This window comes from Trachemys scripta, chromosome 13 (assembly GCF_013100865.1).
Source record: "Trachemys scripta elegans isolate TJP31775 chromosome 13, CAS_Tse_1.0, whole genome shotgun sequence".
NCBI lineage: Eukaryota > Metazoa > Chordata > Testudines > Emydidae > Trachemys > Trachemys scripta.
In genome coordinates this window covers 8,339,148-8,411,236 of record NC_048310.1, presented here as the reverse complement: position 1 = coordinate 8,411,236, position 72,089 = coordinate 8,339,148, and the positions used below count along the sequence as shown (strand labels likewise).

Sequence of the window (72,089 nt, the reverse complement as noted above, 5' to 3'; positions counted from 1 at the left end):
TTTTTACAAAGATTCTATTCTGCATGGTCCAGGCACTTTGCTTTCTTCCCAGAAAAAATAAATCAGACCAAAATCCATGAAAAATCACCCACAAGCAGGGGAGCATGCAAGCAATTTGTCTGCATTACTTACTTCTCCAGGAATACTGAGGAAGGGGAAATGGATGGCTGGAATGTGCCAGTAGTTCAAACTTTCTGACTGCTCTCTGCAGCTGTGACTTGGACCCGGAATGCTCTGGAAGCATACTACATGTGGACATGTTTAAAAAGATACTGAGATTAGGAAAACATTATTGCACTACAGGAATAACACATTTCCGCTGCCTTTACTGCCGCTAAACCTGAGAAAGCTTTTCCACCAGAATGAGGATTATGCGATGACACCAAAGAGTAAGCAAAAAACAAACAAACCAAAAAAAAAACTCTGGGGCTTTAACGAAGTTCAGTTTTAACATGCAGGGCAAAGTTCAGTTTCAAAAGAGCTCAGCATTGTCCTAACTGCGCTGCCAGTGAAGTCACTATTAAACTCCCACTAACTTCAGTAGGAGCAGGGTTAGGCCAACTCTTTTGAAAACCCCCCTCTATTTTTCTCTGTGTGTGATAAAAGCAACTTATATTAAAACAGCATCCGTTTTACTTTCTTCTGCTTGAGGATCAAATCTTCCCCATGTGTTGGACCTCAGATTTGCCAGCTTCCACTTTAAAATTGCCCTAATAGTTTTTCAAACTTCATTCCGCCCTATCTGATATAATAGCCGCTTCCGCCCTTACCCCATCTATCAGATTTTCTATTTTCTCTCTTGAAAGCTCCCCTTTAGCACCAGACCAGCAGGAGCTAGGAGCAATGCAGATGACAAATGCTCAGGATGCACCTTCATTCACATGTTTTGATCAGATGCTTCAGCAAGGATTGGTGGGGTCCAGCAGAAACTGTGACCCCTCCTCTTTGACCAGAAGGCAGAATCACCTTAACATGGAGACTTGGAGGTGAAGAAAAGAGGAAAGATGGCTGGAGCCTGCAGACTTATGCTGCAACCCCCCTACCCCACCCCCACCCCCAAAAAATACTCCCTCAAATTCATTTTCTCTTTACTACTGATTCTCTTAGAATCATTTTCTGTTCTTGACAAAGTAGAATAACATGATAGTCCCATTGCCAGAGATAGTGGCAGATCTAAACAGGCCACTTCATGCAGTGCAGTGAGGCAGAATGTTTCAGGGACTGAGGGAAGCAAGAAGAATTGTTGCAGCCCAGTTCCATGACAAAACAAAAAACCTTCTACTGGCATAACTATGTGAGTTAGGGATGTGATTTATTAACCAACATAGCTATGGAGGAATAAGCCCTGTTTGCCAGAAGCTGGGAATGGGCGACGGGGATGGATCACCTGATGATTACCTGTTCTGTTCATTCCCTCTGGGGCACCTGGCATTGGCCACTGTTGGAAGACAGGATTCTGGGCTGGATGGACCTTTGGTCTGACCCAGTACGGTCTTTCTTCTGTTCTTATGACGTAGATGCACTTCTACTAGGATAAGAGTGCTTCTGCTGGTATAGTTTAGGTCTCTCAAGGGACTGGTATAAACTGTACGGGCAGAAGCCCTCTTATGCTGGTATAAGCTGCATCTACACGAGGAGGGCTAGTCAATACAGCTCTACCAGGATAGCAATGCCAGCAGCTCTTCGGGTGTAGACAAGGTCTAAAAGGTAAATACTGACCTAAACCTGAACCCTTTTCCTCACTCTAAATTTTGGGCATGTTTGAACCTGGATTAGAACTTTGTGACTGGCCCAGCCCTCCTTAAAGGTTAGCATCAAGCTTACCCTGAGGTTATCCAGGGACACTGACAAATAGTTAGAAAAGGACTATTGGACACCTTCCACAAGGCTGTGAGAACTAAACACAGTTTTAAGGCCTGTTTCCATTGGGGAGCTCTTCAGAATGAGGAGCTTGTGACATTTTCAAGGCCTACAGCTGCAGAAAACTGGGGGGAGTTGCATTGCCACAGTCCTGTTGAAAGCAAGCAAGCAAGCTGGGGCATCATCATGAAAAATGAAATATGTCTCACCCTGTGTATCTCTGAGCCAAATGACTTTTGTTTATTTACTTGCTCTTCATTTAGATTTTAGATCAGCAGCAGTTACCCAGCAAGCATGGGAGAGGCAGCTTAAATGAGTCCTCATCCTACAGGACAAGACTGGAAACAGATCTGAGCAGTGAAGGAGAGTTTTCAAAGGCAATGTTTTTGATCATTTGTTTTTCTGTTTTCTTGGCCCCATCTCAAAAGATCATGTTTCTGGAAGGGAAGTTTCCCCTGGCGAAGTGGCTGACCCATTGGCAATAGTACAAAGTGCTGAGTTTTTAGGAGATGAACTCATGCTTTTGAATTCAATCCCCTTTTGCTGATGAAAGCTGCTGATGAAGGGGAGGCTGGCAGAGCTATGGAGGAAGTATGGTCCAGTGGTGAGGGCGCTAGCCTGGGATGTCAGAGACCTGCATTCAGTTCCCAGTCTGCTGCAGAGTTTCTGTGTGATCTTGGACAAGTCTCTTTGGGCCTTAGTTCCCCATCTGAGCAGTGGGGAACAGAGCACGGCCCTACCTCAGAGCGGTAGGATGATGAGAGAGTTGAAAAAAGTAGCCTCGCTAGATCTCTAGTACAGAATACTGATGGCAATTTGTGTCCTCTGAATGCACTTCAGGTTGTGGAGAAATGCTACAGTGATGGGACACCACTCTGCACTTGTCTGGCACATTCCCTCCAAGATACTTAAAACACTTCACAGATGTTAATGGACTAATACTTGGGTAAGGTAGGGGAATATTTGTAGGGTTGTAAAGTATTTAGGAAAGGCAACTGAGGCACATAGAGGTTACATGCCCAGTGACTCATTGGTAGAGTTAGGAACAGAGTCCATGGGCCAAGATTTTCAAAGAAGTAACTAGTGATTTGCGATCCTTTTCAAGTATCCATTTTGAGACATCTTAAAAGAGCTCTATCTTCAATGGCTGGGGCCTCAGCATTTTCAGAAAATCAGGTCACTTTAAAGTGTCTCACGCCGGCACCTCAAATACTCAGGCACCCCACAACACTAATCAATCACTTTGGAAAATCATGGCTGATTTCAAGACTCCAGACTCCCATTCCCCTCTCATAACCTTCAGACGTCTCCCCCTTCAGTGGACAGTAGTTTATAAAAAGCCTATTAATTCTTGTGTGTTTGGCCAACAGCTCGTACGGATGCAGTGAAGGTTATAAGGGCTTTGTTCAAACTTCATTGGTTAGTCTGTATTTTGGGGATGGCAAGAACACAACATTCCCATCCTGTGGCTCAGCTGATAGTGTTAAGTGCTTCACACACTGGCCCAAGCAATGGAAAAGCTCTCAAGGGGCCTCCTTCTGGGTGATCATGGGGGTCTCTGTTGAATGATCGTTCTGTCTTAGGATCCAGACTCCCCAGCTGTCAAATGTTCATGAGGCCTCCAATTCAGCAGCTTATCTTCTCTTACATCATAAAGAAATAGGTGGAAACCAGCCAAGGGCACATAGAAGGGAAGATACGGCAGGAGTGGGGAAACGGTCAAGGGGAATACAAGCGTATTTATAAAATCAGAACAATGAATCCACGGCGTTCTGATAAGAGCTGCAGGAGCTATTTTTTACTCTCAAATCTGAATTTGGATTTTGATTGTTTTGGTTCCCCCTGCCCTTTAAAATAAAAACACCTTTTAGTGGGTGGAAAGGGTTAATATGCTAGCCTTTTATTTATGGTCTGAATTCAGATCTACCTGAGGGCCGAAGGAAATGAGCTGTGTGAACTTAGAATAGCAGGGTTGGAAGGGAACTCAGGAGGTATCTAGTCCAACCCCCTGCTCAAAGCAGGACCAATCCCCAGACAGATTTTTGCCCCTAGATCCCTAAATGGCCCCCTCAAGGATTGAACTCATAATCCTGCGTTTAGCAGGCCAATGCTCAAACCACTGAGCTATCCCTCCCCCCTTAGCCTAGTCCCTGATGGGCATTTGTTCCTATCATACTTAGAACACAGCTCACAACACTCAACACAGTCTTAAACAATTGGCTTGAAGGGTGGCCTGCATTTGTAAACAGCAGGGGATTTGCAATCTAGCCAGCAGGGCTGAAATCCATTGGCAGAGCTGCATTGGGAGACTCACACAGTATTGCCCTGGCTTGAAGCCTGGCCTCTGAAAGTGTTATCAATTGCTCGCGTTCATGAACATTAAAGATATCAAACTTTCCTTTTTTTAATAGCCGCTCAAAGGAAATGCAAATTTAGATCAAGGTCAGAGGCATAAAAAGTTCTTTTTCTCATGCTCTCTTTTGTGGAAATACTAGGGCTCATATGGTGGCGGTAATGATATATCTTCGTGCAATGTCAGAGCACAGGCTTGATTCATGGGCACACATGACTGTGTATATCACTCACGTCATTTACTGTAAAGTGATGCACCCAAGGGCATGAGATTATCATCCTCAGAAGATCCAGCAGTAGTCCATGAGGGTTGCACTAATCAAAATCCTCTACGGCCGCACTGTTCTCCCCCATGTGGTGCGAGTAGCAGGTCTCATGTGTGTCTATTATCTTCTAATGTTGCTTTGGGGGTTGTTTGCTAGTGATGCACAAGGGCCATAAAGTGTTTGTATTAGATATGCATCCACATAAGTGAGATCAAACTGACCGCTAGGGAAAGAACCCATCAACAATTAAGCATGTCAGTTGAGTAACTTTGCTCAGGGGAGTAGTCCCATTTAATTCAATGAAACCACTCACCTGAGTAAAATTATTCATGTCTGCAGGATTAGGTCTTAAGGTTGTACCACAAAGTAGCACCCAATCGATTCCTATACATGCTTAACTAGATATACAAGGTTACGCTTCAGTTCTTTGTGATGACCAGACATTTACCTGAACAAAGCTGACCAAACTCTAGATAGGAGAGGAAACTTCCAAAATTACTACATCTAGGAATATTTTGGGGAAAGTTGAAGAACAGGATTTTTTGTTTAGAAAATAAAATCTAGCTCTTTTCATCAGTAGATTGCTAAGCACTTTACAAAGGAGAGCAGTAAAAATACCCCTATTTTACAGATAGGGAAACTGAGGCACGGAGCAGCAAAATGACTTGCCCAAGGTCACCCAGCAGTGCAGTGGCAGAGCTAGGAATAAAACCCAGCTCTCCTGACTCCTAGTCTAGTGCTCTGTCCATGAGGTCGCACTCTCCTACTGCTTTTAAATCATGAAGAAAATAACGTATTTTCATTCATGTCCTATGACAATCCCCTGAGTGGGTATTAAAAAAAAAGATTCTAAACTCATGTTTAAAATAACTTATGTATCTTGGACACCCTTCCAAGTTCATCTCATGAATTTTGTGCATTAAGCCAAGGTCTTATATACTGTGTCATCAAGGGATCACATTTACAAATAAGATTAAGAAGTGAAATAAAATCACGCTAGAAGAAGATAACTCACTCGCTGGCACAGAGCTTGAAGCTGAATTGATCTCCTGGCACATGTGCACACTCTTACGGCTGCCAATAACACCCAGCAATTAGTCAGAGCTACAGTACACAGTGTTTATAGTCAAGGGTTGTAATGAAATCAACATCTTCTCTCCTGAAGGGAACTTAACCCCTGTGTGTTTATTTAATAGCACAAAAAAAGTCCCCCCAAGGATCATGTCAGAGAACTGTGTAGTGAAATACTGGTTTTGATCTGAGAATGATTTGGTATGCAATGTATACATAACTTCTTTATATCGGTATCTGCCAACAACAGAAAATCATTTTTTTAGTGTGCTCTAGTAGATAGGGCCCTGGACTGGAACTCAGGAGACAGGGGTTTTATTCCTGGCTTTGACCCTGGACAAGGCATTCATCTTTCTGTTCCGGTTTGCCCTCCCACGCTTTGCCTGTAAGAACTTTGGGACAGGAGCTATTTCTTTCTATATGTTTGTTAGCCCCTAGCACAATGACAGCTCTAGGGGCTATTGGAATATGAATAATCCTATTAAGATCCACCGTATTTGAACCTTAACAGAAGAGATTTCCCTCCCCCTGTGGCAAATTACTTTACATATATGGAGATATACCTATCTCATAGAGCTGGAAGGGACCCTGAAAGATCATTGAGTCCAGCCCCCTGCCTTCACTAGGCAGGACCAAGTACTGATTTTGCCCCAGATCCCTAAATGGCCCCCTCAAGGATTGAACTCATAACCCTGGGTTTAGCAGGCCAATGCTCAAACCACTGAACTATCCCTCCCCCCTTATATAACATTTACATTTCCTTCCACTTCTGCCTTTTCTAATGAACTTTGCAGTTTGTGTAAACAAAGAAATGAGATATGGCAGTTTGGGGTGGAGGTGAGCATAACACATTTATATCAATAGTGTAGTGGGAAACACTGGGTGCTGTCGATAGCCTGAGATGAGCGATGAAAGGTTCGGGATATATTCCAGCTATGTTAATAGGCAGCTTGTTGGTTTGTTTACAGAATCCTGAGCTCAGACCTAAATTCTTTTGACTTGTGATTCAGAAGCAGGAAGGATTGCGTGGGAATAATGAAGTGGAAAAGCCAAGAATGGGATAAATACTGGTGTTTGTCTCCACTAAAAGGTGAGATGAAAGAGTTTTCTACCTGCCAAAAGGTGAGTTCAATAATTTAGCTGTCTAGGGATCAAGTTTTAAATACCTAGACTCCTTAAAATCTAGCGGGGTTGACTCAACCCTTTTCTCTTCCAAAATGAATAAAGGGTGATGCAATTTATTGTGTATGGGTCTTTCAGCAGAGATCGCATGAATCAAAATCCTATGGGACAGATTGTGCCCATATGGGTCTGAATTGCCTCAGGAGAAGAGCCAAAGGGGCATTTTGCTTCAAGTAGGCATGATGCCTGCTCTAGTGTCCCAGGGTGTAGGAGGTGTATGCCCAGTGTTACACCTCTTAAGTGGATGTAGACTGAACGCCCCGTCACAGTTAGCCAGCTTTGCTGGGAGAGTGCAAACTCACAGGTCTTCTTTAGAGTGGCTTGTGTACCTCTGGGTGCGAGGAGATACTAGTTCCTGCACTCAGGTGAGGGACCAAGTTTGTGGAAAGCCATTAGGGGCACAAAGACAGAGAAAGCTTCTTAACCCTCCCCTCTGTGAGCCACAATCCAGCTCTTTAAAAGCAGATGTTCCCTGGCAGGCATAAAAACGTGGGTGCAATCACCATGATTTATACCACATTTGTATATCAATTTAGGGCCATCATTTTCAAATACCCTGGGCAAAAGCTTGGATGCCTTTTGCGGGGGCGGGACGGGGACGAGGCAGCGGGGCACCTAGTTGAAAATGAAGCCCTCGGTTTAGTACAACCTCTGATTCCACAATTCAGCACCCAGTTCGAATCTCTTCTCACCCTTGGAGTTCTTGCTGCTTTGGCTTCCTCCAAAGCTTTTACCCAACATCCCTCGGCCTCCTAGAGAGCTTTCCCCGTCCTGGCTACATATGGAGAACTGCCAATTCCATTGTCAACAAGCAAGTTGCTGATTCGTTGAAGAGAGATGAAGAGGATGGGGCAGTTAGAAGTTTGCAAAAACAGAAAGATTTTAATGAAGAGTGCTCAGTATTTATATTATTCTTCTTTTCCCTGTTTAGCATTTCATATTACATCCTCACCTGCACCTGTTCCACTCTTCCATGTATATGGTCTCCGTATTTCCAGCTTTGTAGCTCTCCAATTTATATTGACATTTTCTGTGTTGGATAACTCTCTTTTCTTTGTCCATAGGAGGGGGCCGAATTGGTTGCTATGGTAGATCATCTTCAAGTACTGGCTAGTTTGGAAGGGGGAAGACGAGGTGAGTGTCAGGATGAAAAGAGAGCAGGAACTCATAACAGTCAAGGTATAACATGATGAAGCCTGGACTAGGGGGATTGTAATTGGAATGGATGGATTTTCTGAGATATTTTGAGGAGACAACCAGCAGGATTTAGTGACCGTATCTATCCATGGGGAAGAGGGAGAAGGAGACATGGGATTCAACAATGAAACCAAGGTGGTGGAGCGTCTGACAGCTATGGAGAAGGGAGGGGGAGGGGAGGATCTCGGAGGAAAGATAGGCAATTTTGTCTTTAACATGTTGAGTTTACATTGCTGTCGCATGTTGAGGAGTAGATGTCAGAGATATCTGGAGATGGCTAATTGTCCAGGAAATCTTTACAGCAGAAACAACGATCACTTTAGCCACTGTCAGGCCATTAATGTTTCAGTTTCTAAATAGCACTGGCTCATTTCCCCATAAAACTCCTTCTCCCAGGTCTCAATAAATGGTTTTAATCTAGTAATCATCCAAACTTTTAAGTGGTTATGTGGCAACCCCTTTATATGCGCTTCATTTCAGCTCCACATATAAACACATTGCAAATTAGCAATCAGGTTAAACCCCATTTCACAGTGATAATCTGATGCAAACCAGACACTGATTCATATGCATCAGTCAAAACAAACATACCTGTGGACCATCAAACATAAATTTCTTCCATACTGCTGCATTATAGATTGAGTAACTTGTATGTCTTTTCTTTCGCCACGGGGCTGTAACTTGGTTCCTTTGCAATAGCAGGATTCGAGAAACACTGTTAGAAGACATGGGAACAGCTTTAGGGGAAACGAGCTGGCCTAGTATTTAAAGTGAATGTAAACATGTTAGGGTCAGATTTCAGGAAGCTTTAGAGCCAGCCAATAGAGAAAAACAGGAACAAGATTTGTAGATTTTAAACCCAGAAGGGACCACTGTGATCATCTAATCTGACCTGCATAACACAAGGCCTTGGAGCGTTCCCAGAATAACTCCTGGAGGTGCAGTGGGCTAACCCTGGAAACCTGGGTGCAAACTAGATCTCAGATTCGTTTCCAAATTAAAATGCATTTCGTATCTCACCACAAGCCCCATTTATGTAAGCTAAAAAGCTCACTCGATAGTAGAACCAGTCAAAATATTTTGAAACTTTTGAAGAAAATTTGTTGCCAGCATTTTCCATATTTTTTTATTTGCTGTTTTGCAACCAACGTACAGCGTGGTCAAGATAGTTAAAAAAATCAAACTGTTGATGACTTTTTTTTTTTAAACATTTTCACAACACTTTTTCTGCATTTTTTGACCTGCTCTACCAGGCAGCTGAGTAAATTTTAGCCTGATTGACAAATTTTGATCAGAGATATTGGAATAGCAGAACATCACAGGTCTGAATCACCTGGAATTTATGCACATTTTGCTGGAGGGGCTCTATTTATTTCAATGGTGTTACTGCAGAATTAATCAACAGTACGATAGGCAATCCGGTTGTATAGGCTGTGGCTGAGGTGAATTGGCAGAGCTGTCTATGGAAAGCAGGCAGAGTACTTAACTTCATTATGCCTGGCCCAAGCCAGCCGCCTTAACCCATCACTTTCAAAAGCACAAAATTCACAGATACATTAAAATAAGAAGTGTTTTAGGGAAAAGACAAAGATTTTTTTAAAAGTCATATGGTATTACATGGGGTAGAATTCTAACCCAGAAATATCTGAGGAATGTTTTATAGCTATATGATAAGGCCAAAAAGTATTTTCATTAGAGCTGATCAAAAAAACAGAACTTCAGTCCCATGGGCGATTCCACTACTTTGACGTTTGGACAAATCATGACAAAAAGTCAAAATATCAACACTTTTCATGAATGAAAAATTCCAGCAAATGTTGATTCGGAAATGTGGAAGCATTTCATTCCATGTCGACATGAACCTCTGTGTCCACATGAGCTGCTGCAATACATCATGGTAGTCTCATGCCTGCAGTGAATCATGGGAGAAGTAGTCCAGGTGGGAAGCCCAGCCCAGAGGAAAGAATGAGGGCATGAGACACCCAAATTATAGTTGTCATAAAGCATTGCAGCAGCTCAGGAGGGTTCAAAGATTAATGTCAAACCAACCGGGAACAAAATGTTTTGATTTGAAAATGTCAGCAAAATTGTCATTCCCACAAAAATTTTGATTTTGCAGAAAACACGTCCATTGAAAAACACAGAAGGAACATTCCAAATAGCTATAATCATGAGCTATTGCTAATGAAACAGAGGAACATGAAAGTAGAACTGGGATGTAATCAGCTGAATCTGAATTAAAAGAAACATATTTGATTTAAAGTTTTTAAAGATCTGAAATTTTCATGCAAGATTATGCTAATCCACTTTCTGAACTATAGTTACCCTTGCACAATCTGTCAGATTGGAGAACAAATCTATTTCCCCCCCATTAATGAAAGGAAGCAAAAATATTCCAGTCTACTTTATACAAATTTATTGTGGCATGTTCTGGAATCTAGCTTGAGTGATAAACACATATCCTATTATCTTTTCTTCCGCCTGCTTATTGGCAATGGTTAGTAATCTTTCAGTTATGGAAAGCCAAATGTGAGCCAGTATTTTCCATTATGGTTGTAATTTTGGCCTGTAATTTTATCACTCGAATCTAAATCCACTTCAGAAACACAATAAACTAATTGTCACTGAATAAACTGAAACTTTTGAGTGGTTTATAGAAGTGATTTAATAAAAGAAGAATAAAAAACAAATGTTAACCACAATATTTTTGGCAAAAATGGTACAATATTTCTTTCTATTCTGCTCATTTGAACACAAGTATCCACCCTAGCTTTTAAATGCAGTCATACAGGTTTTCTTTCTCTTGGATAATGTAGCAGCAGATTTGTCCAGTGTGATTTGACTTTTCTTTAAAGCAAAGTAAACAGATCAAATTTCTATGCAACAAAGATACCCTCTTTCTAATTTTTTAAACATATTCAATGCTAAGTGTTAACAATATGGCTGTGTTCTCACATAGTTATAGTCATTTTCACAATTTGCATAGCTAAACACTTCAGAGCCCATTGTAAGTTTATGTTAGGCAATAATCTGAATGACTACTGGTTAGCCTGCTTCACTTCATTCATATTAAGAAACAATATACAGAGGATATAAAGTGATCAGCTATGTTTATGCTGAAGAAAAAAAGGATTGCATAACTAGTAAACAGGGAATTTGTGTTTGAACGTTGACAGGCTTCTGCTAATCACTTATGAATGAAAATCTTTTGCAAAACCTCCAAGCACAGACAAATCTGGAAATGTCAAACAATGGAAAGTCTACGAACAGTATTTCCAGCAAAAAGCTAAAAGACATTAGTAACTCTTTTATTGTGGTGGTTTTTATGTTGACACATGAAAATTTGCAAAGCATGGCTGTGTGCAGAAAAAAAGCCCCATACTGATTCATAAACCAGATCCATTTAAGAAAGCAACATAAATCTGCCTATTATACATTAATAATTAATACTGAGGCTGATTGCCCATTCTGACTGGCCTGTGCTCGGCCCAGGAATGGGGTGGGAGGGCCTTATCTCACCTTTCGGCCTGTATTCTGGGTCTGCGCAAGGACCAGTTCTATCCTCAATGTCAATTAGAGCAGCCCTGAATCTGCTCTTACTTGTGTTCTGTTGCAACAGGGGCCATTACAGCAGCCAGAACACATTGGCCCTCTAACTATTCCTCTCACCTGGCTGCAATCTTGGCACACTCCATATCAGAAAGGCAGCAAGAGGAGGTAGTTTATGAGAACATAAGAATGGCCATACTGGTTCAGACCAATGGTCTGTCTAACCCAGCATCCTGTCTTCTGACAGTGCCCGGTGCCTGATACTTCTGAAGGAATGAACAGAACAGGGCAATTATTGAGTGATCCATCCCCTGTCATTCAGTCCCAGCTTCTGGAAGTCAGAGGTTTAGGAACACCTGGAGCATGGGGTTGCGTCCGTGCCCATTTTGGCTAATAACCATTGATCAACCTATCCTCCATGAACTTATCTAATTCTTTTTTTATCCTAGTTATAACACACAACCTAGGTTTGTTACCAGAGGGAACTGTTTCTGCCCCTTTATGTTATTGAAGAAGTGTAAAGGGGCCAGGACAGATAACTGACCCCACAGCCAGCTACGGATAGTTATTTTTCCTCATGTTTATGCCGCTATTGAGTTTCTTTCCTTTGATTCCATTCTAGCCAACATAGATTTTCATACTGCACCATCACTGTGGTATCTGGGCACCATGGAATGGAGAAAAACAGACAAAACAAGGATTAATGTCTCCCCCCTTCCTTCTAACTCCTGGAGGTGCATCTCAGAAGTGGGTTTTTTACCCACGAAAACGTATGCCCAAATAAATCTGTTAGTCTTTAAGGTGCCACCAGACTCCTCGTTGTTTTTGTGGATATTGACTTACACAGCTACCCCCCTGATCCTGGAGGTGTAGTTAGTTGCAGGAGGGGCAGGATGTTTGCTTGGTTTAGTACAGTCATGTGTCCATTATTGTGGAAGAGCCAAATCAAAGATGTGGGTTTCCTTAGGTCTGTGGTCTTGCTCAACCCCTGTGGGGGGGCATTCTGCCAGGAAAGCTCTATCCCCGGTTCCTACATGTCTAAACCTTGCTGCTGAGGGTTCCGTTGTATCCAGTGAACGTCACGGTGGGTTCTGATCAGGCAGTCTCTGAGGTAGATGGGCGTTCATCTCAATAAGGCTTTGAAGATCAAGACTAGTAGCGTGAACCTGACTTGGTATCCTATGGGAAGCCAGTGTAGAAACCAGAGCACCAGGGTGATGTCTTTGTATCGACCAGTACTGTTTAGTTGGGAGGCTGGAGCGGGTTGTACCAGCTCAATCTTCTTCCAGGATTCCTACGTATAGCACTGTTGCGGTACTGAAGCCTGAAGGTCATGCAAGCATGGATTACAGTTACCAAGTCCACACGTGTCAGGACTGGGAGCTATATGAGTATCCAGTAGCGGGGGGAATTCAACATGATTCTGAGGCTACATCTACACGATGAGCTAGGGCTGTGATTCCCAGCTCGCGTACACCTGCTAGCATGATTAGAACGAGTCGTGTACCCGTGAAAGCACGGGCAGCAACAGCACGGCTTAGCCATGCCAAGTACATACCCACAGGCTCAGGTCTTACCAATGAACTTAGGCTGGGCAAAGCCTCTTGTCCATTCTGCAGAGAAGCAACCCCTCTCCTCCCGATGGAACATTCCAGGGGAATCTTAGCACGTCGTATAAAGAGTTCCTTGTCTCTGTGGCCCCGATTCAGCAAAGCACTTACGCACGAGCTTCAGTGCTTTGCTGAATCAAGATCTGTGTGAGCTTTTATCCTTCAGTGCAGTAATTTGGCCTATGATTTTCAGACCAGCACAGCTAAAGAACATGCCCTGTGATCTGATTTCCTTTAATGGCCAGGTGCTTTTAATAACGAACTGCCAACTGCGACTGGTATTGCAGCAAATGGTGCCTGGAATGAAAAGGGAGGGGGGAGGGAAGTCAATGAAACAGAACAGATAATTTTGCAATTTAATTTTCCATCTTCTCTAATAATGGTACCAATGTCATGGTTGATGGATGAAATTGCTACAGAAGGCTTCTTAAGATTAATTCCCCTCCTATAACTACAGCTGTGTTTTTCCAGAGCACATCTTTACTCCCTTACTCAATCTTTCCTGCCCCATCCCCCCTTTTTTCCCTTAGAAGAATGTTTTGGATCATAGACTGCATGGAGAATTAGACCGGGCATAAGGGCCAACTTTCATGTTTACTAAAGAGACTACAGTCCTTTTTCTGAAGGAGAGAGTGCAGCTTTTATGTGGAAAACTTGAGCACAGCAGCAAACAGACCAGAATACCCTCTTCCCCTTATCTGAAACTGCTGACTATCACACAAATACAGTGCATCTGCTTCTTCCAGGATCTTGGTGGATCTACATTTTTTACCATTATGCTTAGGCAAAATCTCCGAAGCCCATTAAAACCGACAGTGTAATCTGAGCCCCATATTTTCTCAGACCAGGAGATCTGCAATTTAAAGACAAGGTTCGATCTTATCTATTTTTTATCTGACAATGCTGGCTCCACCACATAAGTTTTATCTGCAAAGAAAATAATGCAATTAATGTCCTGGCTGTCTAGAACTTTACGGAGAGATCTTGGTTCTAACAACTCAGGGCGGCCTGTCAATTAAATGTAACTCTGTAAACTTTAATGAACCAAATCCTTATCAAAGAACATGCAAAGCTATTAAATTAAGTTCATGGACTTAGTAAACTATATGGAAAGGTTTGGGGTTTGTTTGGGGGGGGGCGGGTTATGTGAGGGAATATAGAGACACTGTGTTGAACAAAATCTGATTTTCTTTCCCCTCCACTGGCAAAGAAAGCACATACTGCTAACAAGTGTCATTACTGTGTTTACGTCACCGAAGAATTTTCTCTTTCTGGCACGCTCACTGGTATCCCACAGCTGAAGGGGCTCCAGGGAAAAAAAAGAACAATCTGGCCTAATGGTGGCGGTGGAACATGAAAACTCCTCTTGCTCAATTTGCACATTTAGCCCTGACAAAATGATTTTAGATCTGGAAACCAATGCATTTTTGAATGCATTTTCTAGGCGCGCTAGTGATCAAGAAAGCATTGGAACAAATCTGTAGCCACCCAGGACTTCTTGGCTACCAGTGTGCTGCACACCATCGACAATCGGCATTGCACTGTGACGGTGGGGACAGAACTTTGAGACTCTTGCTCCAGAAAACACAGGCCCTTGCCACGCTAGCTAAAGGAGACTTGTTATTAGTTAGCGGTCGGGGGCCTATGGCACACAGTGGAGCAGTTCTGATTCTCTACAGTAGAGGGTAGTGGTGCACTGATAGCTCATCCAGTGCTTTCAGAGCAACTCTTTATTTGCTTTTACCGCCTGCAGTAACAACAAGCAAGTCTCTTAAAGTTTGAAGTTTAGATTCAGCTGAGAGACACATCCAAAAGTTCAGATGCTTATCTAGAGATTATCCAAACTATTCAAACCTCTTCCATCTGCAAAAATCCATTGGAAATCTCATTAGAGCAAGCTGCTTTGTTAGATTTCAAGCACTTCAGAATCCTAATAATACCTAGCTCTCAGAGTGCTTTTCGTCCATGGATCTCAAAGCACCTTACAAAGGAGGTCAGTATCATTATCCCAGTGGGAAACCGAGGCACGGAGAACTTGGCCTCCTGACTGCTGTTGAGGCATATATGACCTACCCTGCCAATCACGGTAACAACCAGCGGCAAAATAACAGCTGTTGGACAGGGTCGGATCTTTAAGGATTTTAAGTTCTGCATGGAAGAGACAGGGCTGACGCCAATTATTATTAGCATTTCAGTAGCACATAGAGGCCCGAACTGAGATCAGGCATTGCACAGACACATGGTTAAACAATCCATGCCCCCAAAGAGCTGGCAGTCTAGACACAGAGAAGGGCAGCCATTTGCCCAAGCCCATGCAGCAGGTCAGTGACAAAGCTAAAAATAGAACTCAGCAAGAAACTTAGGCACAACCATGCTCACGGTCCCCACACCTAATTTGTAGGCGCCTGAAACATCTCTGGGATTCACAGAGCCTGAGTTAGGTGCCTCAACTCCCTGTCCCATGAATGGAAAGAGACAGACAGGCACTTCAGAATGGGATTCACAGACGCCAGCATGCTGTGATTTCCCTGCCTAAACTAACCAAGGCTAAGCCCTAGGAGTTTGGGGCCTAAATCCAGGCTGCATGGAGGTGCACCCTTTGCTTGGGATTCTCAGCTGCAAACCCTCTTGGCATTAGGTTTCTATGACCTTATTTGCAAGAAGCGGGGGGCAAAGGAGGTAGGGAGAGGATGCCAACAGTTCTCATAATTATTAGCTCAGCAGTTAGGGTAGTCACCTGGGATTGGGAGACCAAGTCCCATCTCTGTCTAGGAAGGAGAGAGAATTTGAATAGGGCTTTGCCATCTCTCAGTGAGTGCCCCAGCCACTGAGCCATGGGATATTCTGCTGTGGGGCTCTCTCAATGTCTCCTGGTGAAGCTGTTCCCCTGTGAATAAATAATAAAACAAAAGTCATTGGAGGAGGGAGACTGGACAGTGAGTGCGCTAGACACCAGGCTATAGAGACATTCTCAAGCTCTCTCTCGCCCAATGATTCTTTCATTCCTTATGAAGAAGGGGCCCGATCCAGCAGGTGAGCTCTGAGCAGGGTCACCAGATTGGGCCGCTCAGGTGAGCTAGACAGAGGAACCCTTGTCTTCTCCTGGTTCACATATCGCCCTGGAATTTAGGCATCTGGACACTTGGCATGGGGCTATAGTGCACATATGAACAGGCAGAAGCATAGGCGGCTAGGGGACTTTTACTGCCAAAATGTATGCACCAAGCAAGTTTAGGTACCTACGGTATTCAGGGACAGATGAACAGGAGGGCTATGAATCCTAGTGGGCCCTGACTCTGGGATTTAGACACCCAAAATGGCAGCTAGGCACTTAAGTCCTTTTGTGACTCTAGTCCCAAGTCTCTTGATTTTCCATAGCCACTGGAGATCATTGCCACTCCAAAAAATGCAATTTATTCTCAACTAAAGATACCGTGAGGAACTCATCCAGTTGGATTTTTTCCAGACTCACTCATCTCCCTAGTGGTGACTAGTAACTTCAAGTGATTGCTGTGATGAGTTTGAGCTGTTGTTTGAAGATGATCATTGATAACGCCAGCAAGAAAAGTTCAGGTGTTGGCATCTATGGTGACAGCCCATTTGCTCACTGATTGGAGAAACTTTCATCATATTGGACCTGATGCAAAGCCCGCTGAGGTCAATTGAAGTTTTTCCATTGATTTCAATAAGCTTTGATTCAGGGTCATTGTTCCCAGCCTGCGTTCTTCCTTACAGTGGTTTCCTACAAAATGCTGGATTGATTGTAAGATGACACTAGTGATTTTTAAAGTTTGTAACAGTGCAGGACCCTGGATGCATTAAACACCTCCTTTGTGAGCCTTGTCTTCGTGGGTACAGGTGTTCATATGCCATCTGCCTTCAGGGTTTCCACCATAGTACCGTTGGCTGACCTTTGGTCGTGTCTTTGCTGTGGCAATCTCTACTGTGAAACATTACTCGTCTCCAGAAATCCATCTCAGTCACTCTCACCCCACTTTCAAAAAACACCTAAGGCTGAAGCTTGTTGAAATATTATCTAAATTCAGAAAAAAACAATAATTATGGGAAAAGTTGATAAAATTTTCTTGCTATTTTTTATGCCAGCTATGGTTAATAGTTTTCAAATTTAAAAAAAAATAGGAAAAAAGTTGGGAAATTCTTCCCCCGCCCTCTTGAGGCAACTTCACCTAAAACCATTCCCTACCCCCTTAAACGTGTTTGTTGAAATGTTTGCTGTATGCCTTATGCATTTATCCTTTTATTCCGGCTCATTTCCCTGCTTTTTCTTTGTAACCCAGTCCTCCTTAAATTTACATTAGTTGTTACTGTTAGTAAGTATCATTTTTTGTTTTTTTTTTAAACTGTTTTTAAGGATCCTGGAGCGTGTGAGGCTTTAGAATTCATATTATTATTATTATCATTGCAGTTATGGCTGGGAAGAATGCAAAAATAGCCTTCCCAATAGTATAAGACAGCAAGACAGTGGTAGTGACAATGCCTTGGCCATGTTTTCACTGCATCTTGGTGCTAATGGGAGCTGTTCATGCATATAGGAAAAAACAAGACACTCCCACAACATTAGCCTTTCACTGAGAGGGACACCAGCATTATACCCTACTCTTTCAAAGTCAAGCTATGAGATCTTTAACTTACACCACCACAAAACCTGCTTAATGTAGCATCTGGAGAACCTGAGTTCTGGCAGTGTTGTGCCATCTCTTGTAGCTTGCCCTTCAATACCTTCACAGGGGTATGGAGAAGTTCTGGGTTAGAGCTTGAAGCCCACAGCATTGCACTTCTGTCATTAAGCATGCTACTTAAATGAGGCCCATTAACACCTGATAAATAAAGACTTCTTGGGATCATGGTTGTTAGAGATGGAATACACCTTGCAGACTGAGTAGTCCCCTAATGGCTATTAAACTGTTCTACTACACCTGATCTTAACCAAATGGCCAATGGCAGTCTCAGCAGGAACCATTTCAGTGAGAGGAGAAAGAACCAGAAGGTTCACAAGTGCCTGTTGCACATCACATTTGAGCAAGTTCACCATCAGTTCACCGTGATTTTGAATGAATATTAAAGGCACGAGCAGCCTCCCCATTCTCCTTATTTAGCTCATGGAAGAATTGCATCCAGCAAGCTGAGGAAGTCAGTTACATTCAGTAAAACTGAACTTTCCATTCCTTGTGTAAACACAATGTATCTCCCCAACGGTGTCCATAAAACGCACAAGAGTGCAAAGTCAGCAGCTTCAGACAGACTTGGTACCTCCATGCAGTGAGTGTAAACCAGGTGGTCTCTGTCAGGGGAGGTGATTTATGCTAACTCTCTCCCTCTTGGGCTGCTTTTATTTAGTTAGTGGGAGTTTGGCAGTCCAAAGGTCACAGACACTCCAATCACCAGTGGTTTCTCTGCTGAAAAGGAGAAATGCCTTTATAAGGGGAAAAAAACACAGAACTGAAAGCAGGGTATCGTTCTCACTGGAAAACCAGCAGATGCATAAACAGTAAAGGGCTTCGAAGCAGAGAGATTGTGTACACTGAATTAATCACAAATGAAATGCAAGAGAAAGCAGGGCTTTTACCTTCCTATTTATTCCCGCTTACTCACGATCTAAAATCTGACACCCGGTCACTAGGTACAGTACAGTGAATATGTTATAAGCATTCAGCGAACAATCACTTCCTGGATTCTTACAGCTTTTTCCTGCTGTGTTAGACTAAACCATCAGAAAATGAGTGACAGTTGGCAGAGTTCTATTCCTGCCTCTACCTTACTCCATGGTCTTAGCCACGGCATTTAAAGGCTCTGTGCCTCAGTTTACATAACTGTAAAATAGGCAGAAATGATACTTACCCACCTTTATGAAGCACTTTGAGATTTGCATAGGAAAAGTGCTAGATACATGATCGGGGTCTTTATTATTATTTGAGCCAATTAAAAGGGAAAAGCTTCATTTAGTCCCCAATTCAGCACGGTGCTTAAGTGTGTACCTAACTTTAAGCATGTGAGTTGTTCCATTGACTTCCATGGACTGTTCCATGTGCTTAAAGTCAGGCATGGGTTTACGTACCTTGCCGAACTGGGGACTTTAAGGTAATAAAACCCGTGGAGACATCTGAGAAGGATCCAGATTGGTGCCTTGTTTATTGCATCTATAAATGTGCCCAAATAGCCTTATTTTTTAAAAAACAAAACCTTAAAATATTCTTCAGGAATGTGCCAAAACACTGTGGTAACACTAATGAAAGCTCTAGTTTTGTATCATTACTGTAGAATACCATATTATACATAACATGCATACTCTGCAGTTTTAACATATGTACAGTACTAACTCCCATCAATATTCCTGGGGTTCAGCAGGTGAACACATCTCTAAAAGTGTTACCAACTAGCCCAGTTAACTAGGTTTTTCCCCCTCTGTGGCTTGATCGAAGCCTGGAGACCAAAACTCGGATGGGTTCTTGTTTTCCCTTTTTAGCATCCATTATATGAACACTTTCTCTATTAAGAATACAGGATGGTGATCTCACCAGTATATCAGTCTAGAGCCAGAAGTACATTATTACTATCTAGAGTCTAGAGCTGCACAAACACCGAACAAAGAGAAAGTCTCTGCCCTGAAAGAGCTTACCATCTAATAAAGGAAAATAGACCAGAGATGGATACAAACAGAGGGTTGAGCACAAGGAAACAATGCGATAGTACTGGTCAGCATAATAGGCGGTTTTCTCAGTAGACCACATTTTCAAGGTTTTTGTAATGCTGTTGGGTTCAGTGGAGCTACTTTGGATTTACACCAAGGTAAATGAGATCAGTTTCTGTCCCACACACTGTGCCAAGTTCCATACTGCCCCTGACATACTCCCTACAAAATGGTTAAAATTGAGTTTGGTCTCTGACCTGTTCTAAATTTGGCCGCTATCCCCAATAGACTATATAAGGTCAAGTCACCAAATCGCAATTGTTTTCCAGGGTTGTGGAGGTCAATGCCTGATTTCACACTAGACCTTTCACTTGTAAAAGAAAAATAGTCTGGGTTTTGTTTCATACCATACCCAGCACAGAGAATACAGGAAGCCATTTGGTTTGGAAATTTCTTGTGAGACCAATCAGCTTTTTCATACATCTGCTGATACAATGTTGAAGGATAATATGACTTTCCTCAGGGAAAATCAACAGTTGGAAATCTGACAGGAAAGCTAGTTTTCCCAGGAAAATCTCCATTCAAGTTCATAGGAAATGGCAGTGACCTGTGCAGCATAGACTTGGGAAGCAAAGTGGGCTGTATGGGCTGGAAAAGAATGCCAGTGCAAATGGAATTCTTCCCAAAGGAAGAAATTAGCTTGTCTGCTAATGAAAGAGAGTTAACTTGAGTTAAGTAGCACGTTACTCTGATAGTAATCAATGGGATTACTCACAGGGTAATGCGCTCGTCAAGGTGAGTAAGAGTGGCAGAATCTGCCCCAAAAAAATCCACAGGAACTGCAGAGGAAGGGAGAGTCATCTAGAGATCAGAGCCGCTGAGTGAAGGTCAGAACGCCTGGGTTCTATTCCTGACACTGCTTGTGACCTTGAGCAAGCCACTTAACCTGTCTGTGACTCAGTTTTTCCAGATGTAAAAGGGGTGTAGTTTAAAGCAGTGGTTCTCAAACTGGGGAACCAGCTGCTTGTTCAGGGAAAGCCCCTAGCGGGCTGGGCTGGTTTGTTTACCTGCCGTGTCCGCAGGTTCGGCCAATCGCGGCTCCTACTGGCCGCAGTTCGCTGCTCCAGGCCAACGGGAACTGCGGGAAGCGGTGGCCAGCAAATCCCTTGTCCTGCGCCGCTTCCCGCAGCCCCCATTGGCCTGGAGCGGCAAACCACGGCCAGTGGGAGCTGCGATCGGCCGAACCTGCGGACGCAGCAGGTAAACAAACTGGCCCGTCCTGCCAGGAGCTTTCCCTGAACAAGCAACGGCCCCAGTTTGAAAACCACTGGTTTAAAGGGATATAATACTTCCCTCACAAGGGTATTGTGAGGAATCAATGAATGTTCATAGAACACTTTGAGATGCACAGAGAAAAGGTGCTATATGAGTAAAACATTATTATGTATGTTGGATCCTCTGTACAAATAGATGGTGTGTAACAAACAATTGACAGCTCCTAAAAGAATATCTACAGTTATCAGCATTTCATACATTCATAGATTCTAAGGCCACCAGGGACCATTATGATCATCTAGTCTGACCTCCTGTATACCACAGGCCAGAAAACTTCCCCAAATAATTCCTACAGCAGATCTTTTAGAAGAACATCCAATCTTGATTCTAAAATTGTCATCAATGGAGAATCCACCATGACCTTGGTAAATTGTTCCAATGATTAATTACTCTCAACATTAAAAATGTACGTCATCTTTCCAGTCTGAATTTGTCTAACTTCAATTTCCAGCTATTGGTTTGTGTTATACCATTTTCTGTCTTTCTTTTAAGTCACCCCATAACCTTCTCTTTGTTAAACTAAATAGATTGAGCACCTTGGTCTATCACTATAATGCACGTTTTCTAATACTTTAATCATTCTTGTGGCTCTTCTCTGAACCCTTTCCAATCTATCAACATCCTCCTTGAAGGATTTCAGTTGTTAGGGTTCCAGTCTACCTTGACTAGTATATCAGTGATGTCCTATGAGATCTACTGATGAAAAGCACTATATAAGAGTTAGGTATTGTTATTAGATCATATAAAAATGGCAGAATTAATGTAGTTTATGGGCTCCATGCTGCCTTTCGTTCATGCACACTATTCCTATTAACATCACCAGGGGCTCCACAGAATTCTCTCTCATGGGATGAAATTTTCCAAGCACTTCGGGGATTAAATATGTTCTAACAGAGTTGGGACGAGAACTCTGGAAAACGGGTTTGGTTGGAAGGGTTTTGTGCAAACCTTATTTCCATTTTTGGATTGTGAGTTCAAATTATCTTTCATTTGAACGAATGCAAGTATTGAGCCAAAACTTTATGATTTGTCTGGTTTGGGCTCAAAAACTTTGAAAACTACAGATCTGGGACTACAGGTAAGGGGGAGTGTGAGTCAGCATAATGTGCTTGCTACAAAATCTCGGAGTTTTATGAGTCATCGGGGGCTCACTCCTGCTCCCAATGACTTGAATGGGAGCTGCTGGGTGCTCAGCACATTTGAAAATCAGGCCAATTATTTAGGTGCTTAAAAATGGATTTAGGAGCTTTGCTTCAGGCAACCATTTTTTTTTATTTTAAATCTTGTCCATAATTTTTTTGGGTTAAATGATGTTGGAAACGTGAGGTGCAGCTAAAAGAGAACTATCCCTCCATGAGAAAACACACAAAAGAACAGCAGCGGAACAACACTCCTCTCTCTCCAAGCTCACTGGAGGCCCGGACTCTCTTCTACTCCAAGTCATCAAAGGAGATGAGTATGAAGTGGGGGGGGGTCTCCCCCTTAGAAAAACAGCTGCCGAAAACATAAAAGGAAAGGTAAAGTGGCCTGAATGAAATCACAAGCGCTCCTGGAGAGATAGAATCTCAAGGGAAGTGAAGACAAGGTGTGAGAACTGTGCTCTTGTATCATCACAAAGGGCCCTTCTGAAGATAAGCACACTTCAGCGGGAGGTTTTGATGGGCGTCTGTGCATTTCAAGGGCAGCACAGGCTCCAAGGGCTTCCAGCATTGGTGGATCTGACCAGGGTCTGAGTTCCCATCTCCTTCCTGTTTGTTTTTTAATTTTCGTTTTCACTCTCTCATTTGCTCTCCAAGTGACCCTCTCTCATCAACATCATCACACCTCCTCATGGGGCAAGGGGACAAAGGTTAATAGGCCTTATAGGAGAAATGAATTTTAAGAGAGGTTTTGAAGGAGAAGGTGAAGGCATGAGCAGACAAGGTCAAGGAAGGAGTTCCAGGTTCAGAGAGCTCTGTTGGTGTTGCAGAGACAAGATTGGGAAAAGGAAATGATGTAGTTAATCTTAGATTGTAAGCTCTTTGGGTAGGGACCATCTTTTTGTTCTGTGTTTCTACAGCACCGAGAACAATGGGACCCTGGTCCATCTCCGGGGCTCCTAGGTGCTACCACAATACTAAAATAAAAGAATGAGTAATAATAATAGTGATAATTAATTGTGCAGCTTGGGCAGACCAAAGGGGACTTGAATGGAACTCAAGGGACTGATCAAAAACATGTTACATCACTCAAACAATCTGTAATATAGCAAATCAAATACTCCAAAATATTCACTTATGGCAATAAACACAGCATGAGCTCAGCTTTGCTTGTATTCAAATCAAATGAACAAAATGGGGATCTTGTTCTATAGCCTTAAAGAAGAAAACAACAAAAGATCAAAACAACACCCTTCAACATCATAAAAGAAAAAAGGTTGTTCTTGCAAGTGCTCCAGGTACGCAACTGTAGTTGACTTCAGTGGGAGACTAGGAGTCCCATGAGTTGAGCACCTACAGGATTGGGCCTAAAAGTGCTACTTTCTGCAAAAATAGCTATTCTTGCTGAATATCTTGGGTTTGGAAATCTTCTGGAGACTGTGGATCCATTGTCCAATGGGGAAACAATGCATTCACCCTGTTTGAGAAAAGATTTGCATCTGTGACCTTCTAATGGAAGAACTCACGTAATGATATCCGAAACAACTTGGGAGGGATGAAGCTGCATATGATCCTATCTCTACAAGCTCGAGAAATTGTAATGCTTTAGCAGTGCCCTGAAATGGGGAATGGGAAAATGGTGTGTGATATGGTGAGAAAACGGCAGGAGGTGGGATGTTCTGAGTGGGCTGGACTGGCACTTTACAAAACACTCTGAGACCACTCGTAATTACAAATTATGGAAGTTGGGGGAAATTTAAAAAAATAGTGCTTTGTGCATGTGTTTGTGTTTTTGTCAACTACAGAAGTGGTCAACCTTTTTGGAATTTTGACAACATTTCAAATAGCAAAAACCAAGAAAAATGCGTAAACTATGGTTTGATTTGTTTGTTTTGTATATGTGTGTGTGGGGGGGGGGGTGTTGTTTGTTTTATTCTGCAGGCCCTTGTGCTTAGACCTGGACTGGTCCTATCTATGTGAGTAAATTTCATCCATTATGAATAACCCATATGATATTTTAAGCACAAAGTGGCCAGTGAGATGATAACATTTACTATGCCTTCCTAACTTGCTGATGTCCTTGCTACGAGTGCCTACAACCTCCTTTACCAGGAAACACAGATTGTAATAGAATCTCCCTGCAAAATTTCACATGCTTTCTTCCTTTGCAGGATAAAATTAGCAGAGTTCTCATGAGATGGTAGCTAAGAAATCTGGCTTTCCTTGGATGACCTCAATGGAATCATTTGTTGCTCAAATGACAGACAAACGCAGTAATTAGGTCTATTTAGTAAAGCGGAGGTGAAAGGTCAAACTACTGGGCAAACTGTCTCCACTGCTTAACTTGGTCACCAAGTCAGGGCTTTGCAAAGGTAATGTTTGTACAATAACCTGACACTAGCAATATCCAGCCAGCAGGTCCCTGCTCCGTGGCTAGCGCTCCCCTAGGGCTCTGCACACCAAATGCCTTTTTGTTTAGCTTTAAGCATAAAAATGTTGGTTTCCACTTGGATACCAATAAGATTCTGAGTTCCGGCACTCAGCAACAAATTAGACCTGCAAAAAAAGGAGCAGTTAATGAAGAGATATTTTATGATATTACTTAGATTTTAGCAAATATAATCATAAGTGCTCAAGTTGAATCAATCAGGAAGGGTTGGAGTGAATGGACTGAGTTAACCCATTAGATGGTAAGTTACAAACCTATTCAAACTCACCGTCCCTTCCTCTTTGGCATTTTTATTTGTTTGTTTTCAGGACTGATTTTGTTTCCTTTTAACAAGGAGCAGCTTGGAAAAGAGGAGACTAAGGGGGGATATGATAGAGGTATATACAATCATGAGTGATGTGGGGAAAGTAGATAAGGAAAAGTTATTGACTTATTCCCATAATACAAGAACTAGGGGCCACCAAATGAAATTAATGGGCAGCAGGTTTAAAACAAATAAAAGGAAGTTCTTCACACAGCGCACAGTCAACTTGTGGAATTCCTTGCCTGAGGAGGATGTGAAGGCTAGGACTATAACAGCGTTTAAAAGAGAACTGGATAAATTAAATGGAGGTTAAGTCCATTAATGGCTATTAGCCAGGATGGGTAAGGAACGGCGTCCCTAGCCTCTGTTTGTCAGAGGGTGGAGATGGATGGCAGGAGAGAAATCACTTGATCATTACCTGTTAGGTTCACTCCCTCTGGGGCACCTGGCATTGGCCACTGTCGGTAGACAGGATATTGGGCTAGATGGACCTTTGGTCTGACCCAGTACGGCCGTTCTTATGTTATGTTCTTATGAGCAGATAATCACTGTTATATGATTGGTTCTTTCTGGATACCCTGGAAGTATGGTGGCTGAGTGGTGATAATATTGAATGGTCAGGGGTATTGCTATTTAGCTGGGATTTGCAAAGTCTGTTAACATCATCTAACAGTTATAACAGTATGTATATTACATGCACACAGATGTAAAAATATGCATACATATATAAAATTATAATATATATAGTGTGCAATACATAAATATAGAACACACAAAAATAACATTATTAAGGTTGCTAAGTCAAGCATTCAGCAGTTAGGAAATGCCAGTATTGAGGTGGCCAGTGCAACCTTAATTTGGCCTCCATGTGCATCTGCATTATGATAGTCTTTCATTACAAGATCATGTAGTATTTTTCCCCTGCCTGATTCAGTGCACATGATGGACCTGCTCTAGTGATGAATTGGGGTTGCAAAACAAAGGAGGATGTTTTCTGCAGGACTCCGGCTTCATTTGTTCCAGAACTTGGAAGGTGTTTAATAAATGAGGCAGGGGATTGCTGGAAGAGAAAGGATGTGCTGAGTGCTTGACTTTGCAACCTTAACGGTGTTATTTTAACACAGTTTTGTGTATAATTTCCTAGTTTTCTAAAAAAAGCAAATTGAAAAAACAGAAATTCCATCATGTGGCATTATAGTGACCTCTGCATGGGTCATCAGCAAGGTTGGAACCTTTAGCTCCACCACACAGACCTCTGCCACTTAAGTTAATAGAGTAAATAATACTAGTAGTGGTTGTTATCCTCTGTGTGGACCAGCACTAGAAGAGAGTGAGATGCTTTGCCAGTGGGATATTTGCTGAGAGAAGAGGAATGGTGAGACTTGGGAATCTTGGGAGGGGAGTGTTCTCTAGTGGGCAGAGATGCTGCTACCTGTTGCCCCCAAGCATGATCCCCTTCTGCCTTGTCCCCTGGAAACTGTCCTTGTCCTCTCTTCCCCACTTCTAGCTTCTCATCCCTGTTCCAATTCTCCTCACCTTGCCAGGCCCAATCGCCACTCGTCAGCCTTCTCCAATCCCAGCTCTTTGCCCAGCAGATCCCAGTTTCCCCCCACCTGGCTCCATATCCAGTCTGTATCTTTCCTCCCCCATCCCCTGCCCCCAGCCTGCATTCACTGACTTCTCACCCACATTCCCCATCCCCGGTGGCTCCTAGCACCAGTCCCCCTTCCCAATCAACCCCTCCAGTTGCAGTGCATCCCACTATCCCCCAACCCCTCTGTCCCAGTCTTTTTGCCCAGCCAGTCCCAGTTCTCGCCTCACATCCTGGCTACTTATGAGATCTGACTCACGTCCCTCATCTCCGTGATTCCTAGTCAGTCTCTTTACCCAAACAGTCCATGTCTTCTTCGCCCCTCCTCCTAGTCCCAGTTTCCCTCTTCCCTCCAGAAGATTAACAAATCTGGGATCTGGTGCATGCACACACACAGGCATTTCTAATAAGCCAGTTTGAGAAGTATATAAGCAAAATACACAGAAGTAAGAATCAAAACAGATTTTGTCTGAAAAGGAAATCTACTTTCCACCATTACTTGAATCAGTAGCTGTTCCATAGATGGTTTTTATCTTCCTTTGATTTTCATTTACACTCATATAGATACAGTTCTACAACCCAGCACACACAAATACACTTTGGGAATATGGGAAGATGGTGAAATACGAAAAGAGCTAATGCAATCCTAGGATGCATTAATGGGGACTCTCGAATAGGAGTAAAGAAGTTATTTTACTTCTGTATTTGGCATTGGTACGACCACAACTGGAATACTGTGCCCACAATTTAAGAAGGACGTTGACAAATTGGAGAAGGTTCAGAGAAGAGCCACAAGAATTATTAAAGGATTAGAAAACGTGCCTTATAGTGAGAGACTCAAAGAGTTCAATCTATTTAGCTTAACAAAGAGAAGGTTAAGGGGTGACTTGATTACAGTCCATAAGTATCAAAGTGGGGATCGAATATTTAATAATCAGCTCTTCAGTCTTGCAGAGAAAGGTCTAACACGATCCAACGGCTGGAAGTGGAAGAGAGACAAATTCAGACTTGAAATAAGGTGTACATTTGAAATGGTGAGAGTCACTAAACATTGGAACAATTTACCAAGGGTCGCGGTGGATTCTCCATCACTGACCATTTTTAAATCAAGACTAGATATTGTTCTAAAAGATCTGTTGTAGGAAATATTTTGGGACAGTTTTCTAACCTGTGTTATGCAGGAGGTTGACTAGATGATCATAACCTTGGAATCCATGAATCTATGAAACAAACTTCCTTATAATAAGAGGTAAAGATCTACCCAAGTTAACACACAAAGCATTTAGGAGCTGATTGCGCAATCCTTACTTACACATGCAAATGGTCCATGTGTCTTCAGGGGGATTACTCCTGTAAGTGTTCTCTGTCATGAACAAGAGTTGTACCATAAAATCAATGAAAGGAATAGCAGAAATAACCTTGCAATGTTATCTGGGCTGGCTTTGAAAAAATCCACAGTGCAATGTCTAGAAACTGCCAGACTTGGAAAAACTTTCCATTATTAATGGAATCGGCCAACTGGCATGTGTGAGTCTGTCTGTGTCACGCACCCTCTTGTCCCTTACCCTATTCACATTTGTCACTAATATACTAGGTTACAGAGGGGGCATTTTTCACTAAAACATCTGATTGTGACATTCCCTTTCTGCCTGAACTCCATCTGACAAGCTGTCCTCTTTAAACGGAAGTGATTTGCAGGTCTCTCACAATTACCAGGGGAACAAAGTGTTTTGAGTGGGATCTCTTTAAAGAAAACCTAGCTGCTAAGGAGTCTTTGCAAGGTAGACTTCTTCATATGCAAATAATAAACTATTATGATGATGAAGAAGAAAAGTAAATTCCCCTACCAAAAAGCCTAAGAAAACAGAATTCCTTAGGAGCAAAGGACATTTTGATACATTATTTATTAACTTTTAGAAGTCCCTACCAAGATCTTGGTTCTATGATGTTAGGTCTCTATATAAGGTACAACATACAGTAAGAGACTTGGGGTATGTCTACACTACCCGCCAGATCGGTGGGTAATGATCGATCTATCGGGGATCGATATATTGCGTCTCGTCTAGACGCGATACATCGATCCCCGAACACGCTCCCCGTCGACTCCAGAACACCACCAGGGCGAGAGGCAGAAGCGGAGTCGATGGGGGAGTGGCGGCCGTCCATCCCGTGCCATGAGGACACGAAGTAAGTCAATCTAAGTCAATCTAAGATACGTCGACTTCAGCTACACTATTCTCGTAGCTGAAGTTGCGTATCTTAGATCGATTTCCTCCCCCCGCCCCCAGTGTAGACCAGGCCAAAGAAAACAATACTTTAGTCATGTTGTCTTTAGTTCCCTCACTCACAGATACTCCTACAACAACAAATGTTACAACAGCAATATTAGTAATAATTAAAGAGGACATTCACCCCGATTTATAGATGTTCATCTTGGATAGAGGGTTTGGAGGGGGAAGTCAATCTAAACTTTTTGTTCATAAAACAAACTTGTCTTCCAGCTCCCACCAAGAAAAGCAACTTGGAGCAAATGTCAAAGGAACATGGCCCTGTCTCAATAGAGGTTCAAGTTCTTGCTTTACTTCTTAACAAGATGACAAATTTTGTTTAGACTCCTGGCGTCACTAAAGGTGTTGGCTCTAGCTGATGTGTTTTGGTGCAATGTTTGTAGAGGCATTAAATGAGGTATCAACACCTCTCAGATCTGGAATGGGGAAAGGGAGAAGCATTAAAAAAAATATTCCACGAGTACTGAAAAAATAGAGAGAGAGTACAGCATCCTATCTAGCACTATCACTCTTTGCTTTATTTCAAGAACAGCTTTGGGAAGTGTGTATGTTTAATTGGAACTGCCCATAGGCAGATTGCTACGCAGATCGTAACATAAAATAGCTTCTGAGTCTCAGACTGAAGGCACAAGGTTGATGTTTGTTTTTGAAAGAGACAGGAAGATTGTTTGTTTGTGGAAACAGGTCATTGTAGGACCATCAAGTATTAGACTTAACTGCGAGTCAGCACTCATTAGAGAAACATACACTTCCCAACCGGGGGTAGTGTGTTTTATTGTTCATACTGCGACTATGTTAAATCAACTAAAATATGATGACACACATATATGATAAAGAACTGTCAAAAATAAAATGAAGAGCTTGCTTGAGTCTTCAGGCAAAGCAGTGGGAGCTCTGACCTCCTACTGTATATAAACCCTTCCTGAGTAAATATTTCTGTCATGTAAAGATAAAAGATTATTTTTATAACTTGTAACAGAATTAGATTCTTCTTCCCAACGGATCACCTTTGCTCTCTTTGCAAAACGCGGGGTTTGAATTGCTTCACGCTGAACGGATGCATGGAAAATCCCTGCTTTCAAAAATAAAATGAGCAAGCGAGTTAGAAGGGGGTGGGGGAGAGATCAGCTGCATACTTATTTATTTTGCTCAGTGTCATACCTCTGGCTGATTGCTATGATTGTCCAATTATTCTTACTTAATGCTCTAGTACGGTTAATGGATACTCCAATGAATCCTGAAACATTCTGATGCATATTGTATTGCATCTGGTGTGCATAATATCACACACATACCCGCTATGCGTTATGGGCCAGATCTTCCACCCTCTACAGCTCCTTTGCTCCAATCTGGTGGTGGAAAGAGACTTGTAAGATGACTCCATCAGCTTTCTGGAGATTCTCCAGGCATAGTGAGTGCCTGGAGTTATGGGGCTGGCTCAACACCATTACTATTTCTGCCTCCTAGTCTAGGGGGCATCTCCGGACATGGCTAGGGACAGGGAACATAGCTGGAGCGCCTGCTGTGCTACAACTCCCCAAAGCTCTTTGGTAGCCATTGCAGCCAGACCTCTAAGTAGTGATAGGGGCCGAACCAGCCCTAGCCAAGACCTGGGGCAGGGCATTTCTCCCTAGCTCAGCTGTACTGGGGGCAGCTCTGGTATCTTTGAGGCTCAAACCCTATATGCCCAAGCATTTAGATCTCCCCCCTCCCATCATACACATACTTACAGAGACGAGAGAGATTGAGCTCTGCCCCAGCCTTTACAAATGAGAGCACAATTAATAATACGTTATTCTCCCTGAGGCTTGTAAAAAGCCTTTGCTAAAAGGTACACGATTTAAAACAACAAAAGATGTCTTAAAAGCCAAAGTAAAAGGTGTCTTCAGTCCACTATCTTGGTTTGAAAATGCAGACCACCTTCAGAGGAAGTTGGTGAACATTACTGCTAAAGCTGCTGGCTCTAATTTATAGATTTTCCATCTGAAGACTATTTATCCCATTTCCTCATTATTGTCTCCTCCTAGCTATGTATTAATTAGATCCAGCTATTAGCAATGTACCACTACTCTCTTCAAGATTGGGCTTGGAACACATTTTTACTTGGTTGTAATAACATCTTGTTCTTTTAAATCCCTTACCCTTAATAACTTTTTATGAGCTTCAGAGGTAACCAAAAAATGTTAGCTGTTTTTATGTGATGTGCATAGATAGATAGATAGATAGATAGATAGATAGATAGATAGATATACACACACACATGCGCACACACTGTGGTCATCTTTAATAACTTGCTGGTTTGCCTTAGATAAATAAATATGGTTCCCTCTGTTTTTGCCATGTTTCCTATACTTGCTGTAGTGAATGCCGACGGGACACTGAGGTAACATTAGTTTGTTATCTATGGCAACCAACAAGTTTTTAAAGGATGACCACCATGTATGTGTGTGTATAAATATTTATATACATGCATATGCACACAGATAAAAGGCCCAATTCTGCAGTCCTTTCTCAGGCAAAACTCCCATTGATTTCATTAGTTATTTTGCCTGAGGAATGACTGCAGAACTTGGCCCTCTGAATAAAAGTTGCTTTGCTTCACACTGTAGACAAGATCCTGGTTTCTGTTAATTGGCTCTGTGCCACATTACCTCAGGAGTTGGAGCCCGCTAGTCATGTACTTTTGCATTAGTCCAGCCCTGCCTCATTCACACCTCACTGTGGCGAGAAACAGGAGAGAAAAGAGAATTAGGCTCAGGATTGGCTTCATTGTCTGTGCTTGCTGTTCGAACGTAATAAAATGAGAAATTCCACATGGCGCTTGCTCAACCTGAAGTGTTCAGCATCATGGTATTTAGTAACAAAAAAGACAAATCCTGGAGTCCTTCCTCTGATTAATGTCATTGGGTCACAACTGCAACTGGCTTGGACCCATTTGCTGGACTCCTCTAGGAATTCTCCTGGTGCCCTAATTAAACCACAAGGACCAACAATTCAAATCATTTGTAAATGTCCTTATAGACATTTTGCGTGTATCTTCTTCTGGCTTGGTTTTGAGCCCACAAGATGGAGAGCCTGAAACTCCCCTCGTTTGCACTGATGTAAATCAAGAGAGTCCCCACGGAAGTCACTTTAACGTGGAGGGAAAATGAGAAAAGAATCTGTCCCAAAGTTTTGAAGAATCCTACCAGTTTCTTGCCCCTAGTGCTCCTGGCACCTCTGCTCTCAAATTGGCCACAATTGGTCATTGGTGAGCATGCAAATCTCACAATTCAGTTGGCGTAAGGCAAGTTGCCTTTGCACTGTTGCTGCTCTCTGTACTGGACCACATGTACTGTATGTGCACTACTGCTCTCTATTGGAATGGATGAGAATAGGTCCTGATTTTACTACAGCTTGCAAAGTCAGTTATTTTAGTCAATAATTTGTGGGCTTGCTAGTTATATGAGCTGCAAGATTTTCTTTAGGTTAAGAGCTGGAGATAAAAAGATAAAGGCATTACACAGAGCTCTGCTTTTTAGCCTACAGTAACTGAAACCAATTAATACACCCAACAAACTGATACTCCTCTTTAAATCATTAGTGCATCAGATTTCATAATAATCTGACTTCTAATCTCCCATTCGTCAGTAAAAGGGGGGGGGGAAGTCTCTCTGTGGTATTTTGGTTTCAGCATTTAATTAGATTGGTTCCACCATTATTGGGTTTTAAAAATAAAACATGATTTCATAACGAAGAGTGAAACCACAGACGAGATGGTGTTGTAATTGGAATCAAAGAGATAAGCAAGAAAGCAATGCCAGATGCTTTGAGGGGAAGAGAAATCTCAACTTAAATCAGATTTAAACAGATGTTCTGATGTCTAGAGTTTGCCAAACATTTCATATTCAAAATGCCTGGTGTTTTTATCTGAACCCTGTCTTCTCCAGATGGGAAAAACCTGTTCAGATCAAATAAAAGCATCAACCTGCATCTTTACCAGAACTTGATCCCAAAGGCTTTTTGAGGTTTGGAAGACTTTGGTTAACTTGTTTTGCTTCTTTCTTTCTTCTTTTTTTTTTCCTTTTTCATTTCTTTCTGTGCTGGTCTCAGCCGAGAGTAGCAAAAGTAGCAGGAAACTAAGTAGAAAAAAGGCTATTCTTGCAGAGTTACAAACTCAGGAATGATAAGAAATATGTTTTTGTAAGATTCCAAAGAGATTTAGATACGCTCATGGTTGATTCAACAGTATGCAAGTTGAACCTCCAGATTTTCAGAGATTCCTTCATCACTCATACATTTTAATCACACTTGGGAGTTGAAAGTTTAAGACATACATGAATATTACTAATTTCTTATTAAAACCCTGTGCTTTAAAAGAACAGCTTCCAACCACTGGATACAATCTATAAGTGCTGAAAAACCGGATGGGCACGTTCAGCATTTGAAACACTGACAAAAGCAAGGGGTGATGGGCATAACCTCACAGATTAGGGTAGAGAGACAAAGAGTGAAATCCGGGGTCCACTGATGTCAGTGGCAAGATTCCCATTGACGTCAATGGAACCAGGATTTCACCCAATAAATAACCTTTACTGGAGCTGCTCAAAACAAGAGGTTGTCGGAAGCAATGGAGGTTTGTCTACGTTTAACTGTAAAAGATTTCACTCAAAAGCCTACCCATGAGTTCCTGGTCTTGATCCCATGGCCCATTCCTGAAGTTCTTGCACAGATAAACTTCCCATTGAACTCAAATGAGATTTTTTTTTGGGGGGGGGAGGGGGAAATAGGGGTTTAAAAGAAAGCCTTGGGCAGATTCTTAATCAGAATGGTGGATACCAAGCGCATATAAACCAAAATACAAAGGATCTCGTTCTGCTTTCTTCGCACACCCAAACATCAGTGGGGCGCTTGAGCATGCACACAGAAGGCAGGATCAAGCCCAAAATGCGTTGCTTTTTTAAGCTCTAGAGCAAGAGTTTATAAAGAAACACCCTCTAAAAGCAATTATACGGGCAAAAACTCCACATTAGACAAGAATTTACAGTAGCACTCATAGAGCTGGGAGAGTGCTCCTTTGTCTAAATGCCATTAGTCTAATCCTTTGGAAAGCCCAGTTACAAGAGTCAGAGATTGAGATGTGCATGTTGCCTGACAAATTCAGTGCTACACTGGGGCTTTGCCACAAGACCTGTGAACGGGCCAGTGATTTGCTGCACTGCCCAAGGACCAGCTCAGGAAGCAGAAGAGATTCAGAATCTACCTCCCGTTCCATACCTGCTCTGAGGGTGACATACCCTGGGCCACTCCTATACCTGGCATTCATATGACCCCAGCATGCTGGCACAACTGTGCTGCCCAATGCATTGGGAGGTGGAGCCAAGACCGCGGGGGATGCTTCCCTCCCATCAATGCTGAGAACTGGTAGGAAGGAGTAAGGAGAAACTTATACCCACTTATTCCCCTGTGCAGGCACACTGGATGGGCCACAATCTGACCTCAGTGAAAAAGTAAAACAGAATTATGAAGATCATCAATTTGGAGAAACGTCTAGTAGAAGAAAAGGCCTCACTTTTTTCTGTATGAGTGAATGTCTGAATCAGAAAGGGACACGTTTGGACTTAATCCAAATTTGTTACTTAAAATTCAGATCAAATCTATTGTTCTATCTAGATTAGGAGCTCCTCGGGCAGGGACCCATCTCAAGTTTTGTCTGCAAAAGACCTATACAAATTATAACTAGTTGTCATAGAAACTAATGATGGAATAATCTATTCATCTAATATAGTCATTTCTATAGCAGTTTTTTTATTCCAAGTATACAAGTAAACCTCAATTTATTAAAGTCTTGAGGGACATACAAAACAGGCTTTGTAAACCCATCTTTTGGATAACAAGGAAATTTGGAATTCAGGTCAGCTGTTGATGAAAAGCACTATGTAAGAACTAGCATTATCATCATCATAGTCAGTGGTTAGGGCATGAGACACCTGGATTCTATTCCCAGCTTCATCACTGATTCACTGGCTGACCTTGGGAACTCACTTTGCTTCTCTCTGACTTCAGTTTCCCCATATGTAAACTACGTATAACACAGCTTACCTCTCTTAGAGAGATCTTTCAGATTTGTAGATTACAGATACCCCCTTTTTCTTCTCAGAACACATTCATTTCTCTTTCAGAACATGTCTCTCTGCAAACTGAAAGTAAAATCACTCAGGAGCCCCAACGCTCATCTCTAATTTCCTCCACTCTCCCAGCTGTTAAGGTTTAGTTTTCAAATACGTCTTAAATTCTATTGAGAAATCTAGTGAGGAGAAGAGCAGTGATATATTTCATAAGCAGGAGAATTTGTGTGTTACTAGTATTTCACCCACCTATATGTTTTCATTTTCTATCATTTTCCCTCCTAAGATCCAAATTACCTATGTTATCCTTCTAAGGTCAATATTCTGCAGGGAAATTTAAAGTCTGTGATACCACATGGCTTAACCAGTTATTCTTTGCAATAGTGTATGTGTAGCATCAATGCTGATACCATACAGTATACAAAGGATCCCTATTACAATTAAACCATTTTTTCAATGCAGCAAAACCCTAGAAATAAGGGTGAAATCTGCAAACTTCTCATTCTGAGTGGGTTTCACTGCATATATCTTGAGCATTCTCTGTGTGTGAATACCTGGCCTTGAATTCTTCAAAAACAATCAGAAAGCAAATGTCATGCCATATGGAATTTAAAAGACAATTTTTCCTAGATTTGTGATAAAGTCTATTTGAAGTATATACTAATGCACATGGTATAATTAATAAATCTCATTATTGGTCATTTACAGGCAAACAAATTAAGCTGTCCTTTTGTTCAGCTCCTAGAATTAATTTACAAATGAAGGCTAAGTCAGGGGCTGATCCGAAAACCATTGAAATAAATTGAAATACTCCCTTTGCTTTCAACCGGCTTTGGTCAGAGTCTAAATCATTTCAACTGCGTATTCACATTACTGGGATGGATAGGTTGTGTAATATAATTTAGCAATATTTGCAGGAAAAGATACAGTTTGCTTTTTATATGCCATAAAAGTAAAGGAGGGGCTAGTAGACAAATCACAGAAGTATTGTCTGTGTCTTTTGAAGTTTAATATCCAGTTCCTAATTAATATTTGGATCCTGTAGGGTAGATTTTTAAACAGTTTAGGTGAACAAAAGTATGCAGAAAATCCAGGCCTAATTTTCATATGTAATAATGATTGCGCAGGCAGTTAAGACAATAGTGTACATAAATTTCCAGTTCTGATCCTTTGTATATGCAGAAAATGGATTTGCATAGAGCAATTAGGATAACTACACATGCAAATTAGGTAGGCTGTCATGCCCACATTAAAGATTTGGCTCCAAACACTCATGCACTTCTGAGCAAACAATTGCCAGTATTCAAACTGCAAAATGTATAATAATTATAGATATTAGGATGCAGAGGTGAAGAAAACAAAATAAATCCAACTTGCATGTTAAGAGAGATGCAGGACTTTAGTTTCCTGTTTTAATGTATTAATCTTCCATGAGTGGTTAGTACGTATTTGGAATATAAGACTCAGCCAAAGAAAGTTCTGTCCAAATTTCACTATTTTCCAAATGATGCTTCATTTATTACTGTAGGCAGCGCCAAGTCTCTGGGGATTAACATTTTGGCTGCACAGAATGATTAGATTCAAGATCAGGAGGAGCCCTGGAGTCTGAGGCTCAAAGTATTTCATGCAATAACAGAAACATCTGACGTAACATAACTTGCCTTTCTCTTCTTATGCTCCAACCAAAATGCAACTCTGAACTCTTCTCAAACAAGTACTGTCCGTGTTAAGTATTTGACATAAAAAATAAATACACCACTTTTTTCACTATAGTCTGAAGGTAACTGAGCCACCGTCTTTCTCACATACAAATTTTTGTCTAGCTAGATGTCTCCAACATTATCAGTATTCATAATACATTAATTATTATTGCTAATCAGGATACTTTTCACAGAGCACCTTTCAACAGAGGCTCTCAACACATTTTTGCAAACAAGACACAGATCATGTAAATGCTCAGCACATTGGTAGTCTCATTGACATCAACTGGTGTTAAAAGTTAAGCAGCATTTACAGAAACAGGCCTAAAATAATTAAGCCTCAAAACAAGAACTAATTGAGTAGGTCACCACAACTCATGTACTCAATGGATTTAGCCTTGTTCTGCTCCTGGAGTATCCAAAAGTAAGTCAGGATTTCTCTAAATTTGTTATTCAAATCTAGTCAAGGAATTGCTTTTTCAATTAGTTTCTCCATGCTTTGATTGCCAATATTCAAAATCAGAGCAGTGTTGCTTGGGTGTGATTTGTCAGGTAAGTCATATGGTTTGTTCCCTGACGGGATAAGCACACAAGCATTTCAGGCATAAATACTTCGGCACAAAATTTCATATCTGGTTTCTGTGAATCCTCAAGTCTGTATCTCTGAAATTTGCTTTCCACAAACATTTTTGTCAGTCACTTGAAAGTGAACTCAAAAGGAGCATGTATTATCATTTGCTCTTCAAGAGATTGTATCTCACTTTAACAGAGGTTTTTGTGAGTTGCCCTGAGTCACAGAACAAATGGTCATGGAGTCTGGTATAACCCAGGATCATTGATCCATAGGTCCTTCCTTTAACCACCTCACTGCATTGCCTCTCTTACGAGAAACTTCCTGGCACCTAACACAGTCAGAAAAGAGTTAAAAGTTTAGAGCACAATTGAAAGGAAAGAATCTCCACTTAGTCCTTCCTGAAAGGAACTGTAGGCCCAGGTGCAATTATACATGAAGTACCTTGGGGCAGGGGCTATGTCATACTCTATATTCTCCGCAGAGCTCTTGACACTCAGCAAATAACATAACAGGAAATTAATAAAAGTTATTTTCTACTTTACCCAACCAATTGTCCTGTACTCTAAATCTCATCATGTAATTGCAAGAAGAGCAATTCAACTAGTAGTTTAGTGTTCAAACTGAGCTGGAAGACACCATGGATAATTGTACGTTATAGATACACCAGCTTCTTAGTCAAGATTTAGGGCTAGATAAACCTCCTCTTTTTTGTCGGTGTACAAGGGACAAGAACAATGGAAAATGCCTTGAAACAGCCCAAATTTTGTTGGAAAAAAAGATGCATCATCACCGCCCTTCCAACTCCATCTGCATTTCATTGTATAAAAATTAATAGAAAATAATAAATATTATGGGGGGGGGGTGGAACCAACCTTGAAAACGAAATAGAAAATGGATTGCTGTAAAATGTTGTAGAATTGTCTTACATTTCAACAGCGCCCTCTCAGTCAAGGGGAAAATTTTCAAAGGCACAAATGTTTCAGTGGGAGATGGGGGATTGAACTTCCGTTAGAGACTTTGAAACTCTGTCCCATAATCCCTATTAAAATTTCCATCAGGGTGGAGCTCCCTGCTTTGGGTGGGTGTAGCTGCATGAAGAAAGAGCAGGACCCTACTTGAATCTCATCTTTCCACAGAAACCCCCACCCGGGCTCCCTGCATCCTGTTCTGCTGCATTAAGGACCATCCATGGCTGTGGAAGACACACAGATTTGGCCCACAGAGAGAGAGAGAGCGAGAGAGAGAGATGTGTGTGTGTTATTTCCATCCTTTTTTAATATTAAACAAACATCGCTGGGTGGATCCATGCGTACGTGTGTACACACACACACTATACCAATGTATACTCCCCAGAATAGGATCCTAGGGTGAAAAAAAGAGTTATTTCAATATTTTTCCTGCTAATTTCCGGAAACCATCCCCAATTTCCATGGCAAGGTAACCAGCCTCGATTCACCAGGGAAAGGAAGTTTACAGACTTTAAAACAGATTGTTTGTCCCCACACTCAAACCAAAGAGGAAGGCATTGAATATCATATAATAAGGAAATTGGGAAAAGGGAAAGAAGTAGCAATATTGTTGGACATTAATAGCATTCATATCTTAAGCATGAATTGTGGATCTGTAATTGTTCACAAAACTGTAATGTAAACAATTGGTGCCTTAAGCAATGGCAGAAGAGCAGCATTAGAAGGCCAGATCTAAATTTAAATCTCCATTCACTAGGAATTTTTTGTAATGGGAACCCTTTCAGCATTGTTTAGGAAGACTCCCATTTAGTCCATATCAGGAAAAGCAGATCCTCTTATTTCCTTATAAATGACAAATAAAGCCCAGGGGGTCTAAATTCCAGACAGACATACACCAGCCTTCAGTGGTGCTGCATGGGGCGTAAGCCAGCACAGAATTTGGCCTGGTGTGCAGTTCATTGTGATATTGTGACATGAGCCTTTAAGTCTGGTGGAGGGGACGGGGCGGGTGGTTGCTGTTGTTTTTTTTTGGTACTCAAAAGAATTAGGAAATTTTTGGCTTCAAGCAAAAAGGAGGGGGGTGATTTAGAGTTAAGTGATAAGCAACTGACCCATAGAGATGTGCAAGCCGCTAGGCTTGTGGGAACTACTGGCAAGAGACTTTTGGTAGAAGGCTTTGGAAATTCTCCTCAAAGGGAAATAGAGCTCAACCTGGACCCACCTACCCTGGCACCTAGATACCACAATGATGGACACACTTGAAATGATACACATTCGATACAGGTTGTGAGATTTCAAAATTCATTGCAAGCCACATTTCATTGTCTAGATTTTCCAACTAAGCCCAGTCTAGGGAACTTGGCACTTAGCCAACTGGGTGGGTTTTCTTTGCTGTGTGAGGCTGGGTGGGGGCATGGTGCAAAGGCTCCTTTCATTAGAAATGAAATGCTAAAGGAACCCTATTTAAACCATGTAAAATGAGCCCAATTCCACAGTGATGGACACCCAATAAATGCATGTAATAATCACCATCATAAGTCAGTCAGATTTTGCTCCCATTCAACACAATCACCGAATTTCTATTGGGCCAAGTTCTCTACTGGGGTAACTACTTTGATTCATTGGAGCTATGTCAGATGAGAATTTATTTTCCTCAGGAGCAGGGTGACTCAGGGCTGAGATTCTTCTAGTTAAAACTGACGCATCTTGATTAGAGCTAAGACAGAACCTATGGATCTGCATTTTTGGCACGTCTCCAGAAACATCAAACCATGTTGTGTGAAATATTGTGGATTTAGTTATGCAGCCTAAGACAGCAATCAGAAAGCCTGGCATTGCATCTTGCATATAGCTCTATTGTGGTGCAGAGGATGTCTATGTGATTCTCATCTGTTCAGATCCTATGGGAAAGAATCAATAAAATTTATCTTAGACCAGTATTTTCAAGGTATCCTCTCTCTCTCTTTCTCTCTATTGTTTGTTAACTGCTACAAGTTTGAACGAGAGGCTGTGGGGTCAGAGCCAAGGCAGAGAACAGAGATTTGCAGAGATCACGCAATGCTTCTCAGTCTGTGGCTGGAGTAAACAGAATCTCCTTAAAGGTCACTTCTTCAGGCTCCCGCTGCAATTGCCAAAGGAAGCTGCAATCATTTTTCAGTCCCTTAAATGCCAAGAGTAAAATGCACTGAGTCACAGTTTTCCTACATGTTCCTGGTTTGTGATGAGTCTACTTAGGAGGCATTTCCTTGCCAAGAAAAGCTTCTTTTTCCTTTTGAACCCGGAATAGACCCATGGCACCCTTTCACAAAGTTAAGAGTCAGGGCATATTGGGTTAGGAATTGCAATCAGACCTATTTGTGTGCCCCGGACAAAGTGTTCTCTGAGTGATCAACGCTGTACTCTGAACAATCAGATTACGGTCTTTTTCTCCTTTACACTCATACTAGTCAAGGCTTTCGATATTGCAAGAATAATTAGTGTTGGGTGAAAAATTCGTAACACATTTTACTCAATGCATTAAATCTCTTTTTCTGTTTGCAAACAGTCTTAAATTTCCCACTGTCATTTCATCTCCTTCTTCGACAATGGCCTCTCTTGAGCTAGCCTGCAAAGCCACCCCTTTCTCCTTATTTAGGCTATGCAGTTGGATTTTTCCATTGTCACTAAATTTATCCTCCGTCTGGCACCAAAGCTATCATATCTGGAAGGAAATCCAGATAAAATCTGAAGAACTACAACCCTTATCCACAGATACGAGCAGCCTCAATGAAGCCAATAAGACTATTTGCATACACGCTATTCAGCCTGAAGAAGGGCTGTCAGATCTGGCACTGAAGACCAGCCTTAGAAACATCCTTACATGAATAGTCGTGTTTATATGAACCATGCAACTGATCTCTTCTCTCTTACCTCACAGTTCCAATCCATGTCCATAATATCTCTGGGTTTCATTAGGCAGACCTGGCTGGATACATAAATAATAAGGCTGTTGTCAGATTTCCCTATGGTGTGCAAGGGCAGATCTGGAAACCTAAAGGCCCTGACCTTCATGTTTCTCAGCAGGGAGTGAAACACCCTCAGAGCTGAAGCAGTGGGAAAATGCGAGTCTGTGTTATGCTTTAACGTGATACTGACAGGCAAATGTAATTTCTCAGAGCTCACTTGAGTGAACTCTGATCTGGTTTATAATCTCATGCATTTAACACTGAGCCAGTTGTAGCTCATAGGCTGTGGCAGAGGCTTTAACAGGGTAACTTCCCTTTTAAGCTCTGCATAGCTTGGAAGGTGGCACAGGATAGCGGGTTGGTTTATCATCCCCTTCCTCTGTTGTTAGAGGCAGGCAGAGAAGACGGAATTGGGCTCATTTAACGTTGGCCAAGATGTGAGTAAGTTTAAAAAAAATAAAAGCTAGGTCATTGTGCTGCGTGGGGGAGATTGCTTAGGTTCAAAGCTAACACCTAAGGGAGGGGCAAATGTTCAAGTCCTTTCGGAGTTGGGGCAAAAACCGAACAAGGTCCTCAGGCTTTGGTCTTTGGTGCATGAGGCCAGACTAACCGTAGTTCTGCTATCTGAAAGGAGGAACATTGAAAGACAGAGGGGAAGGGCCAAGCTCTACTACAGCGTGTTCCTCTGTCTTCCAGCCTCTCTCACCTTTCTCCCTCCCCCAGGGCATCAGTCAGGTGGATTCACCTATCTCAGTTGCAATGCAAGGGCCCAGTGCAGTTTCCTACAACAGGGGTTCTCAATCTTTTTTTTTTCTGAGGCCCCCTCAACATGCTATAAAAACTCCATGGCCCACCTGTGCCACAGCAACTGGTTTTCTGCATATAAAAGCCAGGGCTGGTGTTAGGGGGTAGCAAGCCAGGCAATTGCCTGGGGCCCCACGCCACAGGGGGCCCCGCAAAGTTACATTGCTCAGGCTTCGGCTTCAGCCCCAGGTAGTGGGGCTCAGGGCCCTGGGCTTCAGCCCCATACTGTGGGGCTTCAGCTTTCTGCCCTGGGCTCCAGCGAGTGTAATGCCAGCCCTGCTCGGTGGACCCCCCTGAAACCTGCTCATGGCCTCCCAGGGGGCCCCTGAGAACCACTGTGCTAGAAGAAGGCAACAATTCTCAGCGTCCCTGCCAGTAGGCCCTGGGGTAAAGTCCTCCCCTACAGCAAAGGTGGGCTCAGCCGTGCCAGACAGGGTGTACTCTGGAGCTGCAGCATCCCCCAGGGGAGCTCAGGGAGCCATTGCAGTACATCACTCTGTGCAGAGGGAGGGCGCCTGCCCCTACACCTCAGCATAGTCCTCTGCCGGCTGGTGCATACGAGGTGGTGGGCAGATGCTGGGCAGACTCTATGGCATAGGAGTGGGTCCTCAGGGGATGTGTTGTCACTGTTGTCATGGCTTCAAAATACAAGCGCCAGCTCCCGATATAAATCTAGCCTTCTCAAGCGGAGCAGGAATTTCCAGATTACACCCACACCTTATGTAAGCGTCGCTGCACGGAGCTCTCCAAAAGACAGCTTCCAGCAGCGCCGCTGTTCTCTCAAAACATGGCAGCTCAGCAGCTCCCCATCACAAGTGACCTTATCAAATGAAGATGTATGGCCTGGAGTCAGCATCCCTGCAATGGGCTGAGGCTTTGCAGATGGAGAGCGACTGGGGGAGTGGATCTGACTTGTAGCCTGAGCAGTAGTTTGGGGGTGTCATTATGATGGAAAGTTAACTCCTCTGCCTGCCCCCTGGGTCACTAGAGAAAAGACTCCTTTAGGTTACACCATACCTCCTTCCAAACCACCTCCTACGCATGGAACCTATCCAGGTTCAATCTCCCCCTGCCTTCCTCTTGCCAAAATGTCCATGCATGATGCATTCCATTGATAATTGCCATCAGCCACATGATTTCTGTATTTGTATTGCCTCCTATTGTTTTGCACTATATCCGTTTGTGCCTTTAGCTTGTGCTTTTTACCCTTCAGGGCAGGGATCTTGTCATCAGCATAGTTCTCCTCTCTTGACGGCATCATGCACGCATACATCGCTGCAAGTAATAGAAATGAGCCTGGAAAGGGTGACCAGACAGCAAGTGTGAAAAATCGGGACAGGGAGGTGGGGGGTAATAGGAGGCTATATAAGAAAAAGACCCCAAAATCGGGACTGTCCTTATAAAATCGGGACATCTGGTCACCCTAAGCCTGGAGTGCAACATTCAGCTCTGAATCTAAACAGTGTTTAAACAGCTCTTCCAGATGTTAGTTCAGACCATCATTGAACAGCCAGCTACAAAATTTGGGCACAGATCTGGGCTCTACCAATTTTCCCAATGCCCTGGAGTGTTCGGATCCAGATTTTTCGTTTGGGCCCAGTGCTAACAAAAGAACAATGCGAGAGCACAAATATACGCTCCACTCGGGGTCCAAGCCTTTGTGCCACAGATCTACAGAAAATAAATAACACGCTCACCTGGGCTACGAAAGAACCCGAGAGTGATCACTCTTCACGGGAAAAAGGAGTGGTGGTGGTGGAAGGAATGTCACGAGAATGAAAGGCGCATTGAGCAGAGTGTGGTAAAGCAATTCAGGAACGTCTCTTCCTCATGACTTCATCCTGGCATACGCTAGAGAAAAAGAGGTTGTTTACATCTAAATGTTGTGCAGTGGCTGAGAGCAACGGTTAACTAAATATTGTCAGATGAATTAACCAAAACTATATACAGAATGGTTCGCGGGAGGGTTGCACATGCTGAGTGTGAGCATAATTTCAAGACGGCATGAGAGGCAGTTCATGTGTGGCACGGGTGATTTCTCCTGAAAATGACATTTGGACAAAGGGAAATTGAATGAGGCCAAATGATAGGACAGCCTGGAGTGCATAATAGATAGCAACTGAAAGAGGAATTATAGAGATGGTATGAATTTCCCTGGAAGGGAGACAAGGACAAGGTTTGCAGATGACTTTATTAGCTGTGGAAGTAGTAGTGGCACTTTTCCAGGAGTACACTATGTCTCCCGCACAGGAATGTATACCATGTTCTTCAGCACGGTAGTGGAGTTAATCACATAGCAAGCAGGGGGGACTTGTGCAGCACAAGCAGCAGAGCTGGTAAGAGGCAGGAAACGTTTCCAGGAGCAGGGCAGGAAGGCTCCTCCAAAACATTTATGGCCCAGAAGAAATCTCAGCCCCCTGGTAGTGGGAGGAGTGTTGCGGGCATGTGTGTGTGTGTGTGTGTCTGTGTGTGTGTGTGTGTGTGTGTGTGTGTGTGTGTGTGTAGCGTGCAAAGCCAATGCAGTCTGGTCCCTGTGTGGTCTAGAGGGGGGTTGTGTGTGTGGTCCTCCCAAAGCCCTGCTCATCTGTCCAAAGGCTGCTAACTGCCTGCTGAATGACCACGTCTGTTTACTTTAGCTCTGTCTGCACCAACTGAACTCTGATCGCTGTCTTCCTCCAGCTGGGCCGACTCAGGACCCCAAAGTGAAAGAGAGAGGGAGAGAGAGAGAGATCTGTGTGTGAGCCTCCAGAAAAGAATGGACTGCAAATGGACTGCAGTGTAAATCACAGCGAACAATTTATGGGCCATTTTCTCTCCCATCATTTCTCCCCTGACCCCCACCCCCTCTTCACTCAAACAGGCCGGGCTCATAAATCGCCTGTGCTGAGTGCTGGCAGAAAGGTTTTTCGTGTTCCTGACAGATACAATAAAAATATGCATGTGTGTTTGTTCATTGGGGGGAAGGAGAGATGAGGTGGGTGTGTATGCGCATGCATGGTGTGTGTGTGTGTGTGTGTGTGTGTGTGTGCCTGACTGTGGGTGTGCATGGGCAGATTGTGAGCATGTGACTGGTGATTGTGTGTGTATGTGTCTGGTAATTATGTGTGGGAGAGGCTGTATGTCTGCATGTCTGGTGTGTGCACATGAGTGTACGGACTAAGAGTTTTGTTGGGTCTGGTTTGTGGATGATGCATAGTGTGGGGAGAGCTGTGAGCACATGTTGCATGTGCTAATAGAAAAAAAAGCGTTCCCAAATATTCTTGCAAACAAAACTAGCAGATACACTTTGCTCATTTTTAGAACTGGGTGGGAAACCGTTTTCCTATCCTGGGAAAATAGTTGAGATTTCAACAAATTTTCCCATCCCTTATTGGGACAAAGATTTGATCTTGAAAATTTTCATGAACTCACAAAAAAAACCCCAATTTAAATTAAGGTCAGTGAAAATATTTTGATTCTATTTTGATCATTTTTATTTAAACTATAATTTGTTCACTTTCAAAATGAAAGTCATTTCTAACCGGGAAAACAGAATTGTTCGTTTTCAAAATGTCACTATGGGAAACTGACAATTTAAAAACTTATTATTAAAAAAAAAATGTTTTTGTTGAGATTCCCATCAAAACTGACCCTTTCCCAGAAAGTTTCAATTTCAAATAATGACATTTATGGACAGAAAAACGGTTTGCCAAAAAAAATCCCAACCATCGCTACTTGTTTTCATGACCCTTTTTTATTCCCCTACCAAAGAACATTTATTAGAATGATTTTTTTATTCAGAAGAATATTCATGGAAAGTAAAAGCATGGCAAACCCTGTCATGTGACACTCTCATAAGTTTGTTTCTATTTAAGAATGGTAATGAACCATTTTGCGAAACTTTTTATTTGCTCAAACGTTTAGAAGAATTATGAGTAAAGAGCAACCTGGAATGTGGACCTGGAATATTTGTGATAATTCACTAAAAGAATTGGGAATTCCTCCTGTTTAGAAATTTGTCAGCAATCAGGAAACAGACACAATACCATGTGATTTAGCTAGTTGCCCAATCACAAGGTTTTAATAGCAAATATTCAGTGAACATCTGCAAATAAGTCATTCACGGGCATTGGTTTGCCGAAACTAGTCATACAATTGGAAAAAAATGAAAAATGCATAAAAATCATAACTTGTTCACAGATAATTCACAAACAGAAATAAAGAGGATGGATAATTTAGCCACAATGAATAATTTGACCAGCCCCAAGCGGTGTATGTTTTGTGTGAGAGCCTCTGAACAGAAGAGGTGAATATTTATATGCAGTGTGTGTATATACATATGGATGTGTGTGCCTTTGTGCATGAAGCTGTATAAGCAGTGGGTGGAGGTCCAAAATAAAGAGAGCAGGGGTCTGTGTCTGCGTGTGTGAGGGTGTGATAGTTGTGTGTGTGTGTGTGTGTGCGCGTGTGCGCACGTGTGTGTTTTACTCTATATATGCCAGTGCAGGAAACAAAGAAAGTTGATAAAAAATGAATTATCCACTTAAGGTTATGCCAGTTTCCCATCATCAATCTTATTTTAGAGGTTTATTATTCATTTGTGAAAAATCACTCTAGTCTTAACCTTTGCATATACAATATGGTCTGAAAACTGGAAAAAATATATTACCAAATTGTGCTTTCATATATATATGATATTATCCTCATTATATGATATAGATCATGATATATAATCATTAATATATATCATTAATCTCAGACACTTTTAAACTACTCAAAAAAAAATATCCCAAAGTCTGAAAGTTATGGAAGCCTTTTGTTGTTTAGCTAACAGTAAGAAAAACCACAATTCATCTTAAAACAAATAACATTTGGCAAAACAATAAAGTGCTTTCATGGAATTTTGGAAACAATTCAACTTGTTCATGATATTACACTTTCAATTATGACATGTGAAGTTTATGGGGTCTAGAATAAGTCATGCCCTTTGGAAATGGGTATATATATCCCTATAGAGTTTTAACCGATAGACTGAAACATATATATATATATATAAAATCAGAACTCAAGAATTGCTCTGATCTGTGGGGAAGTAACTAAACCAGTTATTTGTTGTTCTTTGTACCTCATTGACCCATTCGATTGAAATGTATGCTATTTTCCCAGATAGTCTGACTTCACTAGTGAGGATCTTCCCACTGTTACACGCTTGTAAATAATGAATTGTATTTAATTATTGTATCGATCTACATCCTAGTCCTTCACTACCTGTGACTATCTAAAATACACTTTAGAAGCACATCCCACATACAGAGAAAGAGCGAGACAGAGACAGAGGAAATGTTCCATTATACTGCATACCTACCACATATTGATTAAAAAAAACAGAAGACCATGTTTTTAAGAAATAGTTCACAGTCTCCCTCCTGGAAAAAAAAAAGAGAACTGTAGTTATTCTTTATTGCCCAATGGTTTAATTGGTGTCCAAATATATATTACGCTATAGAGACTTTTAGGTAAATTATATTTTCATTGCCTGAATATCTATTTAACAGAAAGATTAAATGAGAAATATGTGCTGTATAATTTTCCATATTCCTTTCCCTTTGGATTTTTAATAAGATAAAAGGAAGTCACATACAAAGGATTAAGAGTGACTGACATTAAGTTTGGGAGACAAAGTAATAAAGATAATGCTTTCTATATCTCTTTTAGCTGCTATAATTGTTTCTATATTGTCACAACAGTGAGTTAAGAATAAAACTTCAGATTCCAAAGCACATCTTCTGGCTTTTGTCATGTGCATTATAACCTGATCATTATTTTAAATTCTCTTATTTATATGACTATAGATTTAATTCAGAGTTATGCAATGCATGGATATTCAACTTATTTCTCTAGGGTATTTCTGGAGCCAGATAAGATTGTAAAAGCTGACTTTCCAGGTCTATGGAAATATATGCACATTGTTAAATGGTCTTCAGCATGCAAAACAAATACAGATTGGTCATTCAATATCCACGGTCCAATTTTACTGGCTAAAGATACTGATCTTTCAGCTTTACTGTTGGCTTGCCGACTTGATCAGTGTCCCATAAATGCTCATTTTTATTTTGCACCAATAGCAAAAACCAACAACATGTGAGTCCTTAATCCCTGGAAAGGGGCAATGGCAACAACTTTACAGGGCTATTAGCTGTAGGTTATCTAGTTTGCCAAGGGAAAGGAAATAAGCCAGAATCAGTGTCTGCTGCTCCCAAATTGTGCAATGCCTTTCTGGGCGCCAGTCCATGCACCTCCAAATAAGTCCCTGACCCCTAAAATTAACCTCTCTTGACATGGGGAGGGGGGAATACCGGTTAAACTAGACTGCACTCGCTAAAACAATTGGTAGTTTTCATAATTCCTTAGGAGGACACGGATGGCTCCATGGACTAGGATAACCAGATTTATTCATTGGACGTAGAACGACTTTGATTTTCAATTTCCCATCCGTATGAGTTTACATTTAAAAAAAACCCTGCCCGCTATGAAAGCAAATCGGATCCTTTATTCTGAGGCATCAATTAGCAAACGAATTTGTTTTGTTGTTGTTGGGTGGGTTTTTTTTTTTTAAGTCTAGAAACTAGAATGGCTAAAAACTATTCCCTGCTAAAATGCAAGAAATAAGAGGAACCGAGTTTCAGTTTAACTCTAGCATCAGTGTGCTTCATGCTGGATTAACTTTGATTTCATGATATTCACACAGGAAGGCGATGTATTTTCTCATTTAACAATCCCATCCCCACCCCCCATCAGAGATTCTTTGGTTTCTCCTTTCTGGTCTCTCTGGAGTTGTCACAATTTACTGGAGGCAGTGAGTTCATTTTATAGGCAAAGAAGAATGCTTTCTGCCTGATAGCCTGTTACTGTAAAAAAACAACAGGTACGTTTAGTCCAGGATCGCATGTTTGTGTCTTTTCAGATTCATTCAATTGCATCCACGTTATATTCCCTACTATATTTCTTCTATTTAGATAAACCACTACTTCTTTTGGGGAGATTAGCTCTGAGCCGGGGGTTGTTCGTTGACAAACACAATATAACACGTGGGCTATTTGTATGCAAAGGAGATTCGTTTTTCGCAAGTATATTTACGAAGGAGAAGTTAACGCAACCCTGTACTATGTTTACGGTGGCGGGGGAGGGAATGAGATGAAATTCAGAAAGGAGTTTGTACCCAGGTTGTATAAATACATATTTGCATTGTGTGGATTTCCTTTTGAAACCTCCCCCCCCCCCCCTTTCCCTGCAATCCGATCATTTGTTTGGAAGAAAATGAATCTGGGTTTGTTTTCAAATACTTGAGCTTCAGCATCTTCTGTAACAGGGGATTTTACAGGCACCCGCCCCGGGAAGCCAAATCCATATCCAAACACGTTTTAAAGCAGAGGACATCTCAGTGGAAATGATCAGTAGTAGGAGACACACACACACACACACACACACACACACACCTGGAAAAAAAAGCAAGCTGAGAGTTTTGATTCCTTCCACTTTAGCCCCAGGCATTCTTCTTATTGCCAGGTCTCTACTGAAATCCCTAAAGTTATCGGCTTTGAGTCCTTGCTTGGTAAAGGTAAAAGCATCTCTTCTATGGGGGATCTTTTCTGCCACCCGGTTCTCCTGCCTTTCCTTAACATTCGAACCAGTTCCCCCGAATGATACTCAACGTTCTCAACACCTTCAAGCCAGTCAATTGCCTACTGACCATTCACCAGGCAGCCCTGATAACTCTGATCTTTGGAAACAAGGAGTCTGGTGGCACCTTAAAGACTAACAGCCACCAGACTCCTTGTTGTTTTTGTAGATACAGACTAACACGGCTGCCCCCTGATAGCTGATCTTTGGGTGATCTTCCGGGGGAGAGGGGTTACTCCTTATGTTTTGTATTACAATATATTTGCAAAGCACCCATTTCAGAAGATAGACAAAGGGAGGGGGGAAGGGCAGACCAAGATCGGACGAGGAGGAAGGATGTGTGCGGGTGTAAGGATAGGGGAACAGCAGGCGCAGGAGGAAGGGGTGTGTAGTTGGTGTGTAGGTTACTGTACGAAAGGGTGTGCGCAGGGAAAATAAAATATGTATTTATACATCCTGGGTACAAACTCCTTTCTGAATTTCATCTCATTCCCTCCCCCACCAACCCCCCCTCCCCACCGTAAACATAGTACAGGGTCGCGTTAACTTTTCCTTCCTAAATATACTTGCGAAAAACGAATCTCCTTTGCATACAAATAGCCCACGTGTTATATTGTGTTTGTCAATGAACAACCCCCGGCTCAGAGCTAATCTCCCCAAAAGAAGTAGTGGTTTATCTAAATAGAGGAAATATAGTAGGAAATATAACGTGGATGCAATTGAATGAGTAGCTGAGCGTGGGTCGTGGGTGCACTTGGTGTGAGCGCAGAGGTAGGGATGAGCAGTAGGGGGTGTACACGTGTGTGCGTGCTTGGGTCTGGGGTGTGAATTAAGTGGGTGTATATTTGGGGACGTGTCGTTGGGAAGGGGGTGTACACAGGGTCTGCGTATTCCAGGATGAATCCAGCGCCCGGTGAAGCCCAGGGTAAAATTCCCATCTAAGCAGGATCGGGCCCCATCAGAACACACCGCCTACGACAGCCCCCGTGCTAAGAATTAAGAATACACCGCGGCGCGTCGGAAGCCATTGCCCCAGGGGCAGACGGTCCACGCAGCCTCCGGCTCTCTAGGGGCCAGGGGCATAGCCCGAGGACTCTCTCCCCGCTGCACATGCCAAGGGAGGGCGGAGGGGGGGAGCGAAAGCTGATCCTGAAGTTTCCATCATGTGAAATTGAAGTGCATGTGCCTCTAATGAAATATTTCCTCCCGTTTCAGTCATTCCCGATGGCAGGGAGCCTGGGAAAACAGATTCCCCCCAGCTCCCACCCACGGCGCCTAACCGCACTGGCCTGGCCGGGGCTGGGGAAACAAGGGCCTCGTTTTGCAGGGCAATGTCAGATTTCCACCTCCCGTGGGGGGGGCTGGACACCTTCTCTCGTTCTCCAAACACAGCCCGCTGCGAGCTGCTGTCCGGCTCCGCAGGGCAATTGCTTTAGGAAGGCTGCATGGGGCAGGAGTTTCACTAATCTAAATGGTGGGGGGGGCTTCCTGCTTAGGGAGGGGGGAGGACAAATCCGCATTTAATCCCCTCCCAGGCTCCCATCCTCAAGGAGCTCATTCAGAGGCGACAGTGCTGTGCCAGCCCCACAATGCATAGGGCGCGGGCAGCCGGGTAATCATCTGTGCTGTTAAAGGGGGGGAAAAGGGGGTTGCCTTCAAGCCACTCCAGCACCGTCCGCTAGCCATCACTGCATGAGAAACGCCCCGGAGCACAGGCTGCAAGGCAGTTTGCGCCAAGAGTGCTTTGCTTGTGCTTTGGTCAGATTAGAGTTGGCTGTTAATGAAGCCACTGTAAGCATGACCAGTGACTTGATTTGCTTTAAAAGGAGAGGCTGCTTTCAGCTCCTTTCAACATTTGCACGTTTAATTTCTTGCTCAGAAAAAAAAAAAATGACTGCCAGAACAGGAGCTAGTGTAAATACCCTGCATCAGCTTTTGCTCTCAGTTAAAGTGGTGTCAAGCCAGAGTCACACATTCAACCTCAGTGAAAGCACCTTAGATTTATACCAGCAGGACCAAGAGCTGAATATACCCCTTAAGCTCTATTTTAGTCATGCTTCTTTTGGTTGTTTTAATTAGTTCTACTAGTTGTACTATCCCCTTAGGCTGCTTGTATGCGGATACCACTTCCTATCATGCTGACTTGTACTCCCCTCTCTGTAGCCAGCTGTTGTCTTCTCTTATACTTAGAATGGAAGCAGCAGGAGGCAGATACCATCTTTTTGCTCCCTGTTTGTACAGCGCCATGCACAATGGACTCCTGGTTCATGACTCTTTGCCACTAACATTAACATTTTTATTCTTGGTTTCTTATGTAAGAAACAAAACACATGGGATTTTCAAAGGAGGCAAAGAGGCCTAACTCCCCTTGAATTTAATCAGATGTGGCAGCTGAGAGGACCTTTTGAAAATACCAGCCAATGTTTGCTAGCTGTAGCCAGGGCACGCTACCCAGAGACAATAAAGAAGATCATATTTTATTTCAAAGCGAACTTGTGCTGCAAATTCTAGTTACAAACTTCAATAGCTCAAGGTCAGAGAGTTAGGATTCCATTATCTGGCCCATTATAGAAAAAGGAAGTCAAGTTCGCATCCAAATCCAAAATGTCCCAACGTCCCCAAGATTTGGCTCAGAGGTTCAGCCAAACACTTCCATTGTGACAAATCAATGAACAAAAAACAACACACTAAAATCACAGTATTTTTTACAAAACACCTAATCCCATAGTATTTAATTGTAATTGCTTAATATTTGGATCACAATTGCTTCCATAGGCCCCAATCAAGTCCAAGGCCCCACCGCACTAGGTATTGTGTAAATCATATGAAGACATTGTCCCCAGCCCCTACAATTTTACAATCTAAGGACTCAAGCCTGCAAACACTTCCAACATACATAAAGTTACCTACAAAAATGTAAAACGTTGCAGGATTGGGGCCTAAAAGACAGCTGACATGACAGGGGAGAGGGATACAATCAAAAATATACCATATATAATTTGCATATTTTAAAAAAAATGATGACTAGATAAAGTAAGTGCCAACTAATCTGATCTGCCCCTCAAGCCATAATTAATTGGCTGATTTATTGTAGGCATCGCAACAGAGGTGAGTTTAAAATACTCACTGTTTGTTATTTTAAGAGGACAAAAACACATAGGGGCAGATTCTCAATACCTGTAAATTGGTATAGCTCCACTGAAGTCAGTGAATTAAGCTAGTGGTTGAAGCCAGTGGAATTATGGTGATTTACACCTCCCGAAAACATGGCCCATATTCTTTAGAGTTCTGATCAATTTTCCTTCCACATTCCCTCCAAATTTCCCTCTCTCTAGCTGATTAAAAAAATGAAAACCATAATATTTTATGTCACCCAAGAAGAAAGTATCACCTACACCTTTACTTTTTTCATATTTTCTTCTCTCTCCACTTTTTCAGCCCTAACCCCCAAGACATTGCTAACAAGGCAGAGGTAGGAACACAGTAGCTCAGACCAGGGGGCCATGTAATCTAGCATCCTGTCTCTGACAGTGGTCAGTACCAGCTGCTTCAGAGGAAGGTGCTAGAAATCCCTGCAGTGGGTGGTTATGGGATGACCTGGCCTCAGAGGAAGGTTATTCCCAGCTCCCATCAGTCAGCAGGTGGATTATGCCCTGAAGATTCACACAAGGGACAGTGTTGGCCAGAAAGCATATAAGATTCAGGCTGTCAGGAGTAAAACTTGCACACACACACACTGCTTTCATGAAGAACCATCAGCAAATTGGTACAAGTATTACAGGAGACTGAGCTGCCGGTATAAATAGCAGAGGTTGTTGAAATACTCAAGGCCTAATCCTGCACCACAAAAATAAGTGATAATTTGCCTAGACTAGACTGTGATAGGCACCAGATACATAAAAACAAACAAAGAATTTATAGCATGTTGTTATATCACTGCCAATTTTACTTTATGACCGTTAATTAGGAACATATGAATTACCACACTGGAAGATCAGTGGCCCACCTAGCTCACTACCCTTTCTCCTACAGTGCTCAGTACCTGCAGCGCTACAGGAGAACCCCTGCTGTAGGCAGAGATTGGGAAGCAATATAAACTCTCAAGCTTCGAGGCGTAAACCAAACTTTTTTTTTTTAAATACTTAATAACAGAGGATACATTATACCTGGATATGGAATTGTATTCCTCACATTTTTCCACTTAGGGCAAAATTCATCCTAGCACAAGGTTCCTAGACACCACCTGAAGCCTCTGTTAAGTGGTCCCTAGGGGGTTCTGTACTGGGGTAAAATACTGCTCTTACAGGACTTTTTGAACTTTTTTACAATCAGTTTTATCCTGTGTAGAGCACCATATATTTGAGTGGCCCCTCAGTGCTTACAGTCCCCCTCCCAAAGAGCTTTCATTCTAAGGGCTCGATCCTGTGGTGCTGAGCCCCCTTAGCTCCCATCAGAGTTAATGGAAGCTAAGGGTGCTAAGCCTCTTGCAGGATAATGGATTCAAACAGTGCAGTAAAATAGTTTAAAATAGTTTCCCTGATCCTCCTTTAAGCAAGTGTCTCTGTTTCTTAAGGCATTCCCTTCCTATTCCCAAACACCACAACGTGTAAATGGCTTTTACTGCTCCACTACTAAAACCCACTCATGTCAGGTTAACATTTCCCATTTCTTTAGCACTCTAGATACCTCATTTGTGTGAGGTGAGTTATCTTGTATGTTCATATGGGTGCAGGTGGGTGAGGTAATATTTTTTATTGGGCCAACTTCTGCTGGTGAGAGAGATAAGCGCTCAAGCTTGCAAGATAAAAGAGACCTTGTCTTGCTAATATCCTGGGACCAACACAGCTGCAACAATATTGCATACATATCGGTTAAGATAGTTCAAGCGGTCTAGGAGATTTAGACACACATTTCATTAGCTTTAATGGAAGATGTGTCTAAACCCCTTCTGATTTAATTCTGTTTTCCGTTTCATGAATGGCCTATATGGAACGTGAAATACCTTTTTTGTCAGGCTTTGTCGTGCATTTGATTGGCGGCTTGGAAGACGTCATTAACATTGGAGAAGCTGCATGTGGTGGGTGGAAGGAAGAAGTCAGCATTGCTCTCACTTAAAAGGATGAGTAACTGTTTCTGAATTGTACTGTGAGGACGTTGCAATGGGATAGGTCTTTCTGAAACTCAGTTGCATCACCATGCAGTGACACATACATATTCTACATTCTTCATGAGCTTAATATAGCATTAGCCACATAGACAGAATCTTAGAAATCACTGAGTAGCATTAGCTCAAGTCAGCCTCAATGAAGTAAGCATCATTCACTCCATCTTGATACATATCTTGATTCAAAAAGAAGAACAATGGAAGTTATTTACTGTTCCTGGGTGACCAATTACTTACCTGGCTATATTTATATGGCTACTTAAAGATGCTGATGAAGACATTTACTAATACTGTAGAACTGATTAGATCTACGATTAATTAAATGAGTCCATGAAAATAATGGAGCAGAAGATAGTGCATAACACAGATCTACTCCAATATTATACTTATATTCCAGTAAATGTCTTTACAATTACTCTGTCATATATCAGTAGTTATGTACCATTTAATTTATTTTAAAGCTCCAAATAGATTGTAAACAATTTAAGCAAGAAGATCTAATTCACTACCATGTACCATTTATTTCAATGGAGTTACACCAGCATAAAACTGGATCAATACTTTGGCAAATGGGGCCTGATATTTGTAACTGTTCAGAGATATTACTGGTATGTTAAGAGAGTAGGTCCCCTAAAACTGGAAAAAATAATGATAATTTCTGGGAAATTTCTGTAGGGGCCAGATCTAATGCCCATTGAATTCAATGGAAAGACACACATTGACGTTAATGGGCTTTGGATCAGAAGAAACAACAATATTAATTTACATGAACCAAGAGTCATGTTACCTTTCTGTTGGGTTATTTTTAATATATAAAATTGTCTATTCCAAAAAGTTTCTGGGCACATGTACAAAATTAACAAAAATATTATTACACCTGTTTCTAATGATTTCTGGATAATGTACTATTAATTATCTCCATACATGTCATATCTATTGTCCTAAGTCTTGGATCATGTACTATTAATTATCTCCATACATGTCATATCTCAGGAGTCGGCAACCTCTGGCATGCGGCTCGCCAGGGTAAGCACCCTGGCGGGCCGGGCCAGTTTGTTTACCTGCCACGTCCGCAGGTTCGGCCAATCGTGGCTCCCACTGGCCGCGGTTCACCACTCCAGGCCAATGGGGGCGGCGGCCAGCACATCCCTCGACCCGTGCCGCTTCCCACAGCCTCATTGGCCTGGAGCGGCAAACCGTGGCCAGTCAGAGCCGCAATCGGCCGAACCTGCGGATGCGGCAGGTAAACAAACCAGCCCGGCCCGCCAGGGTGCTTACCCTGGCGAGCCGCGTGCCAGAGGTTGCCGACCCCTGTCATATCTATTGTCCTAAGTCTTTATAAATGCACCCAGCATTGTGGCATACAGGCAAATTAGCTAAAATGTTATTAATTAATAAGGAGAAACTCAGTTAGGAAAACGACTGAAGTTAAACATGTTTACACGGTGTATAGCAGTTCTTGACAGAAGGAGTTAGTTTTAGTAGCTTAAATAATTAAAGTAGAAAAATACTTACCCTCATTATTCAAGCATGTTCCTAAATATACCTCCTGTTACAGATGGAATTATCATAAATCATAGAATCACAGAAATATAGGGCTGGAAGGGACTGAGAGGTCATCCAGTCCAGTCCCGTGTGCTGAGTCAGGTCCAGGTATTCCTAGACCATTGCTAAGGGGTGTTCATCTAACCTCTTAAAAACCTCCAATAACGGGGATTCCACAACCTCCCTTAGAAACCTATTCCAGTGCTTAAATATGCATACAGTTAGAAAGCTTTACTAATATCTAATCTAAATCTCCCTTGCTGCAGATTAAGCCAATTACTTCTTGTCCTACCTTCAGCTGAGCAACTGATAACCGTCTCTTGAGAACAATCCTTAATGTATTTGAAGATAGTTACCAGGTCCCTCCCAGTCTCCTTTTCTCAAGACTGAACAGGCCCACTTTTTTCTTAAATCTTTCCTCATAGGTCAGGTTTTCTAAACCTTTTATCATTTTTGTTGCTCTCTGTAGTAGCCTAGCAGGGGGTTCGTCTCCGTCTGGGTCCGTGGGAGGCCACACTGCCTCACTACACACCTGTCCGTCACCCACCCTGGGGAATTAGCAGGGTGACAAGCGTCTCTAGCTCAGGCCTGTGGTCAGGGCTGAGCAATGAACACAGTTAACTAGCCCAGGCCCTCAGGCAGGGCGGGGCAATAGGGGTCTATGTCTCGGGCCTAGGGTCAGGGCCGAGCCACAAACCCAGTCAGGGAACCCAGACCCGGAGTCAGGGCAGGACACTAAGAGTCAATAGCTTGGGCCAGTAGTCAGGGTCGAGCAGCAAGGGGTTTGGGCATCCTATCTCCTGCAGATGGCACTGGCTCCGTGGCCTAGAGAGGGGGAAACTGCCACGGTGACCTACTCTCTGGCAGTGCTGCAGCCAGACTAGGGTTGGCTGCCCCCGGGCCATTTCCTAACTCCCCCTCGGGGTGTACGTAGATCAATAGGGGGTCCTCCAGATCGTCCGGGTAGAAGGCCTGCGGTAGTCCTGGCCACTCCTCTGCGGTCAGGTCAGTAGAGGGCTCTGGCCAGTCCTCAGTTCCACAGGGGCCTGCAGCAGTCTCCAAGCTCAGAAGCAAGCAGAAGGCATCTGGCTCCTCCAGCGGCTACAGCCCAACTGAGCGCCCAGACCCATCTTTTATACTTCCTGTCCCGCCTACTGACTTCTGGTGGAGGGGTGAGCATAGCCTGGCTCCGCCCACCCGGGCTCAGTGAGGGGTTCCTCTCCCTCTGAGTCCGTGGGAGGCCAGACCACCTCACTACACTCTCCTTTGGACTCTCTCCAATTTGTGCACATCTTTCATGAAGTGCGGTGCCCAGAACGGGACACAGTACTCCAGCTGAGGCCTCATGAGTGCTGAGTAGAGCAGAACAATTGCCTTCTGTGTCTTACATACGAAACTCCTGTTCATACACCCCAGAATGATATTAGATTATTTTGCAACTGCATCACATTATTGACTCATTCAATTTGTGATCCACATCTTAAGTTGACTTGGTGGAAAGATCATCATCTTCCAATCACCAGTGAAGCACCTTTCAACATTCACACACAGCGCTAGTCGTGGAATCCCTTCAGTGCTCCTAGATAAGAGAAAAGAGCCTATTTCCCACTGTTAGGTTAAAAGCTACTTCCACACACAAAGACACACATTTCACTCTTGTGCTCATCTGGATCCCCACCAAGACATACTTCCGTCATGCCTGTCAGCACCACCATGCACACGCCAGTCATGTTCCTTGGCACTACATAACTCAGCTCTCTTCTTTTTTGGCATCAGAAAACTCTCTGTCATCTGCTGCTCTCTTCCATCTGTGAGCAAAGAAAACACACAACTGTACAGAGCGACCAAAGAATACAATTACACCCAAGTTTCAGGTCATTTACCTCTGATTTCTGATGATGGAGAAAGCCCCTGCTTGACACGTTAACTACTCACACACACAGACGTACACTCAGCTGGAGTCTTGACATATATTTTCCTTGTCAATATGTGAAGTACATAGACGTGAAATAATGTGGGACAGGTTTTGATTGATTGTTGTACTAGTAATACTGTCCACATACCTGATTTCTATTCCAAGCTATAGATTATTATTATTATTTGCAATACTGCCTACGAGCACCAGTCATGGACCAGGCCCCCATCGTGCTAAGCACTGTACAAACACAGAACAAAAGAAAACAGACATTCCATTACCCAAAGAGCTTGAAATCTAAGTCAGAATAGTCCAACTGGCAGCCTGCTCTCAAAATGGCACCCTCCGCACAGCATGACCTCACACGCAGTGTACGTGCAAAGTCACAATGCATGGAGGATGCCATTCTGTTTTTGTATGTTGGCCACAGGGTGCCACACAACTGCGGGCATGGCCCACGTCACTGAAAGGGCTGGACCACCGCCATCATTCTATTCTTCTGAATTCTATTGACAAAAAATTATACTGCACGCATTTCTTGTTCTCAGGAGTTTTCAAAAATTGCCATAGGAACTAGTCCTCTCTCTATCATTGAGCTATGAGGACTGAGTCTCTGCTGACTTGCACCTTGTGTTGTTATTGACACCCATGCAAATGGTGTGAAAAATGCTACCACCGTAATTAGTGAGTGGACAATCCTGATTCGGTAGCATTTTATATCAAACTTTGCAGAAGTGTAAATGGTGACACATGAGGTGCAAAGCAGTGGAGAAACAAGCCCAGCAAGCGTTGATGCCTTTACTATAAAGGAGTCATTTACTTGTATTTTTAAAAATGTATATAAGTGCCAGATGGCCAGCCTTGGGACTGTCCTCGCAACAGGAATAGCCTGGGCAAGAAAGCTGGCAGTGTGCCTCACCCAACATGGTGTGTCTCCAGAGGGTGTCTTCATGCCAATCATATCCTTGGTACCTCCTCTGAGGTGGATGCTCTATGGCAGTTATGGTGGGTGAACATTACGAACTGGAGTGAGATAACCAGTTCAATTCAACAGACAATCCAATGGCTGCCAGATGGCAGCTAACTACCAATTTATTAGTATTTTGATCCACACTTTGTGTGTCTGCTTTGTCCGCATCCTGTCTGATACCTAAGGTGAAATCCTGGCACTACAGAAGTTCATGGGAGTTTTGCCATTGACTTCATTGGGGCCAGAATTTCACCAGTGGACTATAAACTCTCTGGGTCAGGAACCATCTTCTTTGTTTCAGAGTAGTAGCCGCGTTAGTCTGTATCCGCAAAAAGAACAGGAGTACTTGTGGCACCTTAGAGACTAACAAATTTATTAGAGCATAAGCTTTCATGGACTACAGCCCACTTCTTCGGATGCATCCGAAGAAGTGGGCTGTAGTCCATGAAAGCTTATGCTCTAATAAATTTGTTAGTCTCTAAGGTGCCACAAGTACTCCTGTTCTTTTTGCGGATACAGACTAACGCGGCTACTACTCTGAAACAAAGAAGATGGTTCCTGACCCAGAGAGTTTATAGTCCACTGGTGAAATCCTGGCCCCAATGAAGTCAATGGCAAAACTCCCATGAACTTCTGTAGTGCCAGGATTTCACCTTAGGTATCAGACAGGATGCGGACAAAGCAGACACACAAAGTGTGGATCAAAATACTAATAAATTGGTAGTTAGCTGCCATCTGGCAGCCATTGGATTGTCTGTTGAATTGAACTGGTTATCTCACTCCAGTTCGTAATGTTCACCCANTGTGGCACCTTAGAGACTAACAAATTTATTAGAGCATAAGCTTTCATGGACTACAGCCCACTTCTTCGGATGCATCCGAAGAAGTGGGCTGTAGTCCATGAAAGCTTATGCTCTAATAAATTTGTTAGTCTCTAAGGTGCCACATGTACTCATCTTCTTTGTTATTTGTCTGAACAGTACCTTGAACACCGAGGATCCTTGATTTAGGATTAGGAACAAAGAATGTAGGCCATACGTACATGATAGGGGGTTCTATCCTGAGAAGCAGTAACTTTGAAAAAGATTTGGGGGTCATGGTGGATAATCAGATGGGGCCAAAAGAGCTAACGTGATCCCAGGAGGCATAAACCGGGGAATCTTGAGTAGGAGCAAAGAGATTATTTTACCTCTGTACATGGCACTGGTGCAACCGCTGCTGGAATCCTGTGTCCAGTTCTGGTATCCACAATTTAAGAAGGATGTTGATAAACTGGAACGTGTACAGAGAAGAACCACAAGAAATATGATTTATAGTGATAGACTCAAAGAGTTCAATCTACGTAGTTTAACAAAGAGAAGGGTTAAGGGTTAACATGATTGCAATCTGTAAGGATCTACATGGGGAACACATATTTAATAATAGACTCTTCAATCTAGCAGAGAAAAAACAATCCAATGGCTGGAAGCTGAAGCTAGACAAATTCAGACTTGAACTAAGGCATACATTTTTAATGGTGAGAGTAATTAACTTACAAAAATCAGTCATAAAAATACAAGTGTCATAGCACACTAATCCTGAAAAATTGCTTATGTTCTCATTTTAAGGGGAAAAGGGGGTGGAATAGCTCAGTGGTTTGAGCATTGGCCTACTAAACCCAGGGTTGTGAGTTCAATCCTTGAGGGGACCAATTAGGGTTCTGGGGCAAAATCAGTACTTGGTCCTGCTAGTGAAGGCAGGGGGCTGGACTCAATGACCTTTCAGGGTCCCTTCCAGCTCTATGAGATAAGTATATCTCCATATATAAACCATTGGAACAATTTATCAAGGGTCATGGTGAATTCTCCATCAGTGATTGGATGATGTTTTTGTAAAAGTTCTGCTCTAGGAATTATTTAGGGGAAATTCTCTGGCCTGTATTCTACAGGAAGTCAAACTAGATCACAATGGGCCCTCCTGGCCTTGGAATCTATGAATCTCTGACTGAGGTTCCTAGGGGTTACCATAATACAAACAAATAGTAATAATAACGATAACGTGTAGCAGGAAGAGAGCCAGAGACGTAAGCCCTTTCTTTATATTTTATGCTTTAGTTACTTTAAATAAATGCTTACAATAGCAAACGGGGGCAAGTATCCGAGTTCTAAACCTTGCTCTCCTCCCAAAGTTTATGCAGGGAAAATGTGGTGCATTCCAACCTCTTCTCTTCTGCCTTCAGAAACTTGATTGTGCCAGTCCTAAGGTGCCAATATTGCATTCACTCATCTCTCTTTTCAGAGCTAGTTCTAACGATTATAAGGATCCTCTTCTCTCTCACTCTCTTGCACTTTTTTTTTAATCCAGAGATTTCACAGGCTCAGCTGCAAAAATTCCTGTTTCCAGAAGGTTTTGTTGTTGTTGTTGGTTTGTTTGTTTTGTGGTGGTGGTTTACTGGAAAATTTGTCCAGATTTACAAATAATGACTGCTCTTCCTGATTTTATCTTTCTCCATTTTATTACTTCCAGTTATTAGTCACTTGGCCAGCACTTCTACTGGGACTTTCCAAACATCAGGTCTGGACAAAGAATGGAGGTTAAAATTATGACACCCTCCTTCCCCCTTCCTTCCCCCCGCCCCAACCACCCTCCGAGACTGAATAATATCCAGTAGGAAAAGTGGGACTTGTCTGTAAATGTGAAGCATGTTTTCTTTTACTGGAAGACGCCTAGACACAGGAAGTACAATCAGGCAAAGGGATTCTATGGAGGTGGTTCCACTTTGTGGCTGCTCATTCTCCCAGCTGACTAGCAACGGCATGGACGTGTTTCAGCACACACTACAAATGGAGACTGTCAGAAAACCATTGATTTAATACAGTGATAGACAGGATTGCTAAGGGACTATAAAGGTCTTTGCTATCTCTACAGCCCCTCTGTATTTCACTCTCACCTCTATAGTCCTCTTATAGGACCACATTTAAACCATGTTAGCAGGTACCACAGTTTGCCTATACATTGTTCAACTTTTTAATCGTGCTGCAAGGGCATTCTTGTACCACGTTCAAACCTTGTACAAAGAGATGAAGAGGCAAGAGCCTTTAACACCATTCTTACTGATATGGTTCACTGACTGCCTGGCCAAGAATCTTACATCCGAACACAGTTCCTGGAGGGGAAGTGAATTCATTTATCCACTTGGGAAGTAGCAATTATCTCCCTAGTTACAAAACCCCAGTGAAGTCCTGTAGATTCTTTTATACTTCCCCTGTAGTTTTATCCCTTTCCTGATTCTCCATTTAGGGGAAATTCATTTGATTTCATGAACTGTTACCTCCACTTTCACAGTCTTTAAAAAAATCCCTCACAAAACCTAATGCACATAGTAGATGGGTTACACTGGCCTCTCTTCAAGCAGAAACTAATACTAACATGTCCATGAAAAGTAGTGCATCATGATGACCAGATGAGAAGGCAAATGGCTTGAATTGAGGGTGATGATGGCATGTGATGCAGAGGTGAAGAGCTCTTGTATAGATCATAAGCATGGATCATGACATGAAGCACTTTTTATATGTGCAGGGCACAAGACACAACAAACAGAGGGGAGAGCAATCAAACAACAGTGAGATCACTATAATAAGCAGGAATCACAGCACACAGACTATGAAGAACCTTTATTGTAGGTAAACCTGTGAGACAAGCTGGGGGGGCGGAGAATTTCCATCCTTTTGGGAAGGAATCCCATTGCACTATTTTGCAATGATGAAGATGAATTGTTTAAAGAGGATGCAACAGACTGAACAACAAGAAAAATTGTTCTCTGAGTCAGGTCTACTAGCATGTGGAATAGAATTCCAAGTGGTGGAAGCTTCATCTCTTAAAGCCAGACTAGACACAATACTCCAGACTATGCTGTAAGGAACAACCTTGCATTAGCCAGGGAGAGGGGACAAAATAATCAACACTTTCCCCATCTCTGATTAGCTTGAAATAGGAACCTGAATTATTTTATTATGGTTCTTCTGGAAATAAGAAGAACAGACTCACAGGGAGTGAAATGCGCGTCACCTGCATAAAGCCAGAGTAATCAAGCTTTAAGCTAATTAGATGCGTATATGTTTGTGTGGGGAGGTACCAAGTACCTTGGGAAGGCAAAAATCAATCCTAATGTGGGAAACGGTGCAGTTCTTGCCCCACCCACTCCCCCAGATGCTACTCCAGATTATAGCCTGGAATAGCCCCCACATACAACTTGGATGGGATGTCTAGGCCTCTTGATCTAGATAATTTTGGATTCCATATTCTGCTTCCAGTGCCACTGTCTGTGCACTCCTACTACAGGGATTAAAAGTTGCAGCTTTAAAATCTGGTCAAATTTCATTAGGTTTAAAAGTTGTTCACATGAATATTGGAGGTTTATGGGCAAACAGGATGGTTTCGCTGTCTGAGTAAATTCTTATGGATCTGATATATTAGCCTTTACGGAGACACAGTTAAACTCTAGGATTATCAATAATCCAATTACACTAAACAGGACAAGTTATAAAGGAGAGAGAAGGGAAATAGATCTGGAAATGGGGTATTGGGTTACGTAAGGGAATTCCAAAACCTGTCTGGATGTCAGTACCGATAAAACTGATCTCAATTTATGACTTTGCAGGATTTTATTAGAGCACTAGTTTCAAGTTAGATACAGGAAGGCCCAGCTCCTGAATATGATATCAAGAAACTAAAATACTAATAAATACTATTAAATAATTGGTTTTAATAATAGATGTCAACATTAGATGAACAGCTAGGCAATACCATACATTTCATAGACTAGAGTCTGATAAAACTGTCTAGGAGCAGCTTTATTTTTCAACACAAAAGATCAATTTTTCAAGAGGCCTCTGACAATACTTCTGCAGTACTTAAAGGGTCACCAAATGATACATGCAAAATCCCACATTTGCCTGGGCATTTTTGCAGCAAATCACACGACTGATTGCACATGTGTACAAATACTGCAGGGGTATTTTCCAAGTCCTTTGTCAATTTGACCCCAAATGCCGTATTGACAAACCCAAGCGTTCAAATATCATGAATCAGGCTCCCCAAAATCATGGCCTGTTTTTTTTAAATAATAACTGTTGGGTTCTTTTTATTTGACTTCAGGTTTCTGAGTAAAGTTACACTCATTTTCCGTTTCCAAGCTTTTATCTGAAACCACAAGGGCCAGAAACTTACTTTCCCCCCCCCCCAACAAAAGCTAAGATTCTCATGTAATCACATCATTCTAGAAGTTAGGGGACAGCAATTTGATAATAGAGGGCTCTTCAGTTTAGCAGACAAAGCTATAACTAGTTCCAATGGCTGGAAATTGAAGCCAGAAAATTCAGAGTAGAATTAAGTGAAAAAAAAGTTTAATGATGGCAATTAATCATTGGAGCAGTTTACCAAGGATGTGGGTAGTTTGTCAGTGGAAATGTCAAAATCGAGATTGGACGTTTTTCTAAAAGATACGTTCTTGTTCAACCACAGCTATTGGTTTTGAAGCAGGACTAAATACAAGGAAATCCTGTGGCTTGTGTGATGTAGAAGATCAGAGGAGATGATCACAGTGGTCTCTTCCGACCTAAAAAGTCTGTGACTCTATAAAGGAAAAGATCAGGTATTGCAAGAGCTGGTAACACTGGAAATGTCAGTGAATTCATCAGTAATATAGAGTGGGTCTTTGGTTTGGTTTTATAAGGAGGGGCTTGAAAAGCAATGGGCATTTCCTTGCTGGAGAGAATATGGATTAAATCACAAATTACATAGATGTGGTGATTTCTCTGAAAATGTTGATAGTTGAGAAGGACTAAAGCCGGAAGGAGCAGAGGTGTTGCATGGAAGGTTTCCAGGTCCTTTGCAGAGCTGAGATTAGGAATGGGGTGTTTGTATAGCTCCTCTTGAATACTGCAGAGTCAACACGAGAACAAGTGCACACCCCACATCAAGAAACATTAATTACTGTCATTTTCCCTCAATGCATTTTATGTCTTCCTGTTTCCAGCTTCAATTTCTGCTGCTATGGAAGGGACACATTTAAGCAACTGAAAGGAAGGAGGTCTTAGGGACAGAGAAAAGGATTGAGCCTCAGGTCCTACACTGGGGAGGCGAGGGAGAATCAATCTAAGTTACGCAACTTCAGCTATGTGAATAAGGGCTTGTCGTCACTACCCGCCCGGATCGTCGGGGTAGAAATCGATCTCTCTGGGATCGATTTATCGCGTCTCGTCGGGACGCGATAATCGATCCCCAAATCGACGCGCATACTCCACCAGCCCAGGTAGGAGTAAGCGCCGTCGACGGGGGAGCCGTCGATTTGCCGCCATCCTCACAGCGGGATAAGTCAAATTCAGCTAAGCTATTCCCGTAGCTGAATTTGCGTATCTGAAATCGATCCCCTGCCGTAGTGTAGACATAGCCTAACGTAGCTGATGTTGACGTACTTAGATCGACTTACCATGGTGTCTTCACCACGGTGAGTCAACTGCTGCCGCTCCCCCAGTGACTCTGTCTGCACCTCTTGTGGCGCTAGAGTACAGGAGTCGACGGGAGAGCGCTCGGGGGTCGATTTATCACGTCTAGACTAGACGCGATAAATCGATCCCCACTCGATTGCTGTAGACATACCCTGAGAGTCAGAAATTAAGACATTGGACTAGGACCAGGAAATTAGGGTCCGATTCCTGGATTTGCCACTGGATTCCTGAGCGATGCTGGGCATGCCCCTTAATCTGTGTGTCTCAGTTCCCCATCTTTACAATGGAGACAATAATTCTTGCCTCCCCCCCTACCAGGACTTTAAAAGTGCTTTAAGGTCCTCACATACAGAGTTAATTGCCAGCTTTACCCAACGCTGCTTGACTTCTTTGCAAAGCAAAGCAATGATGTCAACCAGAATATACCATGTATGGAAAGCAACAGCAAATAATTTCATTGTCAACATGTGTTGATCTGGCATTGGGACTCTCAGCACGGACTAAAGGCTGCAGCCTCAGGTCCTTTCTAAGGGCTTGAGTACATGCACCATGTACTAATAATTCCCTGGTTCATGTTAACATAGTCCCATTTCAAACAATAAGAATATAAGAATGGCCATACTGGGTCAAACTCAGGGTCCATCTAGCCCAGTATCCTGTCTTCCAACAGTGGCCAATGCCAGGTGCCCCAGAGGGAATGAACAGAACAGATAATCATAAAGTGATCCATCCCCATTGCCCATTCCCAGCTTCTGGCAAACAGAGGCTAGGGACACCATCCCTGCCCATCCTGGCTAATAGCCATTAATGGACCTATCCTCCATGAACTTATCTAGTTCTTTTTTGAATCCTGTTATAGTCTTGGCCTTCACAACATCCTCTGGCAAGGAGTTCCACAGATTGACTGTGCATTGTGTGAAGAAATATTTCCTTTTGTTTGTTTTAAACCTGCTGCCTATTAATTTCATTTGGTGACCCTTAGTTCTTGTGTTATGAGAAGGAGTAAACAACACCTCCTTATTTACTTTTTCTGCACCAGTAATGATTTTATAGACCCCTATCATACCTCCCACTAGTCATCTCTTTTCCAAGCTGAAAAGTCCCAGTCTTATTCATCTCTCCTCATATGGAAGCTGTTCCAGACCCCTAATCACTTTTGTTGCCCTTTTCTGTACCTTTTCCAATTCCAATACATCCTTTTTGAGATGGGGTGACCACATCTGCATGGAGTAGTCAAGATATGGCTGTACCATGGATTTATATAGAGGGAATATGATATTTTCTGTCTTATTATCAACCCCTTTCTTAATGATGCCCAACATTCTGTTTGCTTTTTTGACTGCCGCTGCCCATTGAGTGGATATTTTCAGAGAACTATCCACAATGACTCCAAGATCTCTTTCTTGAGTGGTAACAGCGAATTTAGAGCCCATCATTTTATATGTATAGTTGGGATTATGTTTTCCAATGTGCATTATTTTGCATTTATCAACATTGAATTTCAGCTGCCATTTTGTTGCCCAGTTTTGTGAAATCCATTAACATTAACATGCACTAGGGAACTTTTACTGCATGCCAGCAGAGTCCACACAGGCCAGTTAGTGCACAACATGCTAGTCCGCACTAGAATTTTCAACCGCTTCATGCGGGCTAATGCACGGTGTGGACAAGCCCTTCATGGCACTCTGCAAAAGCTAGCCAGGGCCTCACATATCCAGTTTCATCTCAGAAGCATAGCACAATGTTTCACGTTGTGTTGATGACAGCAATATGGAGCTAGATTCTCACTTGCTCTCTCTCTGAGTGCCCCAGGAACACGGTATAAAGACCATTTGCTTAGAATAGGGAATTAGAATTTCTGTAAACAGGGATTAGACATGCTATTCGGTGACAAATGGATTTGACTGCCAGTTTCAGGCATCTGGTGCCTAATGCCAAACTGGCAAACGCCCTCTTGAAATGCACATGTATAAGGCATCTGCACTCATTGAGCTGCTGTACTTTTATGGTAATAAACACAGGAGTCCTTAACACTACAGATTTCTGTGCATTCAGATGGGTTGGCTCAGACTTAGCTCACTAGCTATTAGATGTTTACAGGAGAGAATTAGCTGTTTATATTTCACACGCATACTGTTGAATGCACACCCTGACATGCAACTAATAACTTGCAGAAACCCACCACCCAGCCATAAGCGTATTGGTGAAGATAGCACTCTGTTCAAGTGAGTTTCTACATCACATGCCAATGGGTCAAACAACTGTGAATCAGTGTCTTACTTGTACAAAGGAATATGCAACAAGTTGTCAGAGGGAATCTGCAAATACGAAAACAGTAGAGTGGGCGTGAGAGTAAACAAGAACACAAAAAGAGTAACAACATCAATAGAACTGGTTAAAAGAGGGGGAGAGGGCTTTGTCAGCAGACAATTTATCCATTTAATAAAAAAATAAAATTAAAAAAAACTAAATAGTTTTGGCTGAGAACTGCTGAAAAGTGCAGAAAAATAATAGGGGAAAATTTGGTTTTTGGTTTTCCAACAAATTTTTTTTTGAGGAAAACAGACACTTGAAAATTTTTAATTGAGCTGAAGCCCCAATTTTCCATTGCTAAAAATTGTTCATGGAAAATTTTCAACCAGCCCTAAGAAAAGTAACCTTCGCATGTCCTGCACCTGCTCACATAGAGAAGACCCTGATCATAAGTGTCCAGTAGTCACTATCAACGTCAGTATCAAAACTCCAATAAGCATTAAACACCCATAGGAAAAAAGTGCTAGCTATCCAATTATTAACACAAAACTCTTTCCACGTGCACCTATTTTTTGTTTGTTTTGGTGGAAATCTGGAGACGTTCTAGCTTTATTGGAAAACACTTATGATCATTCCTTTTTAAAAAAATTAAAATATGGTATCAGTTGCTGATTTATTTATGTCTATTCTTTGGGTTTTACCAGAAACCCTGTAAAATTCGCTAGTGGAGCCAGAAAGGTTTGTTGCCAGTATTGTGCTTTACTGAAAGTAGGTTCTGCATGTTTTGTTTGTTATTCTGAGTCCTATCACAAACATTTAGCAAAGGTATCCAAAGGCTGACAGGAAACTTAAGAGAAGCCAAAAATCACCAGATGGATGAGAAGCATATCTTAAGGGGATAACATTTGGCCTAGGAAACAGTATAGAATTAGATTTAGGTTCAAACAGAAGATGCTTGATCAGCCCCTATATTCTAGCACTAATTATAGTTTGCAGGAAATTGTTGTGGGAAATGGTTGAATCAAAAGAAAGTTCTAACTGTATAGAATTTTTTCTCTAAAAGCTCTTTGATACCTCACATCTTCCAGTACATTATATTTTAACTATAAACAAATATATGCACTCACACACAATACTATTTTGGCCTCATCTCTGGCTCCTAGAAGGAAACACAACAGAAAGAATCAGTTAATTCAGCTGGAAAGAGAAAATATACTAATACTAAAACTAAACATAAAGGAAGAATAAACTAGCTCTTTATGCTCTTGATCACTGTCACCAAAAGGAGGTGCTGTTTGTCACAGTACAGATCAGTCCTCCAGACCCTGGAATCAGTCCCATAGTGGATGGAGGGAGCCTAGCTTTCTCTGTGTCATGGTCTCTGTAATTGTGAGAGCATTGCAGGATTCAGCCCCAGCCCCTCACAGCACATGGGAGCTCCTCATGCAGGAACACAACCACTGGAAGCAAGCAACAGAACAAAGCAAAAAGGTGTGGAGGTGCAAAAAGACATTACGGCTGTAGATACTGTCATGAACCTGCTTCAGGGTGCTGTGCCAAGCACCAGGGGATATTTGTGTAAGAACCCACAGTACACCTGAAACAAGATGGCTAGTGTGAAAACTCTGGGCCATTGCAGCTTCTACCTGTGCAACCTCACTAGCTCAATTAGCAAAGGAACAATTCTCTAGACCAGCACCCTAACTCAAAAGAATCCCACTAAACCTTCCCCACAGTGTGGATTCTCTTTCTCCAGCATATACCTTTCAAGAGATGAACATTCACCAGCCTGTGGCAAAAGATGCCGAGGGGCAACACTTCTGAAGTCCACACAATGGGTGGGCTATCAAAATGAAAATGAACCCACTGACATTTACAAACAGATCGGATAAGTGCCCGCAGGTATGGGAATGGGTAATTCCAATGTTTTCAGGAGTAACAGGATTATATGCGTTTTGTAGATGTTTGAAAGTTTAGCCGTGACTTTACAAGAAAATGTCATTTAGAGCCCAGTCTAATCCAAAACCCAGGGAAGTCACTAGGGATGGGATTTCTTACAGGTGCCAAAAGTGACTCAAACCCATAATCCCACCCCGGGAGTTTTTCCATAGACACCAAAGGGCTTTGGGTCAGTCCCTGTGTAATTATTGAAGTTTCATTGCATCCACAAGTTTAGTGTGCAAGCTTCCTCTATATTACAGGGCCGTGAATTTGTCAGAATTCACTAACTCAGGGTGACTGGTTTGGATTTACATACTTATAATTTGAATACATAATAAGTACAATGAGCCAGAGCGGCAGCTGGCGTAAATTTTTTTTTTTTTTTTTTTTTAGAAATCATATAAATAAATGACAGCAAAGTATTATCATCATTAAGAGCAATTCTGTTCTCATTTACATCTGGGCAACTACACTGAATTCAAAGGAGGCTGCAAGGGAGTAAACAAGGCCAGAATGTATCCCATTACATTTATGGCAAAACCAATTCAATTTTGAGCTTAAACAACAAACTGCCAGACCAGAGAAGCCAGGAAAAGTAACATTTCTGAATCAACAAGAACGTACAAATTAGAGCAAGATCCACCTTCCATAAAATCCAAGGTTAAGCAACAACTCAGTGCTTCACTAAGTTATTTTCCCAGCTCACATGCATTAGGTACTCCTGGAACGGCTTTGATTTACTCATATCCCAGTTTCACTGTGTGCTAATCTCAGAAATTTGCAGCTAGTTAAACTGCACTTGAGCCACGCACGGCATTAGAATGGCATATAAGCATCGCTGGATTTCAGCCAGTCCCATAGCCTTTTGCTTTCAGGGGCTTTATTATTCTACTGCGCAAACATTTTCTGGACTGAAGCTTGACATTGTGCAGGGGTTCATTTTCAAAACAGCTTTCAGAGATTAAGATGGGTGATTATTCCCATTAAATTCAAGGGAAGTTTGGTAGCCAAAAGACAAAGTAATGTTCTGAAATCTTACCTTATGAGGTCTCCAACCAGCAGCATAATGTTACTTCTTAGCCCTGGTCTACACTGGGGGGGAGGGGACGGATCGATCTAAGTTACACAACTTCAGCTACGTTTTCACGTAGCTGAAGTCGATGTACTTAGATTGACTTACTGTGGGGTCTTCACCGCGGTGAGTCGACTGTTGCCACTCCCCCGTCCACTCTGCCTGTGCCTCTCATGGTGCTAGAGTTACAGGAGTTGACGGGAGAGCGCTTGGGGGTCGATTTATCGTGTCTAGACTAGACATGATAAATTGATCCCTGCTGGATCGATTGCTGCCCGGTGATCTGGCGGGTAGTGTAGACATACCCTTAGTTGTATTGCAACAGCCCCTAGAGGTGCCAACCAAAAACCAGGGCTCCATTCAACTAGGTGGTGTACTATTATCTGGTAAGAGACTGTCCCTGACTCAAAGAATTTATAATTTAAGGATCAGGTCCTCAAAGGTATTTAGGCACCTAACACCCATGGAAATAAAAAATAAAATACCTCTGAGGATCTAGGCCTAAATTCCTGACTGCAAAGACTTCCACACATGCGTAACTTAATGGGACTGCTCACAAGGTTGAAGTTAAGCCTACTGAAGTCTTTTCATGACCCAAGCTTATATAAACAAGGCCAGCAAAGCTGGGAGAAAGCCAGCACTCTCATCCCTAATTTACCAATGGAAATGGAGACCCAGTGAATTCCCAAAGGTGTCACAGAGTCTGGCAGAGCCGGGAACTGAATGAATGCGGCTCACTAGAGCTGCAGCCCAGCGACTTAACCTTCCTCTCCATTATTACATTTTACATTTACGTTTTGTCCTTTCAAAATTATGCACAAGCAGAAGAGCATAGAAAACAACGTTCCCCCTTGAAAAAGAGGGGTTTTATATTACATTTTTTAAAAACCCATATCACATAATGTGACCCCCATCATGTTCATGCAGCCACAGTGCTCTATAGCTGTTCGGCAATCAAAATGTAACTAATAATTAAGATGCTGAGCAGAGCAACACAGGGGAAAGTTAAGAGGGGGTATATCTTTGGGCCAAACTCTGCCTGACTTGTACCCAGGCAACACCAAATTAGGGCAAAATCTGGCCTCATGGCACTGTCCCGTTTTCGTAGTTTGCAAATGCCTTAATTTTTTGTCTCTGAACTT

The 72,089-nt window shown here is 42.4% G+C and overlaps 3 long non-coding RNA genes across 3 annotated transcripts in view; 1 reads left to right on the top strand and 2 right to left on the bottom strand.

Annotated features, from left to right (window-relative positions):
• LOC117886843 overlaps positions 1 to 377 on the bottom strand; it is a 75,615-nt gene extending 75,238 nt beyond the window's left edge. The window contains exon 1 of the long non-coding RNA XR_004648064.1: positions 133 to 377. This is a non-coding gene — a long non-coding RNA (uncharacterized LOC117886843). The remainder of the gene's footprint in view (positions 1 to 132) is intronic.
• Positions 378 to 6,423: 6,046 nt separating this feature from the next.
• Positions 6,424 to 12,316, top strand: LOC117886646. The gene is made up of 3 exons (XR_004648011.1): positions 6,424 to 6,639; positions 7,796 to 7,865; positions 12,100 to 12,316. It is a non-coding gene; the product is annotated as an uncharacterized LOC117886646 (long non-coding RNA).
• Positions 12,317 to 15,875: 3,559 nt separating this feature from the next.
• Positions 15,876 to 43,756, bottom strand: LOC117886543. The gene is made up of 3 exons (XR_004647996.1): positions 43,638 to 43,756; positions 41,102 to 41,156; positions 15,876 to 15,974 (listed from the first exon to the last, which is right to left on the bottom strand). It is a non-coding gene; the product is annotated as an uncharacterized LOC117886543 (long non-coding RNA).
• Positions 43,757 to 72,089: the final 28,333 nt, after the last annotated feature.